Below are 71,300 nucleotides of genomic sequence, written 5' to 3' on the forward strand. Positions count from 1 at the left end.
GGTGAGCCCTGCCTCTGAAGAAGGGGACACACATCAGGGCCAGGGTGACAGGGAGAGCCTGGGGTTCAGCCAGGCTCAGGTTCTGATGTGCAGACAGGACCTCTGCTCTATGCAACCTGACCCCCCCCCTCCACCTTGCAGGGCAATGGAGATTCTCTGAGGTCCAGAAGGAGGGCAGGGACAGCTGCATCCCAGGAAGGAAGACTTGCTGGAGGAGATGGGCTGCACGATGGCTCCCGGCCAGGGATGCCCCGCATGAGCGCTGAGAGCCCGGGTCCTGGCTCCTGGCTGCTTCCCCCAAGCCCTTCTAGCCTGTTGGATTATGTCCCTGAGCTGCAGAGAAGGCAGGAGAGCCTGGGGACTCTGTGTGATGGTGGAACAGATCATGGCCCTGCTGTTTGGTAGGCTCTTCTGTCCTTCCTCCTCCTTCTCCATCTCTCCTGTCCCTGCCTCCCGTCCTGGGTCTCTCCAGATTTGCTCAACAGGACCTAGAAAGTTCTGTTGTGTGTCTCTCACCACTAGGCACCCAGGCAGAAGAGAGGATGGTGTCTTCTCCTCTGGGGCGTGTCCCTCTCCACCTGGGTCTGCCGGCCTGGCTCAGAGCAGCATGGGAACCCCCGTCCTTCTCACTGTCTCCGTCTCTGATCCCCACCCGGCTCTTTTTCAGCAAGTCCCGTTCATCTCAGGGCCCCTCGAGATCTTTCCTTCTGGCTCTGCCGCCTGGGCTCAAAGTGGGCTCTGGCCCCCACAAAACTTCCTCGCATGGAGGAAGGGGCTGAAGGTAGCAAGGAGGCTCCTGCAAACCCCCAACCAGTTCTCCCCCACCACGCTCCCCGCCACCCCCAGCTCTCCTCCCCAGTTCTCCCCACCCCCATCTCTCTTGTCCACAGCATATCCGGCCCCCGCATAGGCCACAGGGCAAGAGTGGCCAGTCTCACAGTTGGAACAGTCATCCTCAGCTCCCCACCCCCGTCCCTTGTCCCTCCCTCTCCTGGGGAGTCGCCTCCAAAAACCACCCCTCTTCACTTGCCCACCTTTTCCAGAGCATCCAAACCCCGCACCTGAGGCACAAGAAAGACCACTTTCCTCCAGTAAGGAGCAAAGGACAGCAACCTGGGGACCTCAGGACCCCCCACAGAAGCCAGTGCCAGGCCCTTGACTCCCCCAGCACCCCCCGGGTCCCCAAGCACTGCTTTCTCCCAGGGCCCAGGGCCCCCGCCCCTCCCCCGGCCAAGCCACCAGCACCCAACCCGCCCCACTCTGTTCACACAATCGCTTCAGGCCTTATCTGGGCCCCTGACGGGACTGTGTTGTGATAAGCAAATGGACTCTGGTGTCAGAGACAGGAAATTCAAATCTGTATCCCTCAGCCTGGAGACCGAGGCCATAAGACAGCAGCTAGGGACCTGGGAGCTGGCCCTGACCTCACGTGGGGCCTGGGCAGACAGAGTCAGAGGGCACCGGCGGGGGGCAGTGGGGGGCCCTTCCTTCCCCCAGCCCCGCCTGGTGCTGGACTAACAGGAGGGAAAGGATGGCCTCCCCATGGGGCCTGTGAAGAGACCTAAAGCCCTTTCCAGTGGGATCAGATGTCCCAGTGCTAGGCCCTCAGGGCGCTGCTGCCTGGCCGGCAGGTAGGAGGGACTGGAGCCACTGGGGGGAAGGGGGGCAGCATCCATTCCGGCCCATTGGACCCCATTGTCTGTAGAACAGAGGCCCCGTTACATAAGCGCCAGCTGACTTGGTAGAAGCTATGACTAAGAAAACTTTCCAAAGACAGTTGGTGGCCCTCCACCCCCTCCAAGGGGTGAGAACTCCCCCCACAGAGAGGGGGCAGAGATTAGGGCTCCTCACTAGCTCCCTGGCCCTGACTCATCACACACACAAACACTCCCCAACACTCTTTCCCAAAACGGTTCCCACCCACCCGTCCACCCTCCCACCGGGGCTGGTGACAAAACGAACGCCCCAGAGATCTTGCCAAGTTCTGGGCCAGGCTGAGCCCAGGGAACACGAAATTCCCCATGAAGTAGGAGGCCAGATGCCCACGGAAGCCAACAACGTCCATTCAAGGGACGGCCACCTCCGGACCCCGCCAAGATGGCTGTGTGGTTTCTCAAGTAGCCAGGGCAACTCTCCCTCCAAGAAGTTCATACTAGCTTGTAAAGGGGTCTTCAAGACAACCCTTCCCCTTCCCTGCCCTCCTCGTTTACAGAGAATTACCCATCCATACTGCAGCCCATGGGGTCACAGAAGAGCCGGACACGACTTAGCGACTAAGCAACAACAACCACCCATCCCCACCCGGATCCATCTGTTCCATCACCAGTCGTTACCAGGCTCCTGGCATGTGCCATGAACAGTCCGGGCAACGGTGACCTGAAGACCAGTCTTTGCTCAAGGAGCTCATCACCACATCGGCGAGACAGGCCAGGAGGCAGCTGCAGCCAAACACTAAGTAAGGTTGTGGCGGGGAGAGGGCAGGTTCCAGAAGCAACAGGCGTGGGGTGGGACGGGTGGTGGGTTCACGGAAACTTACTGGGAGAAATGACATCTAAGCTGGCATACGAACAAGAGGGACATCCCACTTCATTCACTAAGGGTCTGCCCAGCACATAGTGTGGCCAGAGCAGGGCCAGGCAGGCCTCATGAAGACGAGTCAAGATCATGCCCACTACTGGAGCTGCTTACCTCGCAGGGGACTTAAGATGAAAGGAAGCGTGTGTGAGGCATCACCCAAGAGAAAGGTCAGTGAGGCCCAGGGCAGGTCCAGGAGAGGAAGAAGGGAGGGATACGCAGGTGGGAAGACCAGGAATAGCTTAAGGGAAGGAGTGGAATTTGGGTTCACCGTGGGGGTGGGTGGCATTTAGAGGTACAGACAATGAGGGGGGAGCATTGCAAGCAAACATAATGACACGAGCAAAGTTTAAGAGCCAGTGGTGTCTGGGGGACAAGAATAGACCTGTGTGACTGGTAACACAAAAGACGACCTGATGGTGGTGGGTGTGGCTTGAACACAAATAGAGGGGGGCTTTGTAACAGGTGGTTCAGAAATTTAAGGCGAGGCCCAGAGGGGCTAAGGAATTCTCTCGGTGTCACTGAATTAGTAGAAAAGCAATCTGAGTTCAACATCAGCACTCCTTCTGTAGCCCTAGGCTGGGAGGTGCCCCTTCCCAGGCTTTGAGCCCCTCCCCAGGGCCCACTCCCCTCTCCCCTGCCAGAGGCGGGCTCCCCCCTCCTGGCTGGTAGACCCCAGGCTGTCAATGCAGGCTGCCCTGCTCTTAGTCCTGCATTTTTAGATGGGTATGGAAATGCCTAAGAGGGGACAAAAGTCATGTCAAGGCCTGGGTGAAGGACCAGCCCAGCGCAGTCCAGCCTAAAATACCTGGAATTCTCCCAGCTGGCCCAGAACCTCTTCCTCACCCCATCCAGATGGCGGACCCATGAGTTTCAGGGTTAACCTTGTCTGGTTCTGTGCTGTGTGCACGTGGGTCCCCAGAACTCCCTCTGAACAGTGGGCACAGAATAAACGCCTGGGTTGGAAGCCCCCAACCAGCACAACCAGCACCAGCACCCAACCAGGAGGACCAACCAGCACTCTGGCGTTAGGGCTGTGATGGTGAGAGCGGCCACGAGGTGGCGCCATGAGCCTGGCGCCCGGCTGGCCCGCTAGTGGCCGACACCTGCTGTCCGGGCGGCCGCGGGGCAGCTGTCCCGAGGCCGCCACGGCGGGCGGGTTGGCCGGGGAGAACCAGACCAGGGCAGGGCTCAGCCCCCTCCTCTCCTTTGTCATCCATCTAGGAACACTCGACTGGATCTTGCTCAGTGGGAGAAGAGTGTGTGTGTGGGGGAGGGGGGTGAGGTGTGCTGCAGGAGGGATGTGTGTGTGACCTTGGAGTTTGAGAGTGGGGGTGGGGCAAGGTCAAAGATGCCTTTTTTCTGAGCCTGATAAGCTTCTTGGAAACAAACGCCAAACCCTGGATGTCTGCTGCTGCCGCAGAATCGGACATTTGAATGGGCTATCCCGTGAGGGTTTGGATGCATCTAATAAGCTTCCTCTCTTGTTTTTCATCCAGAACCCGGCCCTTCCAAAGTCCACGCTTCGCCCACCTCAGTTTGTTTCTGTGGTTAAATATGCATTTCTCCAAATGTCATTTTCCAGACCCCCTCTCAACAGCTTTCTGCAAAACACAGCTCAGACACACATCTGTGCACACAGGTCTGTCCTCTTGCCAGCACCGAGTCCCCCCCCACACACACATCACCGCCCCACACTTCTCACACGGGGCTTCTCACAGAGTTCGTGCGCATTATCTCACGAACATCACTCTTCGTGGGAAGGTAGATGCGTGCCAGTGTGTGTGCATGAACACCCACGTGGACACGTGCACTCACACACGCACACACCCTGAAACAGCCGACCCGGGGTGATGCTGACCCCCGCCCAAGGTGAGCTGCACACCCTTCGACATTGGGTGGGAGATTTGCTTCCATTTCACACAGGCTGGCTCGGAGCTCCGCACAGAGGAACTGGACCTGGGCGTGGAGCAGAAACAGGACAGCCCGTCCTCAGCTCTGAGGAGAGGGAGTCAGAGTTTGGAATCTTCTGTGAGGTCAGGGATGAGGGAGACGCACCTGTGCCCACAGGAGCCAGGAACGGTTGCCTTTGAACTTTGCCTTCGCAGGTCAGCCAACGGTCAGGGAGTTTGTTGATGCAAGAACAAAAGTTACACTAACTAGCGTGGAGCTTGAGCTGTGGGTGTTCAAAAAAGGGGAGGACCCGCGGGAGAGGAGGGGAGGACTAAACCACAGAGGTGGGAGCAGCGGCTGGGGACAAGGAGCCCAGCGGAGAACTTGGGAACAAAGACCATGTTGAAATCTCAGATGAGGAGGGAGGGGATGGAAGCTGAGAGGGGCTGAGGAGGACCAACCCAGGGCAGGGCGGGGAGGTGGAGGGGGGGAGGCGGTGAGAATGTGGGGGCGGGGAGCCTGAGCGCCTTGATGGCTGGCGGCTCAGCTGTTACTTACAAGCACAAGCTCTTCTCAATCCTGATTAACAGGAATTAAGTGGCATATGGCTAATCCTCCCGCTTGCTATTAGTGCTCCCAGCCCTGCAGAGGGACTGGCGGCCCTCCTCAGCCAGGCCCCGGCATTCACACATCAGGGCTTCCAGCCAAGGGGAGGAGGAGGCTGGAAAACTTTCTCTACCTCCCTGCACAGAACACCCATCCTCTGTACATGTTCCCTTTGCCTTTCCTTCTTCCAAAATTCATTCCTGTCTGTTGTTTTATATAGATCATCACAGAACACCACTGAGAGACAGAAGGCCAAGTGATTCTCATGAAAGAACTAGGAAAACAAAACGCAGAGAACTGAGAGGATTTAACCTAGGACTGACGGCTCGGTAGAAGACTCTGGGGTCTTTGCAACCAGCCCAGTCCAGCCCAGACCAGCCCTGGAAGATGGTGACTCATCTGCTCCTAGAGGAAGGAAAAGAGGAGGGGGATGGGAAGGAGGAGGGTGGGGAGGGGACAAAAGAAAAGAGCTGAAAAGATTTGAACTTCTGACCTTGGCTAGAGCAGAGTTAGGATAACTGAGGACCCCAGCCTCGTGGCTGGGGCAGAGTTAGGATAACTGAGGACCCCAGCCTCGTCCCAGGTGAGTAGGAATCAGGCCCTGGGGTGATGAGGATTCGTGTGGAGGAGTGTGCTCCTCGGGATAGTCAGAGGCTGGTGAGCAGTCAGGGAAGGGAGGGAAAGTGTGCCTTTTAGGCAAAGCCCCACCCCCAGCCTTAGCGGACCCTGGAGCGAAAGCCAGGAAGCCAGGAAGGGCAGGCTTCATCCTCCTGCAACAGAAGCCCCTCCCCACCAGGGACGGGCTGACTCCCAGGCACTGGGTTCCCTGAGCAGGTGGAGAGTAGCCTGGGGGGTCCAGGCAGCCATCACCAGAGGGAGGAACCGAAGCTGGGGAGGACAGAGCCGGCACCCCCTACTACTCACAGAAAGCTCCCGGTGTCAGACTGAAATGTTTCTTCCCCTTTGGTGTTCAGAGAAGACAACTGCATACCATTCACACCTATGTAAATAATGATAAGCTATGATAGACACTATTTAGAGCTTCCCGATGGCTCAGTGGGTAAAGAAGCTGCCTGCAATGTAAGAGACACAGAAGACTCAGTTTCGATCCCTGGGTCAGAGAGATTCCCTAGAGGAGGAAATGGCAACTCACTCCAGTATTCTTGCCTAGAGAATCCCCTGCACAGAGATACCGCCAAGATGCTTTGGAATACAGGAGTAAGTGGTTAATTCTGCCCAGGGTGGGTGGGGAGGGTAAAGTAGGACTTGCTCCCCTGTTAGAAAGCCTTCCTAAACTCATCTCCTTCCAGATGCATTAGGAAGCTCTGCCTGGCACCCAGGTTCTTTGCAGGGACCCCTTCACCTGCTCAATTGATCTGGAAGCCATGCACTTCTTTTAAGGAGCATGTTCCTGAATGTTCCAACTCCACGCTCTTAATTCCAAAAGTCTAACTTTAAGTTAAACATTTGCTGTCCTCCCTATGCTCTAAGTTTCTTCTAACCATAGATTTTAATGTTACTAGTGTCTAGTATTTTAGGTTTATTTTTCAAAACTGACATGCTAGGTTATTATTATTATCATCTGCTTTTAGAGCCAGTGCTTGCCTGCAGATTACCCACCTGCTCAGCAAGGTTTTTGCTCCTCTTTGCTTCTTTCACCCATAGCTTCCTTTTGGATCATTTTCTCCTTTTCTTTTAGATCATCCTCAAGTATTTCTTTCAACACATACACAGCCGATCAGCTGTCACCTGTTTTTACCCTTACTCCTGAGCCCTTGTTTAGCGGGAGATGGAATCCTGGACTGTTCTCTCATTTTCTCAGCTCTTTGGAGCAGTTCTTTCCTTTTGTTCCAGCCTCTCTGACTGCTGTTGTTCCCTTGTAGATGTCCTGTCTTTTCAGTGTACCTAACTGTGGGATGTTTCTTCTAGTCTTGGGTTCTGATACTTCACCATGTTATGTCTAGAGTTGGCCTGTCAGGCTGGGCGACTAAACGAAAGGAGACATTTCTCTTTCCTGGGCACTCACACAGGATGCCTCCTCAAACTAAGGATCTGTACCTTTCATCCGTTCTGGGGCTTTCTGAGTCATTGTCTCCTCACTTACTGCTTTTTCCTTGTTCTTATTTTATTCCTCTACAGTTCTTATCCTCTCTTACAAGTCTTAACATCTTTTTCAAATTTTCATGTCTTTACCTCTCTGTGTCTGAACCTGCATAATTTCCTAAGATCTCTCACTTCATTAGTTTTCTTTCAGTCAATTTTTTAAAATTATATTTTATTTAATATATATAATTGGCTGCCCTGGGTCTTCAGTTCAGCATGTGGGATATTTAGCTGTGGCGTGTGAACTCTCAGCTGTGGCAAATGGGATCTAGTTCCCAGATCAAGGATGGAACCCAGGCCTCTTGCACTGGGAGTGCAGAGTCTTAGCCACTGGATCACCAGGGAAGTCCCCAGTCAACTCCATGGAGTTCTTTTTTTTTTCCCTCCTAAAGGTTTTATTCCTACTAACTCTGCAAGTGCATGCATGCTAAGTCACTTCAGTGGTGTCTGACTCTTTGCAACCCCATGGACAGTAGCCCCAGGCTCCTCTGTCCAGGTAAGACTACTGGAGTGGGTAGCAATTCCCTCCTCCAGGGGATCTTCCCAACCCAGGGATCGAATCCAGGTTTCTTAAGTCTCCTGCATTGCAGGTGGGGTCTTTACCACTGAGCCACCATGGAAGCCCCTACTAACTCCCTGTGTAGCTCTTTCTTGTCTGCCTCATCTTTCCAGTGCCCTTGTGTTCCTCCGTGTTTTCTAGCCCTCTTATCTCTGTGCACTTTGTAAGGCAACTTATTTTATTGTCCCTTTTAGATGATTTCATTATCTCAGGGTTCAAGGCTGATTCCCCTGCTGGTCACATGCTGCTTCTGTGTGAGGCAGGCCGTCTCCTCCCAGGACTTGTAAATTATGATTTGCATCTTTGTGCGGTTGTTCCCTTCATGGGGGCCTTTGTGCTCTCAGGACACACCAGGAGCAGTTGTGGGTTTGCTTCAGCTGATTGCCCACAGGTTTCCCCAGTGTGAGAACAATTTTTACATTAATTTGGGGCCTTGGGGATTCCCACACCCTGAGAGAGAGTGTAAGTTCACACCCTACACCTGGAAATTTGAGTTTTTCATGGGAAACTTTTTTTTTTTCCTTCTCCAGAGCCTATGGCAGAAAATGACGGATGGAGATTTTTCCTAGCCATCCTCCCACTGCTAGAGCCAGAATTTCAGGTCCAGAGTCCTGCTTCAGATGGGCCCTAGGCCTGTCCCCATCCTCGTGGGTCATGAGCTACTCCCCAGGCTTTGCATACCCTCCTCCTGTTCACTGTGCATTAGCTCCAGTTTGCAGACTTATTATTTTGGCTTTAAATTCCTTCCTTTTTCTGTCACTTGAGGATTTCTTTATTTCAAACACAATATACATGTTAATTTTCATGTTATATTTTATTCAGAATCTCCCTGTGTGATGCAGCGGAGCAGTGGAGATCCACACTGGCTCATTCTGTGAGTTGCTAGACGCCTAAGGCACAATTATTTTTCCTTCTGTCTCTCCTACGGGACTACAGGCTCCTGGAAGAAGGAAACTGTGCCTGAATTATCTCCAGTTCTTCGCTCAGTTCCAGGGACAAACACAGTACGAGAGTGACGTTTGCTGGACGGATAGTTAAATGATGGAAGGTGATCATCAAAGGTTATGCAGGTCTTCTCACATCTCCAGGAAGAGTTCCTCAATTATTCCAAACACACAGGTATTATTTTATTCTGAAAAATCTTTACGGGTGATTCTGTAGCATATGTTATGATTGTGACATCGATGTGCCTCAACACTCTTAATATGGCCATCACGCAAGCAGAATGCCTGAGGCCCTCAGGAGATGTGACATAAGGCCAGCTCTGACCTGTGGCCTTCCAGCTAGAGGCCGTGACGTGGAGGTGGTTTGCCATGATTTCATTCACAGAAAGCACTGTGTGTTTGGTAGAGAACGTTCACCAGGCCTCCCTGGGAGAGCAGCTCGGGCTACAGGGACTTGAGGGGAAGAGGCTGCTGAGGCCTGAGGCCAGCAAGGGCAACCTTGTTCTCCTGGTGAAGCCTGAAGCGGTGGGGCGGGGAGAAGTGGAGGCCGAGGAGGGTGGAAGCCACATGTTTGCTCCACGCTGTCCACCGGGATGGCACGACGCTCCCAAACCCGGGAGCTCGTAGAAAATACAGAAACAAAATGATGATAAATCCATAATCACGGCCTGATATTTAACCAAACTTTCCCAGATATTAATAGCTAAATTAAAAAAAAAAGCCAAACAGAAAGTAAAGATATTGATATTGTAAGTGGCACAAAAAATAAATTTAACTGTGTGAATATTCAAAACCTTAAAAGGGATTCCCAGGTGGCTCAGTGGTAAAAAACCCACCTGCAGTGCAGGAGACACAGGTTCGATCCCTGGGCATGGAAGATTCCCTGGAGGAGGAAATAGCAACCCACTCCAGTATTCTTGCCTGGAGAATCCCATGGACAGAGGAGCGTGATGGGCTACAGTCCATGGGGCTGCTGAGTGAGACACCACAAAGGAACTAAACAACAATCCACAACCTTGCACCCAACTGAGGCAGGAGACAGATGGGCCCCTGGAATCTGTCACCTGTGGACAGCTGCTGATGCTGCTAAGTTGCTTCAGTCGTTCCAACTCTGTGCGACCCTACGGACAGCAGCCCACCAGGCTCTACTGTCCATAGGATTCTCTAGGCAAGAATACTGGAGTGGGTTGCCATTTCCTTCTCCCACCTGTGGACAAAGACTCCCAACATAAAGAGAATGACAGGGCAGGGGGAGCTGAGTCCCCTTTCCCAAACCCCTGAGTAGGTAGGAGTGTGCCCGGGAGGGAGTACGAGGCACACAGGTGCCCGGCAGCAGTGGCGAGGCCCTGGTCTCTCTCCGGTGCCTCCAGGAAGTAGACACTGGGAATACAACTCGAGTGAGGAGAAAACTAGCTCTCATTCGGAGGGTTGGGATAAAAATACCTCCAGTGTGTAAACACAGCAGCAGGACGGGTGTCTGGGAGGGAGCGTCCAGGCTGCAGGTCCCGTCTGCCCTGGGTCTTCTCACCCTGGTGTGGCTCTAACTCAGATCACACATGTCTCCAGTCTCGAAACATAGATTAGGAAAAGTGTCTTGCTTTCCCCAGAACAGTGGAAATATTCTTGAGGCCAAGGGGAGAGAAAGAAAGAGCTGGTCTGTAATATTTCTCAGCAGGTATCCTTCTGGGAGGCCATGGGGAGTGTTGTTTATCAGCCCCCCGCCCCCCGCCCCCCATCCCTCTTGGCGCCCAAGCCCTGCTTCTCCACTTACTCAGAGAAGGCGCTGTGGCTGACACCCTGAGCCCTGACCGGGAGCTGGCATCCATCATCCTTAAGGCCCTCATCCTGGGAGAAGCCAATCCTATGCCAGGCTTTCATGTGGGCATGTCAGTTTGTCCTTGGTGGTGGTGGTGTCATGGTTCCCTGTGTGCCAGTGAGCAAAGAGGCCCTGGGTGATGCTGACCCCAGGCAGGGGGGAGAGGCTTCCTCTCTCACCCGCGGCACATGTGATTCCTTTGCTTAAATACACACCCCACGCTGACACACTCTGGCTTGTGACGCTCAGCCTCCTTTGGGTGAAATGTGAAAGGCCTGCTAAATAGCTTCTTACAAAGTTTCTCTCTAGGAAGCCACTTTAAGCCCAAACTTGGACATTCATATGACCTTTTTCAAGTGAACCACTGCAATGGAGAGGAATGCGCAAATAAATCAAGGTGCACAACTTTGCTACTTAATCCAACACAAACAGTATGTCTGATTGTTAGCCCCCAAAACTGTGTTTGCCTCTAGGTGGGTGTGGAACCAAAAGATACAACCAAGCCAGAGAGTGGGCGGCGGGGGGGGGGGGGGGGGGGGGGGGGGGGGGGGGGGGGGGGGGAGGATGTATTAATTTCAGGAAGTGAGGAGAACATGGGGGAGGGGGGGGTCTTTCCCTAAGCAGTTCCTCCCAGAAGAGCAAAATTGGGGAACTTTTACGCTGAAGGTTACATGCATCTTCATGAAGGGGCTTGAGCAGAGGTGAATGCAGCATAGAATCGGGGCAAAGGTCAGCAGAGTCCAAGCCTGAGTTGATGGCAGCCACGAGAGTCCGCATCATCAATCGTTCTCCTGGGTGGGCGCCTGAGTTCCTACAGAACTCAGAGGCTGTGTGAGATGGTTATGTATTTCCCTTGAAGAGGGATTGGGACTCTGTTTTATCACTAAACTGTTGAGTTTTTGTTTTTTTGCTTTTTGTAGATTTGTTTTAAAGATTTTTTTAAATTTTGGACCATTTTTAAAGTTTTTATTGAATTTGTTACAATATTGTTTATATTTTATGTTTTGGTGTTTGGTTGCGAGGCATGTGGGATCTAGCTGTCTGACCAGGGATCCAACCCCGTCCTCGTGTATTGGAGGGTGAAGTTTTAACCACTGGACCGCTGGGCAAGTCCCCTGCACTGTTGTTTCTTGGCTGCTTCGCCTTTGTTTCTGCATTCCGTCTCTTCCCTTAAAAGCATTGATTACTGAGACCTGTTCAAGGGCAGGCACTGTGGCCAAGATTAGATCACAGAAAGGCTCAAGCCAAACACGGCTTCTTTTATGTCTAGAGGAGAAGGGGGAGAGAGAGGATGAGATGGCCGGATGGCATCACCGTCTCAATGAACATGAGTTTGAACAAACTCTGGAAGATAGTGAAGGACGGGGGAGCCAGGCATGCTGCCGTTCATGGAGTCGCAGAGTTGGGACACGACTGAGTGACTGAACGATAACAATAACAATGCCTGGATTTCTTTCTCCAGGGACCACCTACCCTATCTGTTTACATTGTTAGAGGAAATGTCTGCTACTTGCTGACAAAAAAAATGTTGCCTGTCATTTGAGTAAATGAGAACATTGCCCACCAGCAAGTCATCAGCCAGTGAAGCCCACTGGCAGTGAGCCTGAGAGGAGAGAGGAAACCAGTTCTCAGGCCCTAGATATATAAGGTACATGTCAAAGAAGTGATTCTGATGAGTGCATTCTTGCATCATCCCACATATAGAAAAGCACCAAAGTCATTAATTTGAGATGTCTGGTTTGTGTGTATGTATGTGTGTGATTAGCACTCATCTCTTGACATTTGACTACATGTGATTTTTTTCAGTAAAAACTTCTATACATCCTGACTCCCCTTGGCTCTCTGGAGCAATCCCTCAGACTATGAGAGGCTGTTTCCCTGGTTGTATCCTCAGTAAATCCCACCCCACTGCAAAAAAACAAAACAAAACAAAACACCACAGTTTGCAACTTTTAAGTTGTATGCTTTTTTTTTTTTTTTTCAGTCTACATACTGTTTCCTGAGATTATGGGGAGGTGTCCTCCTACTCAAAGAAAACTAAGGAAAGACATTGAAGAGAAAGAGAAGATGATAGTTAAGATAAAATGTGAGAAAACAGAGTTGGAAATATTGCAAGAGGGTAGGGCTTGAAGAGAGGGGGCCTGGAGCCAGTTACTGTTATTTTTTCAGAATTCAGTCACACTGAAGCCGAGCTGGACCCTGTGGGGCCCTGGGGCACAAAAGCCTTTCTGTGTCCTCCCTTCTCTTGTTTGTAGAAAATAGCTTCAATCAGCTTTCAGGAACCTTCCCTCATTTCTAATGGGCAGGTTCAAACAGTTGCTAATAGAGAAGGGAAGAGATGCAGAGAGGAGCGAGAAGTCAAGGAACAATAGTGCAGTCTTAGGTCAGGTCCTATTTCCTTCTCAAGGGGAAGCTGTTTTACGGGTACTGGAACCCCAGCCAGGTGGGAGAAGTTAACTGTATGCTGCCCACACGCACTCAGATCCCTGACAGGTTGGATCTAGGTGGATGATGTTGACACCTGATTCAGTTCAGTTCAGTTACTCCGTCGTGTCCGACTCTGCAACCCCACAGACTGTAGCATGTCAGGTTTCCCTGTCCATCACCAACTCCTGGAGTTTGCTCAAACTCATGTCCATCAAGTTGGTGATGCCATCCAACCATCTCATCCTCTGTCATCCCCTTCTCCTCCTGCCTTCAATCTTTCCAGGCTTCACGGTCTTTTCTAATGAGATATGAGTCATTTCTTTGCATCAGGTGGTCAAAGAACTGGAGCTTCAGCATCAGTCCTTCCAATGAATATTCAGGGTTGATTTTCTTTAGGATTGACTGGTTTGATTTCCCTGAAGTCCAAGGGATTCTCAAGAGTCTTCTCCAGCACCACAATTCAAAAGCATCAATTCTTTGGTGCTCAGCCTTCTTTATGGTCCAACTCTCTTATCTGTCTATACAAGAGCACCTAGTATGCTCAAAATCTTTTCTCACATGATCTCCAAAGTGACCATTTGAGGTGGATATTGTTATCCCTATTTTATAGACAAGGAATCCATGGCTTACAGAAGCAACTTTCCCAAGTTTACAAAATCCAAGGTTTTTTTTTTTTTTTTTCCCAAGGTTTTGAATCATTGTCCATCAGATGCTAGAGCCCATGTTCCTCCCTTGGACATGCTGCTTCCAGCATCTCTCCAGTCTGTTTGAAGGTGAATCTGTTTTTTAACATAAGTTCACGTGCTTGACTCACAGTGAGACCAAATCAACTGAAACATTGAAGTTTGGAACAGAGAAAGGTTTATTGCAGGGACACACAAGGAGACAGGGCATTCATGCTCTAAAAAATCCTATGCTCCCTGATCATTTTGCAGGAAGAGTTTTTAAAGGCAAAGTTCGGGGTGAGCGCTGCAGTGTGTGTGACTTCCTTCTATTTGGTTGGTGGGAAGATAACAGGGACCTTGTGCTCAGCCTGAAATTACCATCCTCTACCTGGGCAGGGGCCCTGGTTCTTGCTGAAGGACTCAAAGGTATGTTGTGCACTACCCGTTAGGAGGAACCAGGACCCTGTTTTATTGAGGTATTATTGTTTCTTGACTCCTCTTCCTCTGTTTCTGCATCCTCTCTCTTCCCTAGTTAGGAACTGTTTGAACCTGCCCTTTGGAATTCAGGGAAGGTCTAGAAGGCTGAAGCCTTTTTCCTGCTTTGGATGAAGAATTTCCCTGCCATATCAGTAAACAAAGGATGTTTCAGCCATCAAGCTTTTGACCCATGCAGGCTCCCCCACTCTGAGGAGATTCAGGAAGGAGAAAAACAGGATACTGGCCCTAGATAGTTAAGAGACATATCAAAGGAATGATTTCAGTAAGTCAGGACTCTTCCCATATATAGAAAAGCCCAAAATTCATTAACTTGAGGTATTTGGCTTTTCTTTAATTAACAGTAATCTCCTGATGTTCTGACTATCTGGTCTTTGTTGCAGAAATGGCCTGCCAGAAATATCTGCCCTGGCTCCTCCCTGCCCTCTTTGGAAAGGTCCCTCAGAGCCATCAGAGGCTGCCTCCCAGGCTTAAGTCCAGAGCAAGTCCACCAAATGAAACCTAACTCTGAACTTTAAGGTTGTGCTTTTTTTTTTTTTTTTCCCAGTCAACACTACTGACAAGAAACGGGGGATATGGAAAGGCTTTTGTACCTGAGGAAACCCCATAGCATCCTGCTTGATTTCAAGTCTTGAAGGAAAATTTGATTCCCCATTTACTACTTGATTTGCACTTTGTGTTGGTTTGAAAAATATTGCAAAGGCTGTTGTTCAAATTTAGCACAAATATATTTCATTCCCTGAGCTCTTTTTAAAAAAAATATTTATTTGTTTTTATTTTTGGCTGCATTAGGCCTTTGTTTGGAGAAGGAAATGGCAACCCACTCTAGTATTCTTGCCTGGAGAATCCCAGGGACAGAGGAGCCTGGTGAGCCGCCATCTATGGGGTCGCATAGAGTCGGACACAACTGAAGAGACTTAGCAGCAGCAGCAGGCCTTTGCTGCTATAAGAAGGCTTTCTCTAGTTTCATTGCACAGGCTTCTCATTGCAGTGACTTCTCATTGCAGAGCACAGGCTCTAGGGTGCACAGATTCAGTAGTTGTGGTGCATGGGTCTAGTTGTCTCGTGGCATGTGGGATCTTCCTGGACCAGTGAATAAACCTGTGTCCAGGTAGATAGTCAGGTAGATTCTTAACCACTGGACCACCAGAGAAGCCCCTCCCTGAGCTCTTTTAAGACCTGTGTCTCTCCTTAGTAAGCCACCATTAGAAAGAAGCATAGTCAGTTGGATAATATGGTGATAGAAGCATAGACTTCACAGCCCTGTTCACTAAATGCTTCCAGAGCTCTGACACCCTTCTGCACAGGGTCAGAACTCTCCCAAGAACAGTGAAATCATCGGAGGAGATCATTTGACAGCCAAGTGCATCCTACCATGTCACTAGTTAGTCTCCATTTCGGGATTCTGTCTTAGCCACTGGTCCCAACATGCAGACACCATCTGTAGAGGAAAATCAATGTTTTACAATGAGGACCTGCATTCACTCTCATAGGAATCTCTGCTCCATGTAGAATATTCATTGAGCCTTTCTCTGTGATCTTGTTCTGAGTTTCAAAAGATTCCCTAAGACTGTTTAACAGACAGAACAATTTCACAGTGCAAACACAGGAAATTCAGCAGTAGAGAAGAGGCATTGATTCTGAAAACTGTTGTTTTCACAATCAGATACTTTGTCATAGTTCCTAGGTCACCAAAATGGCAAATATGCTTGAGTGTATAATTAAGACTAAAGGGAATGGCAGAACAGAGAGAGAGCAGAAGGAAAAAAAGTCAGTGGGCCTAAGTAGAATTTTACTCTTTTAAATTTCTCTGTTGAGTTTATTTATGGGACAGAGGCTGCCACTATAAAATAGTTTTTACATATTTTTACTTGTGATTTTAGAACATGGTGATCTGGAGCAGAAAAGATTTAGGAAAGGAAAGACAATAGAATCATAACAGGTGATTGAGTTATTTTTAAATTTTTATTCTGTCTTTATGGGATTTGAAGGAATATAATTAATTCACACTTAACAAAAGTGTGAACAAAGACTTATAAAGAAAATCGCCTAGTGATGGCAGTTGAAGAATATCCTTGACAACAACTTCAATCTATTTCATGTTTCTTGACATCCATAATTTAGTATATATGTAAATTACATATGTATATGCATACTTATAGACACATTGTTCTACTTTGTAAAAACTAAAATACTAAAATATTAATACTTTAAAAATTAGGATGACTGTGTGAAAAGTGACATTCCTAAGTTAAACATTAAAAAAATATTAGTTGTTGGAAACTGCATTATTTTGCTAATAACCATACTAAGAATTTTGTTTTGAGTTTGTTGTTTCCTGGAGCATTAGAGATATACTATGTTGGATGTAAAATAAGTTATTACAATCATTTCCCACAGTATTTAATGACACTCAACATCTTCTGCATCCTTGGGTCCAATTTCCAGTACATGTAATCCTTCTGTTCATCTTGTGTGCTTGTCCTTATAAAATTCTTCTCTCTTTTTTCCTCCCTAACCTTACCATTTCTCAATATTCAGAAATAAGAGCAAAGAATTATCTTGCTTTTCTGTGCTATAAACTGTCATGATTATTGAACTAACATATCAATAAATATACTACCATGCTTTTGATCTAACAAACTTTTATTTTAGAAATATATCACTTTTATGTACTATATAATGCATGTATTCCTTCTGTTTTATATAGATTTCAGCACTTTCCCCTCTCATCACATTTAGAATCAGGCCCCAAGGGACTCAGATGGCAAAGAATCTGCTTGCATGAAGGAGACCTGGCTTCGATCCCTGTATCAGGAAGATCCCCTGGAGAGGGGAATGGCCACTCACTCCAGCATTTTTGCCTGGAGAAGTCCGTGGACAGAGGAGGAAAGGTCACAAAGAGTGGACACGACTGAGCAATTAATGCTTTAACTTTTCTTTCCAAAAAAGGCACAGGCAAAAATGCTTCCAGGACAACTGGGCTCCAATCTTATTTGTGAAATAAGAACTTCATTTCTCAAATTTTAACGGAGCATTCCTTTCCGGAACTGTAGTGACGGATTCATTTTGTAAATGTGGGAATTAACCCGCCCATTCTTGAACGCGCTCTTTCACCTCCTCGCACCAAATTCTTTGAAAGAGACCCCAGGGGCCAGGTCCAGAGCATCCCTACCTCCATAGCAACCAGACTCGGGCTTCCCATGCACCATGGCGACGGCTCGCCGCCGTGGTCGCTATGGTGACAGGGGCGGGCGCAGGACCGCGGGCAGGGCGCGTGCGCGGCGAGCGGGCCCGCGGCCCCTCAGCTGCGCTCGACATGGCGCTGAGGCGAAGGCCCTCGTTGGTCCTGCTGCTGCTGGTCGTGCGGGGTGAGTCCGCAGGCCTCCGCCAGACGCGGCCCGAGGGAACCAGGCGCGGGGAGCGGGTCTGGTGGCGCGGGGGCCCGGAGCTCAGGGCTGCGGGGGACGTCCGGGAGGAGTCTCGGGGGTGAGGGGGTCCGGCTCAGGTCCGGGGTCAGGGATGCGGGGGTCCCGGCGTTCGGGCTGAGCGGGGAGCGGTCCTGGAGGTGCGGGGTCCCAGGGGTGCGGGTCGCGGGTCTGGGGTCGGGGTAGGCGCTGCGGGTCGGGGAAGAGGTCGGGAGGTGTGGAGGTCGGGAGTATGGGGGAGTCCCGGGGGCCGGGGGCCCCGGAGTTGGGAGTCCAGGGGATCTGACCTGGGGGTTTGGGTGCAGGGCGTCCCGGGGTGCGGGGTCAGGCCCGGGTCCTGTGGACCCGCGCTCGGTCCCTCTGCGAACAAAGCCGACTGTCCCCGGCCCCTTTTGTCCCGCCGGCCCCGAGCCCTGCAGCCCGCCCAGGAGTGGCGCGGGGGCCGCCGGGGCCGGGCGTTGGTCTGTCCGCCGACCCGCGCCCCGGCGGGAGGCCCTGGGCAACGGAACGGCCGGACCACACGCTGGGGGCCGTGGGCGTGCGCTGGGCGCTGGAGAACGCGGTCCCACGTAGTCCTCAACGCTGTGTCCAGAAAGCACTCTGAGGAGCAGGGGACGCTCAGACCCGGTCCCCGGCGCCGCGCCGGCTCGCCTGGGGCATCCGCAGGACTTCCCAGTTCTCCGGGTCACTTTGTCGTCTGCTTCCTTGCCATCGTCATCCCATGGTGTTTTCAGAGTGTACACAGCGAGGCCCCAAGAGACTGTTCGGGGGTGGGGTGGGCGCACTAGGAAAACAAAGGCTTCTGTGTTGAAGGTTCAGTGAGGGGAGTGGTCCTCAGGGGTGGCGAGAACAGTGAGGGTCCCCGCAGAAGCCGGAGAGCAGGACTCGGTGGTAAGGGCTAAGTTCAGGGAATACGTGTCCCTATACCGCGCCTGAAAGTGGTTTCCATAAACGTGTGTTTGGGAGAGATGAATGATCAAAGACTAGCCAGGGGACAAGGGTGTCAGGAATGTCCCCTCCCAGCTTTGTTGGTCACACGGACACTGTCCTATTCACAGACTGGAACAACTCCCCATTGTTGAAAGGATCTGTTCACGCGAAAGTTTGCAGTTTTTACCGCAGAAACATTTGGCAGTTTCGTTCAGGAATGAGTTTCAAGTCGGTGGTTTGTTAGTAAAACTAATGGATGATAAGGCCTTCACATCAGCTTCGTTTTTTCTTTTAATTTTAGTTAAACAAAAAAAGTTTTTTTTCTGGCCGAGCCATGCCTCATGGGGGAATCTTAGTCCCCATACCAGGGATGGAAACTGTACCCTCTGCATTGGGAGTGAGGACTCTTAACCACTGGACTACCAGGGAAATCCCAGTAAACTTATTTTTACTAACTACTTATTTTGGTTTCCTGGAAACACTACTTCTGTGATTTCCTTGATGTTAAAGATTGGAATTTACCTGTGGAGCATAGGAGGACTAATCAGATTTTGCATAGTAGGATTAATGACAAAGAGTAAAGGTGGTAGGGTGTATTAATAGGCTCTGAAGGGATGTAGCTCTTTTCTATTATTTTGTTTATGCTGTGAATATACAGTAATACCTTGAAAACTATTCATTCACAGGGCATCACAGCTGCATCTCTTTTATTTTTATGATTACGCTTCTTAATTGCTATTATTTTTGAGTGCTCTCATTAAAAAAAAATCTGGTTCCTGATATAATACATTCTTTATTAGTTACTCTTTGCCAGGCTCTGTTATAAAAATTTAATATGTATTCATTTAACATTGATAACAACTCTAAGAGGTTGTTAGTATCATTTTGAGTTACAGAGAGATTTAGTAACTTGCTCAGGGTGACATCCCTCGCCTGCCAGTTTGGAAATTGTCAACCATTTGTGTTAATCCTTTTTTTGTTGTTGTTACTTAAATTGTTCCATTTGACAGTGAAGTTCTTGCTTTGGATCATTTTAACCAAATTATTAAATGTTCAATGCTGTGTGGTTTGTAGATAAAGTATTCTTTTGTTGAATTGGTGACAGGTGCAATTCCTCTTTGCAAATATTATGCCACACGTCTTTGTTGAATGATTATGTGGTAATTGCCATTGGGTTTCCAAATCTTCAGATGTCCTAGAGAGATGCTTCATTAGAGATAAGAGAGTTACAGTTTGTATTCCTGGGGTAAGACAATTTGTTAAAGTTTAGCAAAATCTGAAAATCATAATTTCAGGAAATTTTTGAAAAAAGTTCTAAATTTTCCATTTGCGTTTGGACTTCTGAAACATTTTAAAATGACGTCTTCTTTCATGTTGTTTTCAGTCTCTTGAATTAATTATATCTGGTATGATTGTTATCAGACATGTGTGTGCATGTGTATGTTCAGAAAAACAACGACCACCTGCCCTGAAGCATGCACTGCTTCAGACCAGCTGTTCATTCCCAGAGGGCCTGTTGAAGGCATTTGTTCTGAGTGCTTCAGTCTGGGGAAACTGAGTGGGAAGCTATTAGAGATACTTAATCATAAGTAATTGCAGTGTTATATCTAGACAGAGAGATCACACATGCCACCCCAACTCTGGGAAACTTTCTCTTAAGCAGCCTCACAGGGTAGGCTTAAATCATTTCTTTTGAAAGAAACCTGATGTGTCTTAACACCCACTTTTTGAGATGGCCATATAATATGACTGTAGAGGCTGTGGATTTAGTACAATCCAGCCAGCAGCTGTTAGAGATGTAATATTAGCAAATTCCTTCCCCACAAATTCTTTGCATTTTTTCACAAGCACAAGTGTGGTAAAACAAAGAGAAGTTTGTGTGTGGATGACGTCAGGAGGTATGGAGTCTGCTTGATACCCTCGTCGTGAAGTTGGACACTTCTCAAGATGTGTTTGTGATCAGTTGGTGAATGTGATGCTGTGAGGGCCAAGCGCAGATTTCACATCTCATGTATCTACTTTCTGGATGCCCACAGTATATACAAATAGCTTCAGTGGATTCTAAAGCATTCCTGAAAGAAAGTTTTGGTAAGCACATTCTTTTACACCCAGTTTAGCAAGGACAGTATCCACTGTGGTTCTCTATATGGAGTTCTAAAGCCTTAATTTACTGCATCTTTCCAACATATTCTGACACACAGAAAGCCTTCTGAGAATTAACCTTTGTTTCTGATGTCTAGGAATACTGTCGAACTTTGTGTTGGTGTGTTTGTCTTTAAGGAGTATCTACTATGTGTTGTAGGGCTTCCCTGGTGGCTCGGGGGTAAAGAATCCCTGAGTCTGGAAGATCCCCTGGAGAAGGAAATGACAACCCACTCCAGTATTCTTGCCTTGGAAATCCCATAGACAGAGGACTCCAGCGGGCTACAATCCACAGGGTTGCAAAAGGGTTGGACACAATTTAGGAACAAAACAACAACTATGTGTTATGTATTATATTCCTATGAGTAGCTAATATGTACAGCTGAGGTTTCAAAGCTCGTTATGTAGAAACATCAAACTTGTTAATAGATTGGTAGTGGTTTAGTTGCTAAGTCACATCCAACTCTTGTGACCTCATGGACTGTAGCCTGCCAGGCTCCACTGTCCATGGGATTCTCCAGGCAAGAATACTGAAGTGGATTGCCATTTCCTTCTTTAGGGGATCTTCCCAACCCAGGAATTGAACCTGGGTCTCCTGCATTGCAGGCAGATTCTTTACTGACTGAGCTACGAGGAAGTCCTTTTTTCTTTTTTCTTATACCATCTTTCATTTTCAGAGTATCCCAAGGCTTCTGTGGGTCAGCTTGCTTTCTGCAGAATATTGCCCACATCAAGTTCTGCCATGTGCATGTTGTCTGCTTTGCCCAGCTTCACTCAGCTCACAGTGATCCTTCCTATTTCTAAACAGCATAGCTTGTAGTCTGTACTAGTACAACAGACATTGACTTTGTATCTGTAATACGTCCTTTGTGCTAGGGGTGCAGACAGGAATAAGGCTCCTCAAGCCAGGATGACTGCCCACTGAATTACGTTGCACTTTTGTTATTGGGTGTAAATGCGTTTTATCTTCTCAATGTTATTAAAAATTCATTGGGAGCAGAGGCTGAATTGAACTTCTTTTGTATCTTTCCAGGGGTGGCTATAGTAAGTATTGTCTTTGTCACTTGAAAGTCAGTTAACATTTCTTAAACACTTCCAATGCATCCAAGCATTTTTTCATGTATCTTATCTCCAATGACCCCAGAAACTTTTGGAGATTCTTTGTTTTTACTACAGTAGTTTTTGTGGAAGAATGAGGATGGTAAGTATTTCTCAACTTGGTTTACTTTAAACATCTTCTCTCACCCACTCTATGCGGTTATATGAAGTTAAGAAGGAAAACATGGGGAAATGCTTTTGAAGTCATTTAAGCGACACAGTCATATACCTTATGGTTCCAACAACACAAAACATCTCGGGGGGGGATGTTTAGAGGAACTGAAAAGATAATCAAAACTGAAAGATAATCAAAATGTTGATGGGGGTGCTGCTTTTCAGTGGCAGGTCTTATGGCTGTTTGTTTTCTACTTTTCCCTTATTTACCTGGCTGATTATTTTATAAGGATTTATATATATATATATATATATAATGGAAAAAATTTCATTTGGGGGTCCTCCAATAACATAGTGGACTTTTAAGTTTGACACTTGTTAAGGATTTTCTTTTAAAATGGGAAACCAGTTTAATGTGTTAGTCTGTGATTGTGGCTCCTTCTGGCTCCGGAGTTAATGCCAGCTGCAGAGCGAGGAGGAGGGGCAGCCTTGGAGCTCGGTTTGATCAGGCATCCTTTGTGACTCATCTGAGAGACTTGCTGTCACCGCTTCTGGGTTGGGGCGCCAGCTGTGGTGTCCTCAGCAAGTGCTTGGTGGGAAGACAGAGCTGATGAGAATACCTGCCTCTCCCTGTTTTTGAACACACAAGTGAAATCATCCAAGCAGCCACTTTGGTCTGCCTGTTCGGCGCAAGCCCGTGTTTAGAGGATCCCCTCCTCTGTGCCAGCCGGGCAGCTCCTGGGGGGCCTGTTTTCTTTGTCTTGGGTGATAGGAATACCAGGTCAAGTTGACTTCCTTGGGAAACTGACTCTGAAAGATGTTTCCTGAAGTCAGCTGAGAGCTGAAGGTCCCTTACCACGTCTTCCTGCCTGCCACGACTTCCTCCTTGGATGTCTTTCTCTAAGGGAAACTTGACGTCTTTTAGAATGAAGTGCAGCTGTCTGGAGGGTTATAAATAATGCCGCACAATCTAAGACAACTGCCTTTTCTTTTTTTTTTTTAAATTCGATCCCTTGATCCTCCTGTAGAGCATCTCTACCAGGGTGCTGGAGCTTAATCAGCCGATCCATAATTATTTCACAATCTGGCATTTTCACATCAGCAAAACAGAGACATCTAACATAAGCGCTTCCCCAGACCAGAAGCGGTACACAGTTTAGGTGGTTAACAAACAGAGCAGCCCTTCGAGTAAGTGTTTTACATGTACAGAAGTGAGAGCTCTTAACTCGGGCTGACCTGGTAGAGGGACATTTTAAGAAGCAGCACCAGGTATGGGCTTCCCTGGTGGCTCAGAGGGTAAAGCATCTGCCTGTGATGCAGGAGACCCAGGTTCAATCCCTGGGTGGGGAAGCTCCCCTGGAGAAGGAAATGGCAACCCACTCCAGTATTCTTGCCTGGAGAATCCCATGGACAGAGGAGCCTGGTGGGCTACAGTCCACAGGGTCGCAAAGAGTCGGACACGACTGAGCGACTATGCACTTACTTAAATACTTACACCTTTTGGGGTAATTTGGTTGACTTAGTGCGGATTTGGGGGAGTAGAGGTGTTAGGGTTCAGGAAAGGGGAGGAAATGCCACAAGCAGAGGCGTTGGGAATGCGTGTGTTGTATTCTGGGACCAGTGAGTTATAATGATAACTAAGGACAGCTGCCAGTTATTGGAAGGCTGTGCCAGGCACTGCTGACCGCACCACCTCATGGGAGTCTTAGTCCATCTCAGCAGGCAGTCCTTATAGGCCTCACTTTGCAGGTGCTCAACCTGACACTTTGGCAGTTTGGTCACCTGGCCCCGGTCACAGCTGGTAAATCAAGGAACCAGATCGCCAATGGAAGAGAATGTCGCAGAGTAACTCGACAGAGACTGAAAAATGCTTTCAGTGCCGGGCTGAAAAATGTGGACCTTGTCATGTATGTTCTAGAAATTCATGTGGCAGTTTGGAGCAGGAAGTGATCTGATCGAATGTTTTTAGGTGTGTTGGCCTGATACTACATTCAAGAAGGCTGGAGAGGGAGAGTCAGTTAGAAAACTTCCAGAGTAGTTCATGCCCATTCCCCTTAGGGGAAGTCTCTTGAATTCAGTTTTGTTCATATCTGAAAAATATATTTTTACCTTTGTTCTTGAGATGTAGATCTATTGGGTGCATAAATTTAGGTTGACAGTTGTTTTGATTCGAAGCCTGGGCTCCATGATATGATGCTGTCTGGTTTCCTTTGCTCCTGTTGTGAAACTGCTATCAGGCCATCAGCCTGCCTTTCTCCACCTGCTTCAGAGATCTCATCTTTTATTTGGCATGCTGCAATGTTACTACATGTGTCTGGGAGGCATTTCTTTTTAATTATTCTCCTTGTTAATTTGTTATAAGTTGTGTATCTGTGAGTTTACATCTTTCTAGAGAATTCTCAGGGAGGGTCAGTTCAAACACTACCTAGCTTCTATTTTCTTAATTCTTTCCTTTTAGAACTCTGATTAGATATATTCAGTCTTTCATCTTCCAAGACTGTTAACCTTTCTGTCATAATTTCATGTTCTTTCTTTTTGCTGTTCTGGGTTATTTATTAAGTTTTGTTTTACAACTGTGTCTCTTGCCAACCATGTCTATAATCTGTTTAACCAGTGTATGAATTTTTTTTTAACCCATTATTTCATTTCAAAAACTTCACCTGGTTCTTCCTATAATCTAGTTTATTTTGCTTGCTCATTTTTCATTTCTTTTTTATTTTTAAACATTTCACACAAAGCTGTTTTATGTTCTACATGTGAGACTTCAAATATCTGAAGTTCTCTGGAGTCTAAACCTGATGCTTATTGTTTCTCTTTACCGTTACTCGTAGTGGCTTCTCTTTCCTTGTAAACAGAAACTGATGTCTGGTTGATTGCAATCTATACAGTTCTGGGATGCGTTTTATGAGAGAATGTTCTGGTGCTGGGCGGCGGTCATCTGGGATGGCTTTCAGGGTCCCTGGCATTGTTTGGAAACTTCAGATTCAGCTCTGCCTTCCCGTTAGCCCAGCTGTGCAGTCTCTGTGATGACCTTCAGGGTCACGGCCCACCCATCCTATTACTTGCTGGGTTCAGCCTACAGCTATTTTACTTGTTTCCCATGAGCCCAGAGGTACAGTAAAAACTACAGTTTGTCTGCATGAGGTCTCACTGGAGTGTAGTTAAACCACTGCTGTAAACAGGAACCCTGGCCTCCTCCTGAAAAACTTAAGTCATGCACCATCCTCAAACTTCTATATTATGAAGGTAATGCTTCTGTTTTCATTTTTCAAGTATAAGATGAAGTTAAAATACTGGCTCTTTTTTTTGGGTGGGGGGGAGCACATATGCCCCCACAGAGGTTCTGATAGGTTTAGGGGGAGGGGTTGAAGGAGCCTTGCTGAGCATCAGTGCTGCCAGGATGAGGCTGTAATGTCCTGTAGACACACACACCCCCTACTACACAACTGTCATCCCTGTCCGCAGGTGGGTTTATCTGAAGAGCAGTGAGCATCAATGATTCGAGACCCAGCAACTTGAAATTTGGAGAATTACTGCTGTTCCATACTGGACAAGTGTTTGGTGGAGGAGCTCTCCCCTCTCCACAGGGAAGGAGCTTCCCAGATTTTCAGATTCTTGCTGGATGAGGCGAGTGGGCTAGCCCACCCCAGGCTATGCTGTGTACTGCCTCCCAGATCCTTTTCTGGGTGGAGGAGGGAGCCTGTGTGGGTGTCAGGCATTCTGGACCCGCTTCCCAGCTTTGCATGTGATTCATTTGGGGACCTTGGGGAAATATTAATTATATTGGTTTTAATCCAAGTCAGTTGAAAGTAATTTAAGCAGCATTCCTCTCCCCCTCCCACCAACACATTCACATTTCTGTTCACGGATTCGTTGAATTAGTTTGTTAATTACAAGTGTAAGTGAAAGTTTTGAAAGCCTAGTTCATAGAATTGTCTTCCTCTTCTGAAAGTTTAGAAGCTTTTAGAGCCAGGAAAGCAGTGCAGGATTCAAAAGACACCAGTTTGATCCCTGGGTCGGGAAGGTTCCCTGGAGGAAGGCACAGCAACCCACTCCTGTATTCTTACCTGAAGAATCCCATGGACAAAGGAGTCTGGCAGGCTACAGTCATGGGGTTGCGAAGAGTCGACATGACTGAAGTGACTTGGTGCACACACACAACCTTGGTTTTAAGTCCTCTTCTACTCCAAGAGATTAGGACAGTTTGTCTTTCAGAACCTCAGGTTTTTGGGGGTTTTTTGTTTTTTATTTTGCCGTGGCCTTACTTACTAGATCTAGTGTTTTGAGAGTTCCTATGTTTGTTTACCAGGAAGAAAACAGTGGACCACTGTTTGGTTAGGCTGGTGATTACCGTTTGATATCGTGCAACAGATTATGGAGTTTTCGCTCTGACCACATTCGGTCTCCCTTTCAAGTCCACTGCTGGTGGAGCCCCTTCGCCATGAATCTCTGAAGCAGCAGTTCAGTAAGAACAAGTGTTCGTGTCTTTAATTTACTGGGTGCTGTTTTAGAGTCGTTTATGTTGCAGAGTCGTGAACACTGTAGGAGGTGATGGAACTCATGGCCCTTCCCTCCACATGGTACTTTCATGTACATATATGGACATTTTATATGCTGTCTTGGGGGGGGGGGTGGTTTACAACCCCCAGAAGGTCACTTCAGGTGGAACGGCCTGCTCAAGGGCACAGGGCATGTGTTCTGAGTTGATGCCGACTCTATGCAGGGTTTGGGACCAGCATACATCCAGGAGGGTTATCTTATTATTCTGCTGTTTCTTCTTCCCCTTAACTCTGTTCCAGCCCAAATTTTCTGTTAGGCTGTGTTACAGATGGTGACTGTTGGTGTGAAACATCTGGTCATAATCTCTGTACGTTGAGAGTTTACCTCACTCTGTGGTTAGGTCAGAGGGAAGACTTGATTTAGATGGCTGTAGGGATGGTTTCTGCAGTGCTTCATCATGTTAGCAGAGCTCCAGGAGGTGTGCAGGATGAGGCCATAGGAAAAACAGTCCTCGCTGGACCCGCCCTTCCATTTCCCTCAGTTTCCTTGTCTGTCTGTCTCTACCGTAGGCAGTGGGGATGAGGGAAGAGGCCTAAAGGACATCTCATGACATCAGATGAGGGACCTGGCCTTCACAGAAGCCAGAACAAACACCTTCCTGGTGGCCATATGGTTAACTCCCTACCCCCAGTCCCCACAGCATCCTCAGGCTGGTAGCTTTCCCCAGGAGAACTGTGTGTGTATGTGTGTTGTTTTCCCTTCAGCTCACAGATTTTGCTTTCTGTGCTGTTCTCATCAGGTACGCTTTCTCCGTGCGGAGTAACGCAGAGTAAATAAAACCTGTTAGGATTTGGTGCTTCTGTCCTCATGAGCGGCTCAGTTTTGACACTGCTTCTCATGAACCCTTGAGGAAGATGCTTTAACCGGCACTTGGAGGCTTCGACTTGGGGCGACCCGTCCTGGTCCTCCTGCCTGCCCCACCTCTGTGGGGGCTGGGCTCTGTAGCCCTGGGCTCCAGTGGGGAGCACCGCCTTTGTGGGGACTCACGGGGTTTGGGTTTGGGGTGATGAAGACGAGGCATGTGGGTGTCCACACCCGCCCTCTCCGTAGAGGAGTTAGAGTCTAGAGAAGCGTAGCATTTTCCTTTTCTAAGATTACAGTTATGTCATAAAGAGAAAAATTGATCCTTACAGTGTATATACTTAATTCAGTTTTATCAGGGAATCACACAATTTGGAACATGGTCTTGGGCTCTATAAGGCATTTCATCACCGGCTTCTGAGTCACCTTATGTGCCGTGTTTCTGCTTTATCATCACAGCCCATCCACCCCAAGGCAGGTCACCCTCTTCCTGTTCAGTCCTGCTGATTCCCTAGTATCCAGCTCAGCGTACTTCTCCATAGAGCCTTTCTTAGCTCTCTAGCCTGGAGCGATCTCTTCCTTTCTGAATTCACATTCAGCAGGAAGAACATAAGCTAGAATGAAGTTTGAATCTCAGCTCCACTGTACGCCTGTCCAAGTCAACATCCTTATCCATAAAAGAGTAGAAAAACATATAACTTTGTAAGACTGTTTTGCAGCCCAGTGACTATGTATAGTGCTCCTATCAAAGTGTCTGCATGAGTGGTAACAAAAATTACACCAATTAATATGGTAAAATTACAATTACTAGTGTAAATTGCATATGTGCTTAGCAGAGGTCAGGCATAATGATAAGCTCTCAGCATTTGGTTGTAGAGATTTACTGTCAGTGCTAACTGTTGCTGCTAATACTATTACTATGTTGTTGTTTAGTTGCTAAGTCCTGTCCTACTCTTTGTGACTCCTTGGACTGTAGCCCGCCAAGTTCCTCTGTCCATGGAATTTCCCAGGCAAGAATACCGGAGGGGGTAGCCATTCCCTTCTCCAGGGGATCTTCCCAACCGAGGGATCGAACCCCCATCTTCTGCATTGGCAGACAGGTTCTTTAACACTGAGCCACCAGGGAAGCCCATAACTATGTTACTGCAGTGTGTCTGATCCTCAGTTATTCAGAGGCAAATTGAAAGTGAACCTCATCAGGCCCCTTTCAAAGCCCCGACTTTCATCCTACCAGTATCCTCAGATTTGCAGAGCATAGCCGCCTTAGCAACAATCAGGTAAGAGTGTCCTCTTCCGCTCTGCTGTCCTCCTTACATTGGCTGGCCCTGCACTGGCCCAGCACAGGGAGATGAGTGTCTGTCCTTAGTTTTTGTTTGGGAAAGAGGCAGGGGCTTCACTGGCCATTTTAGATAGGGGATGACAGATATTTCTGTTCGAACATATAAGAGCCCAGACAGATGAGAAACCATGGCCTCCTTCGTGTATTCCTTTCCTTCCTTTTTAATATTATTTATTTATATAGCTGTGCTGGGTCTTCATTCTGGCTTGGAGGATCTTTGTTACGGCATCTTTTAGTTGTGGCCTGCGAGCTCTCAGTTGTAGCATGTGGGATCTAGTTCCCTGATCAGGGATGGAACCTGGAACCCCCACATTGGGAGCGTGGAGTCCTAGCCACTGGACCACCAGGGAAATCCTTGTATGTTTCTTAACTGTTATTTTAAAATAATTTCGAGTCAGGAGACCTGGTTTCCACTTTGGTCTCTGATATGTTCAAGTTTTGAAGCTATACCTGTCTGCTAGTATATCTTAGTGACTGAACAACAACAGCAATGTATATGAGCCTTCTATCTGTGGAGAGGAGATAACATCCGGTTTTCAGGGTTTTTCCAGAGGTCAGCCGAGACTGTGTGCAAGTGGTCTGTACATTTTAAAGTCTGTGCAGATGTAAACATTACCGTTCTCCTTTGTTTCCTGTGAGTCCTTGGGTTTCATTAGTCTTCTGGTTCTTTAGGCTACAATCCTAATTTAGAGGAACTTTCTCATATTGAAAGCTTCCTTGATGGCTTATTTTGATGAGACAGCAAGTTTTTACATTTTTCTATATAGGAGAGACATTTCATCTAAAGTACAGATTGGTGTCCTGATTTTTTTCTTAAAAAAACCCCAAAAGTCTAGTTTTAAGTTTCAAGAGTAAAGAAGAAATTATCTGACTTTCTTTTATTTAAAAAGCTGTTCCACAATGTTTGTAGAGAAGATTAGACCTCTTTTGCCTGGGGAAATTTTTATGCCTGCGCTAGCAAACTTTGAATAATAAAAAGTTTCAGTGGAAATTCCAGCATATCTTTAAGTGAAGAAGCTGCCAATATAAATCTGTGTGTTTACATTAAAAATAAGCATCTTTTTAGATGAATAAGTATGAAGAATGGATGAGTTCAGGAGAATGTCATGTGAGTAAACAGGCCTTTGTGTCCACAGGAATCCCACATCCCGAGACGGGGAGCTGGGGTGACCGTGGGAGCCCTAGCTACGGGCAGGTCCCGGGAAAGGAGGGAGAAAATGAAGACTAGCCCTTGGGGACTCAGCAAGTCACAAGCCTGGGCGAGAGCACAAATCTGGGGCCATGGCTGACCCTCTCCCCCAGTGGCCTCTCTGTCGGGGGAGGGAGAGTCAGCACAGTTCTGCCTCCCAGGGCGCCCAGCACTTGGCACATAGGAATGCTCCTGGGGACGTCAGCATGCATGTGTGTGAGATGGTGTACAGCCCATGTATCTCTGTGAACAAGTGTACTCATGTCATGTATACACACCGCATTCTTGTTTAGATGGTGGTTGTAGTTTGACTTGGAACCTGCACATCATTTCTAATCCAGAGTGTACAGCTCATTTTAAATTGTTCTCCCGTGTTAAATTTTGCCATATGAGATGGGTCCTGTCATGTACAAGCTATTTTTCTGTTTCTAGAGACCTATTGTCTTCTTGGGTTCCGAAATCACAGCCGTGTGATAAAAGGAGGTTTGGGGGAGGAGAGGCTGGGTCCCCGTCGCTCTGTGGCTTGGCTCATGGAGCACAGTGGACCTGCGTTACAAGAGAGGGAAATCGGGTGTGTGGGTGTCCTGGTAATTTGTGGGTCTGCTGCTGCTGCTAAGTCGCTTCAGTCATGCCTGACTTTGTGCGACCCCGCAGACGGCAGCCCACCAGGCTCTTCTGTCCATGGGATTCTCCAGGCAAGAATACTAGAGTGGGTTGCCATTTCCTTCTCCAATGTATGCATGCGTGCTAAGTCGATTCAGTCGTGTCTGACTCTGTGCGACCCCATGGACAGCAGCCCACCAGGCCCCTCCATCCACAGGATTCTCCAGGCAAGAAGACTGGAGAGGGTTGCCATTTCCTTCTCTGAATTTGTGGGTCTACAGAAGCAAAAAATGACATCCTTCTCTATTGAGATGAATTATCTCAAAAGAACACAGAGATTCCTGCTTTATTGTTTATCTGGACTGAGAACAACACTTTTTTCCCAGGCTCAACTTTGCTTTACTTTTTCATTTTACAAATTATTTATTTTTGACAAAAATAAAAAAGAGTGCATATATATGCCATGTAACTTATTTTTAAAAAATTAATTGGTTTATAATGTGTTAGTTTCACATGTACAGCACAGTGATTCAGTTATACATATATGTCTATTCTTTTTAAGATTCTTTTCCCTTGTAGCTTATTATAAAATATTGAATATAATTCCATGTGCTATACAGTAGGACATCGTTTATTTTATATACAGTTTGCTTTTAATTTGTGATTTTTTTTTAAAAAAATATGTATGTTTTATTGAAGTATGGTTGACTTACAGTGTTTCAGATGCACAGCAGGGTGATTCAGTTGTACAAATACACATATATTATTTTTGAAATTATTTTCCATCATAGGTTATTACAAGATATTGACTATAGTTCCCTATGCTATACAGTAAACCTTTGTTGCTTATTGAATATATATTTTTTAATTAAAAATCTAGCGTTCTAGTCATACTAAGTCAAACAAGTAGAATCAAAATATAATTTTTTTAGTTAGGCAAAAATTCTTAAGTTTTCTAAAACATGTATATGTATTTACATATATATATACATACACAAAAGCTTTTATACTACACCTGATAAAAATTGAGAAGAAACATCAAAAAAAATGAAGAGATTGATAAATTGGAGAACATAAACTAAATGAAATAGGAGCACTGAATATGAAATAGAAAAAGTGAAACAAACTAGATAAAAGTAAAAGATCATCATATAGTCTAGTTGTTTTAAACATGACTGCTCATTAGAAATCTGGAGCTCTGGAGAAAAAAAACAATACCTGAGCATTTGTATTTTTCAAAAAATTTCAAGATAATTCTGATATGCATCTGGGTTTTAAGAAGTGATCATAGACCCCAGAGCTGGGTCGCCTCAGGCCAAACAACTGCAAGGGATGGAGTGCAAACCCACACATCAGCAGATAATTGGATTAAAGCTTTACTCAGCAAGGCCCTGCCCACCAGAGCAAGACCCAGTTTTTCCCATGCCAGTCCCTTCCATCAAGAAGCTTACACAAGCCTTACTTACCCTCATCCATCAGAGGGCAGACAGAAGAAGCACAGTCTCACAGCAGCTAAAACAACAACCATATTACAGAAAGTTAATCACAATGAAAAAGCAGAAAGTTATGTCCCAGATGAAGGGACAAGATACAGCTCCAGAAAAACAACTGAATTAAGTGGAGATAGGCAACCTTCCAGAAAAATAATTCAGAATAATGACAGTGAAGATGATCCAGAATCTCAGGAAAAGAATGGAGGCAAAGATTGAGAAGATGCAAGAAATGTTTACCGAAGACGTAGAAGAACTAAAGAACAAACTGAGATGAATAATACACTAGAAGGAATCAATAGCAGAATAACTGAGGCAGAACAGATAAATGACCTGGGGGACAGAATGGTGTAAATCGCTGCCACAGAACAGAAGGTATAAAAAAGAATGAAAAGAAATAAAGAAAGCCTAAGAGACCTCTGGGACAACATTAAACATACCAACATTCACATTATAAGGGTCCCAGAAGGAGAAGAGAGAATGGACCTGAGAAAATATTTGAAGAGACAATCACTGAAAACTTCTAAAACATGGGAAAGGAAGTAGTCAACTAAGTCCAGGAAGCACCGAGGAGTCCCAAGAAGGATAAACCCAAGAAGAAACACACTGAAACACATGGTAATCAGACTGACAAAAATTAAAAACAGATAAAATATTAAAAAAGCAACAGGGGAAAAATGACAAATAACATACAAGGGAACTCCTATCAGGCTATTAGCTGATTTCTCAACAAAAACTCTACAAGCCAGAAGGGAATGGCAAGATGTATTTAAAGTGATGAAAGGGAAGAATCTAAAACCAAGAATACTCTACCCAGCGAGACTCTCCTTCAGATTTGATGGAGCAATCAAAAGCTTTCCAGACAAGCAAAAGTTAAGAGAATCCAGCACCACCAAACTAACTACAACAAGTGCTAAAGGAACTTCTCTAAGCAGGAAACACAAGAGAAGGAAAAGACCTACAGAAAATAAACCCCAAACAAATAAGAAAACGGTAATGGGATCATACATATCGATTATTACCTTAAATGTAAATGGATTAAATGCACCAACCAAAAGACATAGACTGGCTGGGTAGATGAAAACGTGCATTTATACACTTCCACTTACCACATCACTCTGCTTGACACCCCCCCCCAAGTTGTATGTAATTATTTTATATTGTTAATTATATTCCCATTATGGCTTGCAGTTGTAAGTATCTTTTATTGTTTGGCTATTGATTGTGAAAACTGATAAACATCTTTTAGTTATTGTGATTATATAAGTATTACTCACTTAATACCATTGTATCGTGATTGGTCAACAGAAAAATAGAAGTCTATATCAACAAAAGTGAAAGTCTCTCAGTTGTGTCCAACTCTTTGCACCCCGTGAATTATACAGTCCATGGAATTCTCCAGGCCAGGATACTGGAGTGAGTAGCCTTTCCCTTCTCCAGGGGATCATCCCAACCCAAGGATCAAACCCAGGTCTCCCACATTGCAAGCGGATCTTTACCAGCTGAGCCACAAGGGAAGCCCAAGAATACTGGAGTGGGTAGCCTATTCCTTCTCCAGAGTATCTTTCTGACCCAGGAATCAAACTGGAGTCTCCTGCATTGCTGGCAGATTCTTTACCAGCTGAGCTATCAGGGAAGACCTAAACTAGGATCTAATAGAAAAACCTGTAATCACTTTTTAAAATTAAGAGGGAAAGAGTAGCAGTTGGATATTTTATAGAATGTCCCTCAGAGATTTTCTGATGTCTTCTAATGATTAGACTTGTGTCATAGATTTTAAGGGGGTGGCTGGGTGAATACCACAGAGGTATAGCACCTTTCTTATATCACCATGACACGTCACTGATAATGCTGCCTGAGTCTCTGGGTTTAGGTGATGGCTTCTGGGTTTCTACCCTGTGAAGTTACTATTTCTTCTTAACACTGCTCGAGGTTCAGCCAGCCTGCCTCAAGGAGAGGGGTGTTAGACTTCACCTCCTGCGGGGCAGAATATCAAATAATCTGTGTTCATATGTAAAACCACCACAATAGCTATTAAATGTTTGGGGGATCAGATATTCTGAAACTGTCCAAATGTTCTGTTTCTCCTTAAAGTTTTCCCACTAATTTTGGCAACCATCAATGGATCTTGCCTGAAGCAACTATTACTCTGTTATTCTAAAGATGGTTTTCTGTTTCCCTCATTCATTCTACATTATTAGTTGGGATTCTTCCATAAAGAAAGTTCTCTCTGTCCCATCCATTTGCATATTCATTAGCATATGCATATCATATGGACTTGTGGATATTTATTTTATTCTTTGTGTTGTAATACCGTCTGTCATTTATTTTTTGTGCTCAGATCTTCCAGCTTTAGTCTTTGGAAGCTCTTTTAGTTTGGCTTCTGGTCCTTTGATATTTTTGTTTGTTTGTTTTAACACTTCCTCACTTTCTGGCACTACAAGATGTTCCAGGCTTATCTTGTAATATTTTCCCCACCCCAGCCTTAGAATTAGCCATTTCTCCAAGGAATTCTAGCTCCCTTCACCAGGGAATGGTATTTAGAAATCAGGATCTGAGTACTGAGTGTGCTGTTTGTTATGGAGGTGTCAGGACTCTAGGCTCTTGGTAAATGGGGCTAGGAAGTGTGTGTGTTTATAGGGACCCATGTATGCACACATGTTTGTATTTATTTCTGTACTTGTGTATATGAAATAAACATTAGTTTGTGTTAGTGCCTCTCTGACTGATCCAGCGCTACAGGGCTATTTCTGGCTTCCCCTTGCATATTCATAACTTCTTTATTTTCTGACAGTGAGGAATTTGGCTTTCATTATTGATGGTGCCTTTATCGTGTTTATTTGTTCAACCCAGTTATATGTGTAAAGTATTTTCAGAGTTGCTCACCTATACTGCTGTGAGGCGTAACTTTATCAACTAGAGTGCAGTGTTTGTGCAACGTTCTTCTCTTGGTAGCCTTGTTGTATCCAGTCAGAACATATTTTCCAAAGTTATTTTTGTCAATCCCTTTCTTCCCCTCCCCCTTAAGTGAGGTTGTTTTACTTGTAATACAGTTAGTTTCATTTGTCAGAGCCTGCATTCCATCCTGGTTCCCAGGACATCTTGTATGATATATATGTACACATATATATGTGTACCTGTATTTTTGTCTACATCGGGTCTGAGTCGCAGCACGCTGGGTCTTCAGTGTGTCACGCAGCTTTCATTGCAGTGCATGGACTCTCCATTCGCAGTGCACGGGCCTAGTTGTTCTAGTTGTTCTAGTTGGCACGTGAGATCTCAGTGGGCTGACCACTGACCAAGCCCGTGCCCCCTGCATTGCAAGATGGGTTCTTAACCACTGGAGCCCCAGGGAAGTCCCCGTACTTTTCAGTGTTCATGAAATATAAAGTTGACTCTTTGTGGCATACAGTTCTGAAGGGTTTGGTGAACACTTGGCCATGGATGCACCATCACAGCACCACACCCTGTTCCATCTGTCAGGCAACCCCTTACCTCTTTTTAAAAGTGAAGTTATTTATTAGAATAAATGATTTCATGGGTCCTTGTAGTGGTTTGTTTTTTTTTTTTACTAAAATAAAACATGTAATGCTAAAGTCGTTTCTTCAGAGCAGCTTTTGACATGAAATACCGTGCAGGTCATCCAGAGCTGGAGTCCTTGTTTTGTTAGGTTGAAATTGTTAGCAAAACAAGTGAAGACGACCATGGCTTTACTCAATTTTTGTCCCGGAATGATAGTGTCTTTGATGTGGCTTCCCAGGGAAGAATTTCCTCTCCAGACAGGCATGTCTGATTTTCCTGTCCCTAGTGGAGCAGGTGAAGACCAGTTTAAAAAAGTCAGACCGAGGCCACCCCTGCAGATGTTTCAGCAATCTCTCATGCCGACTATTGGTCTGTATTCCATTTCCTCTTCTATCTACTACTTTTTTTTTTTTTTAACAGTTTTGTACTTTCTCCTTTTTTCTATGTTTATTTTTATGTGTATTTATATAGTAAGCTTTATGTATTTTGTCCTGGCTGTGCCTCTGTCTGTAAACTCTTGATTTTTCTCTCATACTGCCCTGTTTCTGTCTCCTTACAACTAGCTTTAATGTAAAATTAAAAATATTTATTTTTTTGCATTGGCTGTATTTATTGAATGTATAATCTGGTCTGAACTTCAAATATAAGTAGATTGAATGTTTCACTCTTTGTTAAGATAAGAAAAAGCAAATTAAATTGCTTCATAATAATTTGTTTATTATGTGTATGACTCAGTCGCCATCAGTAGGAAAAGGTTTTCATACACTGGTGTTAGAGAAGAAATAGAATGTGTTCTTCCACCTCAGGTCCAGCAGCATTAAAACCAGTGTGGACAGACCCCTCCACCTCCCCACCCCAGCATCTCCACCCCCACCCTGGCTGTGCCCCCCATTCCTCTGCCCTTTGAGGCCGACCCCCCAGGCTCTGGTTTACTGGGTGGTTTGATGCTGAGGGACATATAGGACCCAGCCATTCCTCCTCACACTCACCAGGTTGTCCCCCCCAGCTTCCTTTAGTGATGGGACTTCTCCCACTGTGACCCTAGAAGGGCTCCCTGGACTGTGTGAACCCCTCTGCCTGAGAAGGGAGGGTGAGGGGAGGGCTCCCTCCAGGGCATTAGCTCTTCAGACACTCTCCAGGTTACCGCTTGATGGACTTTCATCTGCTCTGACTTGGCCTGGTTAGTGGGACCTGTGGTCAGGAATCTTCCATGGCTTTGGCCTGGAGATGAGTTAAAGGAAACAGCAATCTGAATTGGCGTCAGCAGCTACTCGCTGACGTCTTGCTGCTTAGCAGAGCCTTGGAGCCGGATGTGATGGTGCTGAGACTCTGTCTAGACTCACGGGGTACACGTGCCATTCCCGATAAACCTGGGATTCAAGACAAGATGCTCCGTGGCCAGGGTGTGAGTCAGGGCCCCCCGGAGAATTGCAGCAAACAGTGGGTGGGTGGGTGGGTGGGTGGGGGGGTGTGTGTGTGTGTGTGACTACAACAGAATGCATTTCCTTTACCTATGTATGTTCTATACACATACAGAGATTTACTGTTAAGAACTGGCTCATGTGATTATGGAGGCTAGTGAGTTGAAACTCTGCAGGGAAGGCCTGCAAGCCGGAGACCAGGAGGGCTAGTGAGTTGAAACTCTGCAGGGAAGGCCTGCAAGCTGGAGACCAGGAGGGCTCCTGCCTGAGTGACTGGCATTTTTGATCATGCCTCTTGACTGATTGGATGGGCGCTGCCCCCCCTTCCCCACCATTACAGAGGACAGTGCACTAAAAGTCCACAATTTAATGTTAATCACAGGTGGCACTACTGGTAAAGAACCGGCCTCCCAATCCAGGAGACATAAGGAATACAGGTTGTATCCCTGGGTCAGGAGGATCCCCTGGCGAAGGGAACGGCAACCCACTCCATGGAGTAGAGAATCCTGGAGAATGCTTGGAGAATCCCATGGACAGAGGAACCTGGGGGGCTACAGTTCATAGGGTCGCAAAGAGTCAGACACAACTGAAGCAACTTAGCATGTGCGCACACATATACACACACACAGACACACACACAAACAAAAACACTCTCAAGCTGAAAGTTGGACCATCACAGTCAGATTTATTTGGAACTCCATGATGCTTGGTTGGGTCTCTTCCTACTTGATTTTTAAGGGTCTCTTTGGATCACCATTTAGTTGAGCCAGAGTAACAACAGGCCAGCTTTAACCAGAGCTTCAGCTGCCTATGTTCTCATCAGAGCCCGGGTCTGATGGTTTTACTCTGGATTCTCTGCTGTGTGTCTGGAAAATATCACTGACGTGGACCTTCTCACCCTGCTCTTAGATTCCTGTAAAACTTGCTTAAGGAACCAAAGCAATGTTGAAAACGTGCTGTGATGGGAGGCCTTCTTCCTTGGACAGGCCCTGCTCAGCAGGCACACAGGCGTGGTCTTAAAGGGCGGATGTGCAGCCTTCTCACTGGAGGGCCCGCACTGCTGTTTATATTTAGCCCGGAGTCCTGGGACCTGCGAGGAGGCTCACAGTGGAGCTGCTGTGCGCCCGCGCGGCCCCAGGCCCGCTCGCTGGACTGGACAGAATGTCAGCAGCTAAATATAACTCTTTACAGACACACGCAGGCAGGCGAGTCCCGAATGAGCCAAGCATCCGGCTTTAGTGGAAACATTTTCTAACAGAGTCTCTTTCCCCTGTTTGGTTTACAGTAATGAATGTAAACTCAGATCAGTGTGATTTTTCATTGAGCGCTGTCTCTGCAGTTTAGATGGTTGCAGGCACTCAGAAGGCAAAAAGAAGGCCCCCGCCTGGCCCGGCTCAGGAGCCAGCAGGCCTGTCTTGCTGTTCAGATTGGTTTTGTTTCCATAGGAGGAGAAGACGGGCAGTTTGCACTTCGCCACCTGATGTGTATGAATGTGGGTTGGGTGGTGCCTTTGGGGTTACATTTTCTCTCTGTCTTAGACTGCTTCAGGACACAGGCACCGGTGTGGGTTCTTGGGCAAATGACCAGAGCAGGGCACCCTCTGCGGAGTTGGCTGCCTGCGGCCGAGATGGCCTTACCTCAGCAGCTGTTCCAGCTCACAGTCTGCTTTTCCATGACTGTTTTTTATTGTTATCAGTTCCTTCGGCCTGAGGATCCAGAAGCACTTCATAGCCAGTGATTCTTGAGAAAGCAAAAGGGGAGCAAGCCGAGTCCTCACACCCAGCAACAGGCCTGTGCTTCTGGGGACCAGGCTCTGCACTTGGGTTGGCCCTGACTTGACATGAGGGGCTTGGAGAGACGCAGACCCGGGCCCTTCCCAGCCTGTTGAGTTAGAATTTGGGGTATGTGCTCTCGGGCCAAGGAGGTAGAGCGGGAAGTGGGCTTTTAAATGGGGCCCTGAAGTAATCCCCGCCTGCCTGGCGTCAGACCCCCAAGCCTGGGGGTCTTGTGAAACAAAGTAGAAATATGTACTTGCTGCTCAGAGTTGTGGCATTGTTCCAGACGAGGAGAGCGATGCAGGCGTCCGGGTGGTGGGGCACGGGGACAGGAGGCTGCAGGACCCAGCGAGGCCTCCTCCCCGCCTGCCCACTCCTCTGCTCCCCAGATTCAGTGTCCCGGCTTCCCGGAAGGAAGAGGGAGCTGCTGGAGATGAGACACCGATGCCATGCCTTCCAGAGGCTTCCTGGAGGCTGTTTCCCTCGCCTCTTGGCTAAGGAAGGTCCTGCAGAATGGAGGAATGTGAGCGGGGCTTCAGGGTCTGATTCAGGCTTCCTTCAGTCCCAGATCCTCTTCTCACCTGCTGTTGCTCTCTCTATAAATAAGGGACTGTTTGAGCAGTGAAGTAGGGACTGGGCGTTGGAACTCCTGGCTTCTGGTTTTGGTTCTGTGCTCATAGATGTGAACCAGCTGGGCGCATGGTAACCCGGCCCCCAACCGGACCTGGGAGGGGGCAGTGCATTCAGAAGATGCTGGAGCCAACCCACAGGGTGAAACCCCGGCAGCACCCAGGCCTTCCCACCCCTCCTGCTTGGCTCTTTCCTCGGCAGGCTGGGCGTCAGTCCTGTTCTGAGAAAAACCCCAGCGGTTCAGTTCTCCTTCTCAGCAAGTGATGGTCGAGCCGCAAGCAGCCCTGACCCCACACTTGCTGCTGGTGCGTGTCCAGGCCTCGCTCCTCCCCATGCTGACCCTGACAAGCATTCTCCATCTGGCAGCCTCGTCCCCGCCCACCCCGGTCTCTCAGGAAGAGCACCCATTTCCCTTGCAGACCACTGTCTAGAGGGGTGGGGTCCTTGTCCTTCCGGAGCTCAGTCTCCTAACCAGATGACACTGGGACTTAGACACTGACCTGGCCCTCTGGCCCCTACTCTGCATCTGCTGAGCTGGCGCCCCAGCCAAGGGGCAAAGACTGGTGTCCAGGTGGTGACTTGTGCAGTGAAACACCTCTGTGCCCGCCCCACCGTCTCTCTGAATTGTTGAATGGATGGTTGTGACCTGGAGCTTAGAGTACAGGTCTCCACGTGTTCTTACCTGTGTTGTCAGCTGAGGCCCAGGGTTAACAGGAAGGCCTTCTCTGGGGATGGCAGATTTTCCTAGAGGCCAAGTAGCTGAAGGACTCTTCATAGGTGGTCAGTGTACCTACTTTATCTTTTCACCCAAGAAAATCAGCTAAAACATTTTGAAACCATGATAACCGATTACAGCATTGTTTAAACTCATGGAGAGTCAGGAGCTAATTTTGAAAGAGATCACCATGCAAATAGCATGTTTTGATTTCTTCCATTAGCTTCACTCAGCTAAACTTGATCACCATGTTGTTATTTTTCTTATTTTACTCAAGACTGGAGAAAGCCTTTAATGTTGGGAACCACAGGTTAAATAAACAGCAAATCCAGTGAAGTGAAGCCTTGCCTGGCTGGTAACTGTACCCAGAATGTCCATGCCATCCTACTGGGAAGGTGCCAGGCCAGAGGGAGGAATGACAAGAAGGCCCGTGTGGATCTGGGAGATGATAAAAAGATTAACAGTGACTCTAAGCAAGATAAAATTCTTTAAAAAAATTTTTTATTGCAGTAACATTGATTTATAACATTATATAAGCTTCACGTGTACATTATACTTCTGTTTCCACTACAGCTGCTCACCACCAAAAGTTTAGTTTCCACCTGTCACTGTACTGCTCACCCCTACACCTGTCCCCATCCACTCTGTAACCATTATTCTGTCTTCTTGATCTATCTATTATCCTTTGGTTTGTTCATTTATTTTCTCATTTCCTTTGCTTGCTTTTCCTATTTCACCAGTGACTGAAATCACACAGTACTTGTCTTTCTCCATCTGACGTTTCACTTGGAATAACAACTCAAGTTTCACCCGTGTTGTTGCAGATGGCTAGATTTCATCCTTTGTATGGCTGTGTAATATTCCATCCCACTCACATTTATACATACACATACCCGCCGCCACACACATCTTTTATCTGTTTTTCCATTTTTCCACTGATGGCCACTTAGTTTGTTTCCATATCTTGACTACTGTAAATAATGCTGCAGTGAATATTGGTGTGCATATATCTTTTATAGTTAATGTTTTGTTTTCTTCTGATAAATATCCAGGAGTGGAGGAATTGCTCAGTCATATCTAATATTGAGTAGAACCATTTTTGTATCCCTGGATAATCCCACTTGTTTGTGATGTGTGATCTCTTCAGTGTATTGTTATGTTCAGTTTGCTAATATTTTACTGAGGTTTTTTGCATCTATGTTCCTCAGAGATATTGGCCTGTAATATTCTTTTTGTGCGTTACCTTTGTGTGGTTTTGGTATCGGGGTGATATTGACCTTGAAAAATCAGTTAGGAAGTCTTCCCTCCTCTTCAATTTTGTGGGTAATTTAAGAAGCACAGGTATCAAATCATTTACTGTTTGTTAGGATTTACCAGAGAAACTGTCTGGTCCTGGACTTGTGTGTTAGGGGAGGTTTTGGTTACCATTTCGATCTCCTTACAAGTGATTGGTCTATTTAGATTTTCTTTCTTCATGATTCAGTCTTAGAAAGTTGTACGAATTTAAGAATTTGTCCATTTCCTCTAGGCTGTCCAGTTTGTCGGTGTGTAGCTCTTCCTAATAGTCTCTTACAGTCCCTCACAAATACATACTTCGAGGGAAAGTCCGAAAGCTCTAGTGTCTTTGTTCTGGGGCTAAGAAAGAGAGTGCACTCTGGAAATTCTTCTCTTTTCTCTGGATTCCTTCTGAGGAAGGTCAGACAGAGAAAGCCGTCACCCTGCCGTATCCTAAGAGACTTGGTTTTGGAATAGGATGTCTTCCGTCCCCTGTGGCTAGTGACTGCGGCCTCCATGAAGGAAAATCTGGCCTCAGGTGCGGGCTCTCTGCTGTTTCAGAGCCCCATCGTCTCTGACTTGACTTTTCTTTCTCCTCTCAGGCTGCTTAATCAGGGCCGTGAATCTCAAATCCAGCAACCGGAGCCCAGTGGTTCAGGAATTTGAAAGTAAGTACGAGGGAGGCTTGAGGCAAAGGGGTATCACTCGGTGGTCTGGCGGCTGATGCAAGACAGGCACACGGGCACGCGTGCCCGAGAGGCCCATCGGCAGCCCCCAGTGTGCGCTCATGTCAGCGCGGCTCGGCTTCGGCGGCTTTCGGCAACTCAGCGGGCTCCCTGCTGGCCACCACCTGGTCCCTGGAGCGTCTGCATTTACGTGGCCAAGAGCATTCTGACGTAGAAGCACAGGATGAGGGGGACATGCACTCTCTTTGCTAATCATCTTCATTGTTTTTCTGGCTAAAATTAAATTCTCTTGGAGTCTGGTGCTAACTGGATCTTTAATCTACACGACAGACCTAAATAGACATAGCTCGTAGGGTCTGGGTATACAGGTGAATCTGAAATTGTTCCACGTTCACAGAGAGTTTTTTTTTTTTAACCCCTTTCTCATTAGGTGTGGAACTATCTTGTATCATTACGGATTCACAGACAAATGACCCCAGGATTGAATGGAAGAAGATCCAAGATGAACAAACCACCTATGTGTTTTTCGACAACAAGATTCAGGGTATGATCCTGTGGTCCTCTCCTTTGTACAGAAGGCCCAGGCGTGCACTTGCAGCCAAGACTTGGCTCTGCATGGACCTACATCTGTAGCCGGGATTGGTTTTCTGTCTGTTTTCCTGTGGGGAATTCAAGCATACAGAAGTGGTGAGGATAGGGGTGGAGCCTCCCTGTAGCTGCCTCTCTGCTTCAGTAAATATCACCTCCTCAGGAGGACTTTAGTTCCCACGCAGCCATCTCTTTGAGGTGTCTAGTGAACGTTCCCCGAGGCCACTTCTCTATCGTGAGCCATAACTTCAGTGACTTCAGCAGCAGGGGGACAGCAGTGACCACTGCACACACCTGGATGCTGATCACACCTCACAGGAGAGCAGGGTGGGGGTGTAGAGTTGTGTCCAGCTCTTTACGGGGGTGCTGGCGGGGCACAAAGACATGGAAGCATAGGGAGCTTCATGACGTGTTCTGCATATAAGTTAAATAAGCAGGGTGACAATATACAGCCTTGACATACTCCTTCCCAATTTGGAACAATATAACTGTGTGTGGTGGGGGGGGTTGTGGGGAGCTTGTGCTTTTGGCGTCATATCTGAGAGATCACTGTCTAGTCCAAGGTCACGTCATTCACATTTCTTTCCTCCTGAGGGTTGGAGTTGCAGCTCGTGCAGTGAGGTGTGTGTTGTGTATGGTGTGGGCTGCAAGGTCGAGGTCCAGGTCGATGTTGCACGGGGGTACCCTGTGATCGCAGCACTGTCTGTGGAATGCTCCTTGTCTTTTAGTGCCGGGCGACTAGTTTTCTCCTTTAACGGGGAAGCCTTGTGGGGAGCCAGGCATCTGTAGGGAGTCCCTCAGTGCCTCTCCTCTCCACAGGAGACCTCACCGACCGTGCAGAGCTGCTGGGGAAGACGTCTCTGAAGATCTGGAACGTGACCAGGACAGACTCGGCCCTTTACCGCTGCGAGGTGGTTGCTCGGAATGACCGCAAGGAGATCGATGAGATCGTCATCGAGTTGACTGTGCAAGGTGGGGGTGCACGCAGGGCGGAGGCCCCTTGCCCTCGGCTCCGCGTCTGCTGGTGGAAATGACCAACTTCCTTTTTTTTCAGAGCAACGTCCCTGTGGGTGTGGCAGGACCCACAGGGGCTGGGCAGGGAGGGCTTTCAAGAGCTATAGGCCGGGGGCAGGGAGGGAAGTGGAGCTTCTGCCTCACCCCTCACAAGCTAGAGGCACTGTAAAGGCTGGGGTCCCCGCGGGGGCTGGGTTTCCTGCTGTGGAGCAGCATTCTGGGTGGGCTCGGGTAAAAGCAGGCCTTGCTGCTGGTTCTCACCCCCACCCATGCTCCTCCCGCAGTGAAGCCGGTGGCCCCCGTGTGCAGAGTGCCACGGGCTGTGCCCGTGGGCAAGGCGGCCACCCTGTCCTGCCAGGAGGGCGAGGGCTTCCCACGGCCGCACTACAGCTGGTACCGCAACGACGTGCCGCTGCCCACAGACTCCAGGGCCAACCCCCGCTTCCGAAACTCCTCTTTCGTCTTAAACCCTGAGACGGGCACTCTGGTAAGAGCTCTGGGAAGAGGCACGGTGTGGGCGTCTGTGCTGTGGGCAGAGCACCTGTGAGCAGACAGGAGACCAGAGCTGCAGACCCTCACGTCAGGGACCACCACCGCCCCACCCCCCGCCCTTTATAGACAGGAACGCCTGTAAGTGGGTGCAAGAGGGCGGGCAGAGCTGCGGGGACAGTGGCCGAGGGGGTTGCAGGGCGCCCTGCCTGGTGCCGTCTGGAGCAGAGTCGGGAGGCAGTGGGCCTTGCTCGCTGGCCACATGGTCACATTGCGACATCGCTGGTGTGTTTGGGCTGCTCGCAGTGTCGTGGACAAGACTGAACCACACTGTCGTGTTTGGGGCCAGCCCCTGGTGGGGAGGTGGGACGGCGCAAGAGCCCTGTCACCGGATCTCCCTTCACTCCCGACCCCCGGCAGGTGTTCAGTGCCGTCCACAAGGAGGACTCGGGCCAGTACTACTGCATCGCATCCAACGACGCGGGCTCGGCCCGCTGCGAGGAGCAGGACATGGAAGTGTGTGAGTGTCTGCTGAGCCTTGACCTGGGGGCTGGCGGGACGGTCATGCTTGCTGGTGCCCTCATCTCAGCGCCCTTTGTGCTGGCCACTCTCTGTGGGGTGCACGGGCTCCCCGGAGTCTGCTGGGAGGACCCTCTGAAGGGCTGACCCACAGGTTCTCTCCTCAACCCACAGCTTTCACTGAGGTATCCTGAACTCCATTTCTTTGGTAACTGATAGAATCATGGAAACGTAAGGTTGTGTAGGGTCTCCAGGGATTTACCCAGTCTGACCTTTTTGCAGTAAGCAGAAACTAGGGCTCACCCCAGTACTTTATGCTGTTGGGTGATTCTTCCTCTGGGCTGTCAGGGCTCAGTGGAGCGGGGCGAGGTCCAGGGCCCACCCCACCTGTGGAGCCGGTCCCCAGGGGACTCCCCAGCTGCTGCCAGATTTGGGGAGCTGCTCTTGGGCAGGAGGAAGATTTCTGGGTTGTGCCCCAGGGTTCCTGACCCGAGAGACAGAGCTTGGAAACTGACGTTATGAAATCAGAATTCAAATGCATCTTTAAGTAACTGCATGCTCACGATCAAGAACCCTGTACCAGACAAGGGAGAACTGCAGCAGCTCCCAGCCTGGACAGCGTTGGTTGATACACCCCTGCATGGTTTCCACTGTGCTTTTATCTGCACAAAGGGTGCAGCCCCAGGCCCCACACTGAAGCACAAGAGTGCAGCTGAGGATCTCCTTGAGGGACAACTAGTGGCTGCAAGGCCACGTTTTTACCTCCTATTTGCCCTTTTAATGAACCCTTGAAGCTAAATAAGCTGCAGCAAAGAGAAGCCCTAGAAATTTAGGGGTTTTTCTTCCTTAGGACTCTGGTTCCTAGTTCTGTCTCTCTAGGGGAACCGTTTCTCAGTAAGAAAGCTCTAGGATTTGCCCCAGAGGCTTGTTACTCCCCATAGCGCAGGCCATGCTCCGTGGTTGCAGCGGCTATGGGGCAGCAGGAGGGTGTCACAGCCTGTGGGCAGAGCTGCTCCAGGCCGGGGGAGGGGTGGAGGGGGGAGAGCATCTTCTCACCCCTCCCCTTCTCCAGATGACCTCAACATCGGCGGCATCATCGGGGGGGTCCTAGTCGTCCTGACCGTCCTGGCCCTCATCACAGGGGGCATCTGCTGTGCCTATAGACGTGGCTACTTCATCAGCCACAACCGCAACGGGGAAAGGTGAGCCTATGCTGCGTGAACAGCGTGCCCTGAGCATTGCTGTGGCCGGTCAGGCATCACCCAGCTCCTATGCTCTGTTTCAGCTACAAGAACCCAGGGAAGCCAGATGGAGTTAACTATATCAGGACAGATGAGGAGGTAAGGAAGCCTGGAGACAGTGTCTGCAGCAGGGAAGATGACATCCCCCCAAAAACCGAGCGGGTCCCTAGGAGAGAAAGTTGAGTTATGTCCAGCACACGAGCCCCTCAGCATGCCCCCTGGCAGTGTGCTCGTGGGGCATTCGGTCCACAGGCCTTGCGGGCATTCCCATCCAGGAGCACATCGAGGGAAGTGGTGTCGGGCTCCTTTTCCACCTGCTGACCACCCTCTAACCTTCTACTTTGGCCTTTCAGGGCGACTTCAGACACAAGTCCTCATTCGTGATCTAGATGGTGGCGCGGCTGTGTGCACACGCAGACACCTCCACGGGGGACCCTGCCAGGAGCAGCCCCTCAAGGGGCGCCGGATGGGGCTAGACACGCGCACAAAAGCTTTTGTTTTGGCCAAAGTTGACCGCTACTCCTTTCTTACTTTTTAACAAGCTACACGAATAAAAGAGTTTTCCTGGAGATGGGCAAGTCACCACAAGGCGAGGAAGTGGCTGGGTTCGCCAAGCCAACCCCGTGGGGTCTGCCGGCCTCAAGGTGGGCAGCCCGGGCTCGGGAGGCACGGTGACCTGTCCTGTGGTGGGGCCACACTGGCATGAGCGTCCAGGGCTGGCAGCCAGGGTCATGGCCTGAGTCTTGGCTGCAGTGATGGGGCTCCACATTGGCCCTGGGGTCACTTCATCCCCAGGCTTTGCCAAGATAGTCCTGGTGTCCATCTGGGGGATTCTTTTTGGGTCAGCATTTTATAACAGCAGCCCAGATCAGGACAGTAAACAGCTTGTTAGAAGGAGGGATCTTCTTAGCTGTGGGAACCCTGCTCATCCACAGAGGGTCCCAGCATTGGAGAGCCTTCATCTTGTGCTGAATCTGAAATGGTACTGACATGATGTTCTGCTTTTCTATGGGTGTTTATTTTATAAAATTTTACAGTCTAAATTTTTGCTAGAGATGTATTTTGATTATTGAAAATTTCTATTTAAATTGTAAATAAGTTGTTGTACGCCGTTAAATACTGTATCTTTTTTTTTTTAAAGTTCAACTTAAGGTAGGAGCCCAAACTGCTCCTGTTCAATTGGAAACACCACTGGTGGCTTAGGAAACCTTTAAGAAAACTCCAGCTGAGCAACCTCACGGTCTATTTGTGTCTGTGCAGAAGAGACACAGGGCTCCTGGGTGACCTTCCAGCTGCGTCTTCCCTGGGCCTACCCTCACCCCTACCCCAGGCCCTGAGACACAGGTGTACAGGCCACACGTGTGTTCGGAGCGGCGTTGGCTTCTGAGTCTCTAGGCCAGCCCTCCCTTCCTCGTCCACCTGATGCCCCAACACGGGCCGTGGGCAGAACAGCTCTGACGGTGCCGTTCACCTGCCATGTGGGTCCACCCGGGATAGTTCCAAGGGGGCTGGAAGGGCCCCTGTGTAGCCCCCCAGCCTGGCTTCCCTGGGCCCAAGCTCTCTGGCTACGCGTGGCTCAGAAAACACAGCAGCCCTGCTGTCAGGCCTTTAAATTCCTTCTACTTACTCGGGCTTCCCTTGTGCCTCAGCTGGTAAAGAATCTGCCTACAGTGTGGGAGACCTGGGTTCAATCCCTGTGTTGGGAAGATGCCCTGGAGAAGGGAAAGTCTACCCACTCCAGTATTCTGGCCTGGAGAATTCCCTGGACTGTATAGTCCATGGGGTCGCAAAAAGTTGGACACAGCTGAGTGACTTACACACACATACACTACTTACTCATGCAGTTCATGAGACTGCCCAGGGCCAAAGGCAGTTTTGAAATCAAACCTGTCAACCACATTTACATTTGTTTCAAGACAGCGACCTCCTCTGTCCCTCTGCCTTGAAGACAGCGCAGATTCCGTCTCACCTCCCAGGAGGCTGTTGTACGGGGTCGTGAGGCCAGCCTCTGATGATAGCAGGAAGGGTGGCCAGGCGACGGCCCGACTGATGGTGGGCAAAGCATGAGCCTGGGTCCAAGACAGTTTCCTGATTGTAATGAAGTCTTTGTCTACCCAACCTGCTGCCTGCTTCGAGGGGCATCAGGAACACCATCCAGAGGCCTTTGTTCCTTGCGAGCAGGCATTCCCAGCCTCAGACACGCCGCTGCGTTAACTCCCGATGTGAAGCCGTTTGGAGCAGGAGCTTCGCAGAAGGATGCCCCTGCTCCTCTGTGTCACCAGACGGTTTTCACGTAGAAGAACATAGTCATCATGAGGTTAAACATTCAGTGTTGTAATTTTTTATACTTTGGGTTTTTTTAATTGAACACTAAGACTGTGTTGACATTTCTTTCCTAAATGGTGTGGACACTCTGCCACGAGAACTGCAGCAGCGGAGGCAGCCCCTCATCTTGCTGGGGTAGCGTCTTCTTTGAGTTTGTGACCTGAAGGCGCAGACCTGAGAGGACCCTTCCTTCTCAGCTCCTCTCGGTGGAGAGGGAGGCGCCCTCTGTCCTGGGGGCAGCTCCGGTGACGGGGTAACCTTCTTGGACCCTAAAACCTCCACCCCACTGCCCTGTGCCCTGGCCGTGACAGAGGAGAGGGGAGTGAGTGTGGGTCAGGGAGGTTGCTGCCCGTCACTGCAGACATGCAGACAGAAAAGGAGCCTCGGGAGATTTTATGATGTAAACGTGGCAGGAGCCTGGAGGCCACACCTGCCGCTGTGGCCTCGGTATGGCTGCAGCTGTGCCCAGTGCCACAGACTTGTGCTACTAACACACCTGTACATTGGTGTTTGTTAAACCTCATTTATAAAAGCTTCTAAAAAAAAAGCAGCTCGGCCTCTTCATTTCCCTCCTTCCTGCGTCGTGTCAGGCTCGCCCTGGGTTCGGAGTGCTGGACGGAGGTGAGGGCGTTGCCCCAGGGGCCGCCCTCTGACTCCACTGTGCACACATGCAGAGTGTGCTGTGCAGATGTGCACGCATGTCCACTCACACGTGGGAAGCCAGGGGTCAGGACAGCGTCCATTCTCTCATCCTGCCACCACTCCACGTGCCCCACACACAAATAGAAACGCTGTGCTTTCGCTCCTGCAGAACTGGGATGAAACCTGAGCCATCCGAGTTTCTTTCCTCTCATTCTCGGACAGAGCACACACCCACCAGTGTTTTAAGGAGGCTGGCGGTGCAGAGGAGCCTAAGGCCCCCTCCACTGCAGAGACAGCCCTCTGGACTAGACGTAAAGCAGTGCTCCTGTTGCTCTGGTGAAAAACAGGTTTTCTCTAAGCAGGGACTGCAGTCTATGCTAAGACATCTGCTGTGGGGGAGGTAGAAGACCTGAAACAAAGCAAGCTTGGGTCCCTTTTCCTTAAGGGGAAAGATTTGTTTATATGCTTCTCAGACATTCTGTCTGTTAAATGACTACTGATAAAAGCCCTGTGCTAAAAGTACTAGGCGGCTGTACCCATGCTTAACCTTTATGCATTTGAAGAATCCTTAAAAAGTGAAATTTACAAATAATAGAAAATATTACAGTCAAGATTTTGACATCAGACATGGGAAGCTATGTACTGACTATAAGGAACTGCCTACAGTGACAGCTTCCGGGGAGAGGCAGGCAGTTGGGCTTCTAGCAGGCCTGGTGGCATGATCTCTGGACTGGATGAGAAGGGACTGGCCTGTGAGGGGAAGTATTGGCCCAGGTGAGACCAGGTACCTGATTTCTGGGCTGAATGTGATGGTCCCTGGTGAGGGGAATGGTGAGCAGAAGGTTGGCAGAGGCCTTCAGGGAGAGAAGCTGGGGCGGGTGGAGCATGAGTGGGTGTGTGTCCAGCTGCGCATCCCACAGCAGTGCGTCCCTGCGTCCCTCCTCCGGCTCCCCTGCAAGACTGGGCGGCTGCCCTGACCACCTTCTGAGCACGAGTGCTCACAGCCTCATCAACTTTTTACGTAGTACTGACATATTAGGCATTATAAGTAACCTAGAGATGATTTAAAGTACTTGAGAGGTGGTGTTGGTTATATGCAAACACTAGGCCACTTTATATGAGGGACTTAAGCACCCATGGATTTTGCTCTTGAGAGGTGTCCTGGAACCAATGCCCTGGTTCACCAAGGCATTGGTTCATCACCAAGGGATGATTGTACATGTTCAGTGGAATAAATATCCTTCAACCTTAAAAGTAGAATGATGCTTCTTGTTACATGGATGTACCTTGGAAACCACACCACCCACCCCCCCACCCCGGCAAGAAATAATTCAGACATAGAAGAAAGAATATTGTAGGGTCCCACTTAGTGAGGTCCCTCAAGTAGTCAAATCCAGAGACAGTGGCCTGGAGGTTGCCTGGGGCCGGGTTCTGGAGAAGTAGGAGCTGCTGTTTGCTGGGGACAAAGTGGGACGATGAACAAGTTGTGGACACGGATGGTGGTGTTGACTGTACACGTAAATGTATTGCCACGGAGTTATACATGTAAAGGTGGTTAAAATGGTAAATTTTATGTTGTGTGTGTTGTATCAGGATAAGCAATATTTTTAAATAGTGATAATGGTGAAGATGTGGGAAAATGAAAAACAGTGGGAATACAAAGGCAGAGCCCTCATGTCACATTCAGTTGTAGGAATCTCCCGAGATAAAAATGCTACATTTGATAAAGGAGAAATCTTGACGTCACCCTGACTGACTTTCTGTCTTCACTAACCTTCAGTTGGGTAGCAGAGCAGACTCCCTCATGGTTCAAGAGTCCAAAAGCCAGACCTCAGACAGGACTGCTGAGTGACACGCACTGCAGATTGTCCGTGACCACACAAGCATCCCCTTCATACCCTGTGGTCACGAGTACAGTTACACCAGTTGATGTTTTACCTCACATATTCATTGAAAGAATTCAGGAGGCCTTAAGTAAAAGTCGTTAAGTAAGTTTAGTTATTAGGTATATGCTTTCTGGTGTATGGGCTTCCATGGTGGCTCAAACGGTAAAGAATCTGTCTGAATATCAACACTTTTAAAACTGTTACATCACTTTTCTTGCATACTCAGTAGATTCCAAATGCCATACTGATTTGAGGATCATCACTTTAGAAATAAGAGACATGTTATCCAATTTATTGTTGGAATAATGATAAGATTCACAGGAAGTTGCAAAGTTAATACAGAGTGGCCCACGGTACCCCCCACTAAGTTTAAAAACAAAACTTTAGAAAGAAAACTTTCCTACAATGAATTTTTGGTCCAGCACAACTCTGGAAAACAGCTAGTTTCTCCCCATGCCACAACACACAACAAGATTTTGTACTCTTGGCCATTTGTCCCAGATCAAAGGAAACATGTTCATACAAAAGTCTGCACACAAATGGACACAACAGTTTTATTCATCATAGCCCCTGCCATGGGTGAGCATTTAAAGTGTGGGCGGGTGGCCACGCGCACTCTGAGAACTTAACAGTCTCAGTTTGGTTTTCTTTTCCAGCTCTGGGGGCTGAACATCCCAGGGGCCCTGTTGCGCTTGCCTCTTGTGGGAGATGTTGCATTCCCTTGCAGGGACATACCTGTGTGGGTTTGAAAGCCTCTGAGGGCCTGGGTATATCGGAAATGGGACCTGGTGGGCCTGGTGGACCAGCAGCTGGATGTGCACCCACCGTTGCTCAGCTTCTCTACTTGAAGGCCTTTGCTAACCTTCTGCAAACCATTCTCCTGACCAGGGACCAGCAGTAAAATATCTGGAGAGGAGAGGAAGTCAGAAACCAGTCCCTCCAGACCAGGACCAGGACGCGAGCCCCAGGGAAGCTGGACGGCATCGAAAGCCCCAGATCAGGGGGACAAAGTAGTCCCTGGGGAGAATGGTTTGCCAGAGCCTGGCCTCCCTCCTCAAGCTCCCCTGCAGGACCCGACAGACTGACTTCCAAGCACCAGCGCTCACAGCCTCAGCTCCTCCCCAGCCACCTGTTGTGCCCAAGGGCCCTACCCGCAGCTCAGAGCCCCCGAATCCCACCCTCTCTCTGCCGTTTCTCCCCGTCCCCCGAAGATGCTACCCTGCCCGCTGCCCCCTCCGTTCACTGCCACTCACCCTCCCACCGTGGTCTGACTTGGACTTTTCATCCCAGCAGCTGTGTAAGCCACTCTGAGAAACTTTGTCTCTGGGAGGGAGACAGGCACCTCCCTCAGGGGAGCTGCAGGGTTTAAATGAGATCATTCGGGTTACGTCCTCACTGGGTGCTCGGTCAGCAGAAGGTGAGTGCTGAGGACACAGAGCCATGACTGCCATGTGCTGGTGGGGCTCCCGCATCACCAAAGGCATCTGTGTCCAAATCCACTTGTGCTCAGAGGGGTCGCCCCTCCACCTGGGCTCCACCTGAGAGCAGATGCCAGTGCCCCAGGATGCCCCCACCTCGTCCCCACTACCTCTGTCACCATGCCCGCCAGACGGCCAGGCTCCATGTGCCCCCTGCACTGTGACCAATGGGGTCTAGGGAGAAAACCAAGTATCGTCTGCTTAGAAACCAACACAACAGTCACAGCACTGAGCTCGCCAGTGAAGGGGGAGCAGTTAGTGTTTATTTAGCGGTTAGTGTAACAGCAAGACCCTACAGGGCCTTCCCAGAACGCACCCCTGCCCCATACCCTCCGCCTGCCTTTCGTCTGTAGAAAACTAGTCAAAGGATAAATGTAATGAGGTGAGAAAATGCAGAAAGTCAAAACAAAATCACAGTTTAGCCATTAAACAAAGTCAAGGACTTTAGCTCCTCCTCAGGTGCTACAAATAATATTCTGAGCCATGTCCTTTGAGCTGTTTTGCAGAGACCGAAACCCCCACCAGGTGGAAAAAGTTAACTGTATACTGCTTACAAGCACCTGCATAGGTTGGAACCAGGTTGAGGATATTGGTTCCTGATTACTTCACCAGTCAGAAGAAGGTCTACAACCTGGTTCCACACATCTCTCGACTCCCTTCCATCACCTGGTCTTTAAAATGTTCCCTGAAAGCCTTTGGGGAATATTTGGTGGAAAGCAGTGAAAAAAGTGGAAAAGTTGACTTATAACTCAACATTCAGAAAACTAAAGATCATGGCATCCGGTCCCATCACTTCATGGCAAATAGATAGGGAAACAATGGAAACTGACAGACTTTATTTTGGGGGGCTCCAAAATCACTGCAGATGGTGACTACAGCCATGAAATTAAAAGACATTTGCTCCTTGATAGAAAAGCTATGACCAACCTAGACAGCATATTAAAAAGCAGAGACATTACTTTGCCAACACAGGCCCGTCTAGTCAAAGCTATGGCTTTTCCAGTAGTCATGTATGAATGTAAGAGTTGGACTGTAAGAAAGCTGAGTGCCAAAGAATTGATGCTTTTGAACTGTGGTGTTGGAGAAGACTTGAGAGTACCTTGGACTGCAAGGAGATCCAACCAGTCCATCCTAAAGGAAATCAGTCCGGAATATTCATTGGAAGGACTGATGCTATAACTGAAACTCCAATACTTTGGCCACCTGATGTGAAGAACTGACTCATTTGAAAAGACCCTGATGCTGGGAAAGATTTGAGGGCAGGAGGAAAAGGGGAAGACAGAGGATGAGAAGGTTGGATGGCATCACTGACTCAATGAACATCAGTTTGAGTAAGCTCCATGAGTTGGCGATGGATGCACCCTGGTGATGGCCAGGGAAGCCTGGCGTGCTGCAGTCCATGGGGTCTCAAAGAGTCAGACATGACTGAGCGACTGAACTGAACTAAAAGCCTTTGGGAAATATTTGGTGGAAAACAACTAAATTCTGTAAAGCAATTTCCTTCAATTAAAAAAAATAAAATCAGAAGGAAAAAAAAAAAGCCTTTGGGGCGTCTGAGTCCTTTAAGCACAAGCTGCCTGGACTCCTGGCCAGGTCCTACAATAAATGCTGAACTTTTCTTTCCAACACCCTGGCATCAATAGGTTGGCTTTTTTTTTTTTTTAATTGGAGAATAGTTGCTTTACAGTGTTGTATTGGGTTTCTGCAATACAGCAACATAAATCAACCACAAGTATACCTTTGTCCCACCCCTCTAGGTTGTCACAGAGTACCGAGTTGAGCTCCCAGTGTGGCTTTATTGATTCCCCCGCCCCCACCCCAGCAGACTCAAGTTTCGTTTGGTAACAGCTGGTGCAGGTACAAATCTTCACAAATGCCAGGGAAGGAGCGTTTAGAACCCCCATTTGACCTAAGCAACCGAGGCTTTACAAGGTTAACCAACTGGCCCACGATACTCAGACGCTCAGTGGTGGACTGAGACTCTGGTCCCACGTGTGACTGCAGAGCTCAACTTTGGGAAAAGACCACCCCAAGGACAGGTAAGCTCTTCGGAAGCCGAGGGGAACCACTGAAGGTTCAAAGACCTGGTGGGTTGCCGACCTTGTCAGAGTGGTCCTAGAAGAGGCGTGCGGCCGAAAGGACCAGCACCAGAAGGGGCAGGAGGCACCCCCAGTGCCGAGGCCGGCCCCAGAGAGGACGCGGGAGAGCGGTCACCAGCAGCTGCAGGGACTGGGGGTGCCCACTGCTCTTCATTGACAATGCGCACCCAGGGAGAGGGGGGATTATAAAAAATGTAGGTCCCCATGTCCTTCTCTGAGCAGTTTCATGTCAGATTGTGCCGGGGGTAAGTCCCGTGTGCCTCCAGATGCTGGAGCAGGAGACTTGAGCCTTGGGAAGAAGCAGAGGAGGCCAAGGGTTGCTGAAGACCTCCACCTCCTACACCTGCCCTGAGGCCACGTGGCCACGGTGGTGGGGGGGAGGTGCGGGGAGGCGGGAACTGGAGGGCCTGAGCTTAGTGGGGGCTGCGTAGATGAGGGAGGGAGGCCAGGGAGCAGACCGTGCGGCAGAGGACGGAGCCCTGAGTCTCCAGGAAGGCCTACCATCCAGCTTAGCGAGAGGCTGCATTGACTTATGTCAAGGGGCCTGTGGGGTGCCGGGGAGGCCTCACCGCAGGGCTGGCCAGCGGTCAGGTGAGGCTCATCACCCTTCAGGGCTGTGTCTCTGCCTCTTTCTCATGCATCCCAGGCCCCTAGGCTCAGCCAGTCACCATCTTGGTTCAGACTGGGGCTTCTCCTTCCTTGGTTGCTTTACTTTTGATGCCGGCTCTTCCTTATGGGCCCTCTGCCTGCAGCACTGGGTTGCCACCTCTGGTTGAGCACTCTGCATGTGTTCTAGTTTTCTGTTGATTTGCCATCTCCCTGGGGGTTGGCGGGGTGGGGGTGAAGGGCTCTGCATCCCCTGAGACTCCATCTCTTTGTCCTAGATATCTTGAGTCCTGAAATGTGCTAAATCCACTTAAACATCCTGTGAGGTCTAAGTCAGTAAAACTGCCTTTAAGGTATTTGTTTTGGATTCCAGGTACAGCTGTTTCCTTCTACTGATGAGATTAACCTCAGAATGCTCTGAGTCCTGTGTGGGGAGTGATGCTGGTTCAGGTGTGGGCATCGGGATTTGCCCTGTGGGGGCAGCCTGGCGGGGACTTGGGCCTGCGTGGCCCCGACTCCCCTTGCCCAAAGGCCCCCATGTGGGTGGCACCCTCTCCCGGAACCAGGAGGCCTATCAAGTCCAGGGGCCGTACCTCTTGGACATAAACACAGACGTAGATGTGAACCAGTTGGGTGCGTGGTCACCCCGCCCCCGATGGGACCTGGGAGGGGGCAGTGTGTTCAGAAGGTGCTGGAGCCAACCCACAGGGTGAAACCCCGGCAGCACTGGGGCCTTCCCGCCCCTCCTGCTTGGCTCTTTCCTCAGCAGGCTGGGCGTCAGTCCTGTTCTGAGAAAAACCCCAGCAGTTCAGTTCTCCTTCTCAGCAGGTGATGGTCAAGCCACAAGCAGCCCCGACCCCACGCTTGCTGCTGGTGCGTGTCCAGGCCTCGCTCCTCCCCCTGCTGACCCTGACATGCATTCTCCATCTGGCTCCCTCATCTGCACCCACCCCAGTCTCTTAGGAAGAGCACCCGTTTCCCTTGCAGACCACCATCCAGAGGGGTGTGGTCCTTGTCCTTCCGGAGTTCAGTCTCCTAACCAGATGACACTGGGACTTAGACACTGACCTGGCCCTCTGGCCCCTACTCTGCATCTGCTGAGCTGGCGCCCCAGCCAAGGGGCAAAGGAGGGTGTCCAAGCAGTGACTCGTGCAGTGAAACGCCCGCCCCACTACCATCTCTCTGTTGGCTTCTGGCTAAGGCTGGGCTCTCGGGCCCCACAGGCCCCTATGTGTAGGATTCTGTCATCTGTGTCTGAGTGCAGACCTCCTGGCTGGAGGCCTGTCTGAATTCTCCGGGTGGGATCCCAAGCTGGCCCCGTCCCTCACAGTAGCACCTTGACCCGCTGACTCAGCACCCAGATTTGGCAAGGGCACTGCCCCGTGGTCTGAGACATGCAGTGGAGATGGCTCAGTGACCAGTTAGGACCACAGCCAGCCTTGGTCAGGTCTCCCTACGGGAAGACCTGTACCAGACGCTGCTGCTTATGGCCGGGCATGTCCATGTGTCACCTGTCTGAGTCTTGGCTCTGTCGCTTCCTCCCCAAGTCCTGCTGCTTATACGGTGTCAGCCTTACAGAGAGGGGGTGGGTGTCCGTGGCACTCTAGTAACGTGCTGTGGTTGGCACCATGGAGCCTGGCCCTGACACGTCATGGAATAGCCTTGCCTTTAGGGGACCATTTTAGTGTCCTTTAGCATCAGGGAAATAAGTGGTTAGATTGTAAAGGAAGAATTCTGAGACTTTTCCATCATCGGCCACATTTCCTGTCACACGTGCACCACATATAAAACCAGCCACGTTTTAAGAATTCTTTGATGACGTCGTGGGGACAAGAAGGAACTGTAGAAATACAGTAAAGTGGAAAGAGTGTTGGACTCGGAGACTCAGGACAAGCTTCATCCTCTGCGAAGGCCAGTCCCTCACCACTGCTCCGTAGCCTGGGGATACCACTCACCATCACCATCTTTAAGGGTGAACTGAGGAAGGGGTCAGAGTCATCGCCACCTCTGATGGACTTGGTTTCAAGAATAAGAATGCCATTGTAATAAGCCACTTCAAAGCATGATGCCTCTGGAGATATGAATTAAATGTTTTTCGAGCAATTAGGCCCCATGGAGAATGGAATGACCACTGCTGCTCCTAGAATAATATGAAGAAGGTCGCAGAGGACAGGAACAGGAAGACAGGCCCGTGATGCTGGCCTGTGTCCTCAGCTCCTAACCTGGCCCTCTTGCCTTGGTGTGTGGGCGGCGTGGCTGGTAGGTTAGTATGAGCTACCTCTGGGAAGAAAGCACATACTCTCACAGTGAGCCAAGTGGTGGTGGTTTTTGCTTGTAAAAATAAAATCAGAGCCTTTTGGGTGTTATTTACAGGAAAAGAAAAAAGAAAAGATTTCCCTCCTGGGTTTTAGCCTTGGCTCAGCACTAAGCTAATACATTTTTGTGATTATTATCAGCTGGAGAACAGACCACTTTGAGGTCAGGTTTTCTCCTTAATGTAGTTGGAAATGCCATTCTGTAGGGTTTCATAAATCCTTTGTCATCTCTGCTCACTTTCAGAGACAGGCCACCCAGGAGTGGACTCCGTGTGTGCATCTTCAGAACTGATCTGACCCCCAGCTGGGTTTAAACACCACTGAGCCAGAAGACCAACAGCCTTTGCCAGCTGAGTGCGAGTACATGTTGATGCTCAAAAGTTTAGAATTTCTGCATTTGGTGTAAAGTCAGGAATCATCATTTTGATGTTTTCTTTTCTTTTTTTTTTTTTTGCTGCCTCTCAGGCCTCTCCTTTTCAGTTCCTCTGGTTCCCCCTTTTCCCTTCCCTTTTCTTTTTTTAGCCTGCCTCAAAATCCTCCTTTCTCAGACATTGAATTTTCTTGGGATTCTCATTCGTACTATTCCATTCATGGTATCCAGGGTTAATATAATTTCTGATCTCAGGGTTAGAGCCATTAAATTGGAAACTTAATGTTCTTGGGCCACTAGAAGGATGTTGGTCCCTATAAAGAAAATATAATGATAACAATGATAGTAAATGACTCCTCTTCTAAGTGTTTATCATCAATTATTGGTGAAATGGACTTTCCAGGTGGCTCAGAAGTAAAAATCTGCTTGTCAGCAGGAGACTCAAATTCAATCCCTGGGTCGAGAAGATCCATTGGAGAAGGAAATGGCACCCCACTCCAGTATTCTTGTCTGGGAAATCCCATGGACGGAGGAACCTGGTGGGCACAGTTCTCGGGGTTGCAAAAGAGTCAGACATGATTTAGTGACTAAACAGTAATAACAATTGGTGAGATATTCTGATAATATTTTACAGTTGGAAAAAGGGCTACAAAATCACACTGAGACTCAGTAGGAATATTAAAAATAGTGTCCAGATTTCTTGTTAGCTCATAGCTTTAGCATATGGAAGAGCTTTGAAAATGAAACTTTTAAGCCCAAGACTGATCAGTCCTCTGTCCTAGACAGATCACATAGTTCTTCCGGATTAAAAACACATTAGTCAGTCCCACTTAAAGTAATGAAACCTGGGAAATCATGGAACCCAAACCTGCCAGTTTCCCAATATACATTTCCCAGAAATGACACCAAAAGAGCAAAGACGGTTAGTGGGACAGTTCTCAGCTTGGATGCTGGTGCCCTGGCCAGCTTTGTCATGCTCTGCAGGCTTCTTTCATGATATTTATCACATTGTGTTGAAATCGTGTCTCCTCTTCACTGGCAGTCAATAACATTTCCAAAAACCCTTGCATCTCAGGTATGATGGTACGGAATTGGAAGTGCAAAGATACATAAGAATGGATGAAGTGAAAAATAAGAAGAGCAGCAGTGCTCATCTGGAATAACATCAGGAAGAGGTAGAATGGGAAACTCCAGGCCCTTGTTCCCCAACAGAAACATTGGAGAAGCAAACTGGAGCTGAACCAACTTTGTAGTCCTGGAAGTAGTCAAAGGTTCATAGTAATCAAGTAAAGGCCCGATCAAGAACAAAGATCTTCAAAATGGTAGGAAAGCTTCATAACACGTGTACTCACCCTTAATGCCTCGCCCCCTTCTGCTCTCACCAAAGTAGAGGGAGCAGAGCAAATCCTGTTTGTAGACTATCATGTCCATCGTTCTTAGCTGCTTGGGGATAGTGGAGGATGGACATCAGTCTTAGTCTCCACGACTTAGGATGTGGGTAGGAAAGGCAGCAGGCACTGCTTGTGAGTGCTACAGGGGGATGACAACACCTCAGTTGCCTGAAAAAGATACTGGTGGAGGTCTATCTACAATAGACCACCTGAGGCTGAGGAGAGAAGCTGTGGTAAGACAGGGATACTAGGGTGAAAGCAACCACGTTGGATCTCATGGTGAAGCCTGCACTCAGAGCAAGCCTAGCTGAAGCAGGAAGGAGGGGAAACGTCCTCCATCTTTGCAGAGCCAGTTTGCAAAGACTTGAGAGGGGGGATCCTCCCTCTCTTCCTCTCCCCTCATTTTTATCTCAGCTCTTGGCAGTCAAGGGAATCTTAATTTGAAGATGAGGTAAAGAAACCTCAGTGATCATGCTCAAAAGGAAATAATGTTTGAGAAAAATGTTTGGAACTCAAGACAAATGGACTCCTCCAGCCCTCAACAATAATTTTGAATACACACAGCAAACCCTGGGTAGGGAGAATTTTATTTCCATAGGAACTGTTTCATAATAGATGTTTAGTTTTCAACAAAAAAGTCACAGCATATAAATAAACTGGATAATATGGCTCATTCAATGGAGCAAAATGAGTGAATAGAAACTATCCCAGAGAAGGCCCAGATATTGGACTTACTAGACAAAGACTAATATCATTTGTCTTACATATGCTCAGAGCTAAGGGAAGACATGGAAAGGAAATCAGAACGTTGTATGAGCAACAAAGTATAAACAAAGAGAAATTTAAAAAATCAGAAATTCTGGACCTGAAAAGTGTAGTAACTGAAATGAAAAATTCACTGCACTAGATAAACAGCTTGTTTGAGCAGGCAAAAGAGAGTCAGTGAACTAGAAGATAGAAAACTTGACATTATCCAGTCTAGGACCAGAAAGGAAAAAACGGGAAAGTGTAAACAGAACCCGTGTCAGTTTGCTAGGATGCCATAACAGTATCAGGCCAAGTGGCTTAAACAACAGAAATATTTTTTTCTCAGTTCTGGAGGGTAGCTGTTCAAGACCAAGATATTGGCAGAGTTGATTTCTTCTGGGCTTCTCCTTGGCTTGCATTTGACCACCTTCTTACTGTGTCTTTGCATAATATTTCCTCTGCACACACATCATCCCTTGTTCTAACCTCCTGTTTTCTTAAGAACACTAGTCAAATTGAATTAGGGTCCCTAAGAGCCTCATTTTAACTTACCTCTTTACAGACCCTATCTCCACATATTGTCACATTTTGAAGTGCTGAGGGTAAGGGCTTCAAGATAAGAATTTGGGTAGCAGGGGGACATAGTTCAGCTCATAACAGATCCTGAGGGAATCACGGTGCACCCAAAAGCTTTATTTTAAGTGTTATTTTTAGGATTTGGCTTGCCTACCAATAGCGTAGGAGTAGACCCTTTTTTCCAGGCCCTGTCACCCTGGTATGACATCTCAAACCTCAGAAACTCTTACCTGTTGATATGACTATCAGTTTCATTTTAGCTCAGTTTGAATAGAGAAGCAAAAAATCAGGGGGCCTATTTTTTCAGGTTTCTTCAGGGAGAAAAATGAGACTGTTAGAAGATGAAGTATATGCAGCTTATGGGCTCTTTGAATCACTAATTGTTTGCAGGAATTTTCTTATTTTTTTTCAAATGTGACTTTTCATTGATAAGAAATAACATAAATAGAAGAAACTAATTTGAAATGATGACTTGCTTCTACCTAGAAAATCTGAATACCAAGGAACCAATGGGAACCACAAAGATCAGGGTGGCAAGCTTTTAAGAATACTTTAGGTTTGCAAATAATAACTCTTATGCTTGTAATTTCAACAATATATTTTTATTCTGATAAAGAACATCCTTTCCCAGAAAGCTTCCAGTGTGGTTGCTTCCTGCTGGAAGCCTGGAATGCTGGATTCAGGCCACTTCCTGTCTTTACAGGACACTGGGCTGCACTCTAAGAAGTTCCTGGCTCTCCCCTGGATCCTGACCATCACGTGGTCAGAGAAATTGGTGACATTTTTCTTTTGCCTGTTGCAATGACACAGATTATTTCAGTTCCCTGGTGTAGGTGAAGTGTGAAGCCCAGTGACCATTTCTTCTTCAAGAAATGTACATCCTATTTCCCACATGCAGGTTAGCCCCCTCCAACAATGAGTGATTCTGCCTGTGTGTGACCTGTGCCTCCTGGGAGAGCAGCTTTAAGCTAGTTAAAACCTGACCAGGTTCAGTCTACATGGTGGACACCCCTAAGTCCTATATACACTGATGATGTATAGATGAGACCATGGGCTTTCTACAATGAGAACATTTACACCTGACCTTGTTCTCTGTGCACTGGGACATGGAGACCTGGGTAGAGACCTGGTCTGGCCTCTGTCCTGGAAAACTCCGCGCCTGCGTCTGAATGTCAGAGCTCAGATGCCTGGGCTCTGGAGCTGAGATGGGCTTCTCTGGGTAACGTGCTCTTCTCTGAGGGGGTTCCATGGCCCTCCCATGGGGCAGTGCTGCAGTAGGCTCTGAGTCTCTCCCCTGCCAGGTTCACCCTCCCTGGGGCTCCTGGAGATGCCTCAGGTGGGCTACCTGGTAACCATTCCAATTTTCCAGCACCTTCACACTGAGTAGGGCGGCAGGTTCACCTGCTGAATTGATTCCAGGGATCAGAGATCGGGCAAGAAGTCAACAGGCAGCAGGTGAGGTTGCCGCTGTGATTGACTCAATCATGATGTGAGTCAATCATCAGATTGACTGCTTCTACTCAACAGAAACCAGACCTGCCCCTCGTCTTCCTGCCTTGCATATGTTGTGTTTTCTCAGCATTTCAGTGGGACAAGAAAGGACCAAGCTTGCCAGAACTAAGTCGTGTGTTCAACATTATCATGACAGCTATAAAAACAGTTAATATCACATAGAACCAAAGGGAAAAGAGGAAGACTTCTCTGGAAAAGTGTGGGGAGAGGGGACCGACCCTGCACTTCTTTCTACCATCCCAGGAGGTTACCACAACCCACTCATTTCTACCTTAAGGACCCAACCAGCAGCAACTGGTGTCCTATCCGAGGGTCATGCCACCCCAGGGGCAGGGCCTGGGGAGGTGGTGTCACCTTGGAGACTGTGGACATGTGTCCCCAGGTGCCAGGTCTGGGGATCGTGTGGGTCTCATCCCAGCTGCATGGGTCTGGAACCTGTACCTGGAGACCCCTGTCTGCTCTTTACCTGCAGTGTGTCCTGTCCCCTCTGAGATTCCCAGCATCTGAATTGAGGATAGTGCCCTGATTAACCTGTGGTCCTTTTTCTTCTTGTCATCTTGTTGCATTCATTTGAGGCCAGGCACTTTGGAGTGAGTTGCTACTGTGTTCTGCTGAGTGAGAACCTCTGGTGGTGTGACAGTCATATCATAGCACACAGTGAAAGTCACTCAGTCGTGTCTGACTCTGTGACCCCATGGACTATACAGTCCATGTCTCCAGGCCAGAATGCTGGAGTGGGTAGCCTTTCCCTTCTCCAGGGGATCTTCCCAACCCAGGGACCGAACCCAGGTCTCCCACATTGCAGGTGGACTCTACCCGCTGAGCCACAAGGGAAGTCCGTCTCATAGCATATCACATATCTAATTCATAGGGCACCACAGTCTGCTTTCCTCTAGACTGAGTTCATGTAATTTAACTTGTAATTTATTGATATTTTATATTGGAATAGAGTTGATTTCCAATTCCAATGTTTTGTTTGTTTTAGGTGTACATGAATTTGATTCAGGTGTACATAGACATTTATCTATTCTTCTGTTTTTTCCTTATATAGGATACTGCAGGTTTTTTTCCCATGGAGTTCCCTGTTCTATTCAGTAGGTCCTTTTTCATTATCAATTTGACATCTATTAGTGTGCATATGTTCATCCCAAACTCTTAATTTAGCCCTCCCTTCTAACTTTCTTTTGATAATCATAATTTGGTTTTCTCAGGCTGTGAGTCTGTTTTTGTTTTGTAAATTAGGTCATTGGTATGAATTTATAGATTCCACCTGTATGTGATATCTTACGGTATTTGTCTTTTTCTCTCTGACTTACCTCACTTAGTATGAAAATGTCTCAGTCCATCAATGGTGCTGCCAGTATCCTTATTTCATTTTGTTTTATGGTTGAGTATTATTCCAGTGTGGGGCTTCCCTTGTGGCTTAGCAGTAAAGAATCCACCTGCAATGAAGGAGACGTGGGTTCAATCCCTGGGCCAGGAAGATCCCCTGGAGGAGGGCATGGCAACCCACTTCAGTATTGTTGCCTGGAGAATTCCATTGACAGAGGAGGCAGGGGGGCAGCAGTTCATAGGGCTGCAAAGAGTCGGACAAGACTGAAATCCCTGAGCACGCACACACAGTATTCCAGTGTATATGTGTACCACTTAGTCTTCATTTTTCTGTCAATGGACATTTTGGTGGATTCTATGTCTTGGCTATTGCAAATAGTGCTGCCCTAAAAATCGAGGTGCACGTGTCATCCTGAATGGCGATTTTCTCTGTATCTAAGCCCAGGAATGGGACTGCAGGACCATTTGCAATCTCTATGTTTAGTGTTTCAAGGAACCTCGGTGCTGTTTTCCATAGTGGCTTCATCATTTGCATTCCCACCAAGATTGTAGGAGGATACCTTTTTCTGTACATCCTCTGCAGTATTTATTCTTTGTAAATCTTTTTGATGATGGTCTTTGTGACCAGTGTGAGGTGATACCTTATTGTAGTTTTGATTGATGTTGATTTAATAATTATCGATGTGGAATATCTTCCAATGTTTCCATGTGCTTTTATTCTTTTTCACCTTGTGAGTGCAATTTACCTCTTGAAACTGGCTTCTTGAAACTTGGTCGTTTGGAATTCTTTGGCGACGATTTACTCAGGGTACTTTTCTTGAGGGCAGGTGTCATTTAAAGCCCTGTTGGACTAGTTTGACCATTAGGAGCCCTTCAGCATCTGTTTTGTGGCTTCCCTGCTGGCTCAGTGGTAAAGAAACTGCCTGCATTGCAGGAGACTTGCAGGAGACGTGGGTTTGATCCTTGGGTTGGGAAGATCACCCGGAGAAGGAAATAGCAACTCACTCCAGTATTCTTGCCTGGGAAATTCCATGGACAGAGGAGCCTGGTAGAGCCACAGTGCATGGATGGCAAAGAGTTGAACACAGCTGAGTGACTAAACAACAGCAGTACTTAAATAATACCCGTTTTAAGGTATATATGTTGATCAGAACCAGCTAATTACTCTCTGCCCTCTAGTATATTTCTTCCGGTAACCATAAGTTTCTTTCCTAAGTCTGTGAATCTGTTTCTCTTTATAATGAAGTTCATTCGTGTCCATTTTTAGATTCCACCAGAAGTGGTATCATATGACACTTGTCATTCCCCGTCTCACTTCACTTGATATGATCATCTCTAGTTTCCTCCCTGTAACTAGAAATGGCATTATTTCATCCTTCTTTAGGTCTGAGTAAATATTGCATTGTGTGCACGTAGCCCATCTTCTGTATCCATTCATCCATCTGTGAACACTTAAGTTGCTCCCGCATCTTGGCTATTGTACCCAGTGGTGCCATGATCTTTGGGTGCAGGTGTTGTTTATAAATTTTGGTTCTCTCTGGATCTACCCCAGGTATGAAATTACTGTGTCAGTTGGTACTTCTTTTTTTTTTTTTTGAGAACGTCCATAATATTCTCCCTAGTAGGTGTGCTGGTTCCCACCAACAGTGTAGGAGGGTTCACTTCTCTCCACACCCTCTTTAGAATTTATACTTGTAGATTTTTTGAGATGGTCATTCTGATTGATATGAGGTGATACCTCACTGGATATCTGATTTGCCTTTCTTTAAGAAGTAGTGATGCTGAGCATCTTTGCATGTGCTTTATGGCAATCTCTATGACTCTTTTCGGAAAATGTGCGTTTAGATATTTGGATGACTTTTTATTAGGTGATTTTTTTTGTTTGTTTGTTTGTTTTTGCTGTTGAGCTGTAGGAGTTGTTTGTATGTGTTAGAGATAAATTCCCTGTGAGTGTCTTTGGTTGCAAAAATATTTTCTCTTCTGAGGGTTGTCTTTTTCTTTCACTGATGGTCTCCTTTGCTGTGCAAATGCTTTTAATGTTTATTAGGTCCCATTTGTTTGCTTTTGTTTTACTTCTCATGAATCTAAGAGGTGGATCACAAATGCTGGATTTTATGTCAAAGCGTGTTCTGCTTTTTCCCTCAAGAATTTCACAGTAGCTGTCCTTTCATTTAGATCTTTAAACTATTTGGAGTTTCTTTTTGAGTATGGATTTAGGAAGTATTCTAATTCACTCATTTTCATTGCTAAGAAACCTGACCATGTCCTCCAAAGTGGCTGTTCTCAGTTCCCATTTATAGCATCAGTGTAGAAAGGTTCCTTTTCTCTACACCCTCTCTAGCATTTATTGTTTGTAGAGTTTTCTGCCTATGGCCATTCTGGCTCAAGTTTTGATTTGTGTTTCTCTCACATTTAGCAATGTTGATATCTTTACATGTGATTTTTTAAAAAGCAATGTGAGTTAACTTACTTATTCAAATTGGTGTTTTGAACACCTGCCCTGTTTTGAATATTTTTCTGATGACCCCCCCAGGACATTTCTTGAGGGCAGGTGTGTCTTACTTACAGCCCCACAGGCCCCGTGAATATTAAGTGCCCATCAGCAATAGTTTCAAAGTTGCTGTGGAAATGGCCACAGGGCAGCATGTCTTTATGCCCAACTCTGCTTACTGGGGGACCAGAGCCTTAGGGAAAGTCCTGTTCCTGGATTGTCAGAGTGGAAAGTGACAGGAGAAACACCCAAGGCTTGTGTCCCATTCCTTCTTCCTTCCCCCATCCCCTGGACAAATCTCAGTTCCTTTAACACCACTATGTAGAGGGTGCTTTCATCCATAGGTGGGGAAACCCCAAGGAAGGAGGCTGGAGGTGGGAACCCCAATACCAGGAGACATGGAGCCCACAGGGCTTTTCAAAGTTCTTTCAGCCCAGAGGCTCCCCATCCTTTGGGTGCAGTAGGCATAGTTTCACTGCAGGAGGACCCCGTGGATCTGGAGGTTGTGGGCCCATGCAGAGGGGAGCAGGCATGCCAGGTCCATGGGGCAGGGCTCACTGCCTTGTACATCCTCCCCAGCTCCATCATCCCCAAAACAGTCCATCCTTGGGAACCAAGCCTGCCCAGGCTTCAGGGATGTGCCAGCAGCCCAGGTCTCCAAGGCCTGAGGGAAATAGAATCAGCATTCTCTTTTTATAATTCGTATTTGTGTATAGGTGTCTTATAAGGTCATAGGGTGTGTTTTGTACAGCAACATGATTCCCTTTGCATAGATGTGGACGTGTCCTTTTTTGGGTTCCCTTCCCATAGAGTGTATTATGCAGTGTTGATTAGGGGTCCTTGTTGATCTTTTTATAAAGATCATTTCTCACTGCCCATCTCCTTTCCCTTTTGGTAACCATGAGGTTGCTTTGCTATGTTGTGAGGCTGTTTCTGTTTGGAAAGAAGTTCATGTGTGTCCATTTTTAGAATTCACCTCTAAGTCGTATCATATGATACTTGTCTTTCTTTGTCTCACTGCACTTATTATGATCCTCTCTACTTCCTTCCTTGTTGCTGGGCATGGCATGATGTCACCCTTTTAATGGCTAAGTGATGTGGCTCGGTGTGTGAGTACCCAGTCTTCTTTGCCCATTCATCTGTCCTTATCCACTTAGGTTGCTTCCATGCCTTGGCTATTGTTCATAGTGCTGCCATGAACGTTGGCATGCACCTGTCTTTTCAAACTGTGGTTTCCTCTGGATCGATGCCAAAAAATGGGATTGCTGGGTCCTGTGGTACTTCTCTATTTTGTTTTTAATGAACCTTTGCTCTGTTCTCCTTCGTGGATTTACTGACTTTTGTTCTCACCAACAGGGAGGAGGGTTGTTTTTTCTCCATACTCTCTCCAGCAGTTATTGTTATAGATTTTTTGAAGCTGATCATTCTGACCTGCATGAGTTGATCTCACATTGTACTTCTGATTCACAGTTCTCTAATACTTAAAGATGCTGGGCATCTTTTTATGTGTTTCATGGCCATCTCTATGTCTTCTTTGGATAAATGTCCATTTAAATCTTGTGGGTTGTTTCTTGATATTGAGGTGCATAAGCTATTTGTATGTCTTGAAGATAAATTCTTCGTTGATGTCTTTGTTTGCAAATATAGTTCCATTCTGAGGGTTGTCTTTTTGTTATGTTTATGGTTTCCTCTGCTGTGCCAGTGTTTTAAGGGGAATTAGTTCCCATTTATTTTTGTTTTGTTCTTCATGATTCCAAAAGGTGGGTCCAAAAAGAACTTGCTGCATTTTATGTCAAAGCATGTTATATACTCTTTTCCTCAAGAGTTTCATTGTATATATCCTTTTATTTAAATCTTTAATTTAATTGGAGTTCAATTTTGTGTATGCTGTCAGGGAGTATTCTAATTTAAATCCTATTATCATTTCTTAATTTCTAATTTCATTAGACATTATTTCATTCATTTCTAATTTCAGTCCTCTTATCATTTCAAAAACCTGCACACCATTCTCCATAGTGGCTGTTACTAATTTACCTTTTTCAGCAACTGTGTAGGAGCGTTCCCTTTTTTCCATACTCTCTCCAGCATTTATTGTTTGTACTGTTGGACAATGGTGATTGTGAACCATGTGAGGAAATACCTCATTGCAGTTTTGACTTGCATTTCTCTAATATTTAAAAAGTTGACATCTTTTCATGTGATTTTTTTAAATGGGTGTGAGTTAAACTTACCACCTGAAATTGGCCACTTGAACACCTTGCCTTGTTTTGAATTCTTTTTTGATGACAACCCCTAGGGCTTATCTCAAGGGCAGGTGTTTTTTACCTACAACACCACCTTAACCTGCCTCCTGAGAAATCTGTATGCAGGTCAAGAAGCAACAGTTAGAACTGGACATAGAACAACTGACTGGTTCCAAATCGGGAAAGGAGTACATCAAGGCTGTATATTGTCACCCTGCTTATTTAACTTGCATGCAGAGTACATCATGTGAAATGCCAGGCTGGATGAAGCACAAGCTGGAATCAAGATTGTTGGAAGAAATATCAATAACCTCAGATGCCGGGCCAGCCGGAAGATTTCAGCGAGCAACACTACGCGTTCCTTTAGGCTAAGAAATAAAGAGACAGAACAGATGGGGTCGAGAGGATCGCTGCAGTCAACGATGATTCTTTATTTCTCAGGGTTACATATATACTAAACCAAGAAGAGAGGCATCCCAAAGAAAATTCTTCCCCATGTACATCATCTTTAAGATAACAATCACCAGAGCTCTCTCCTGGCGCCAAAGGCATCCTACTTATCTTAAGGGCAGTCGTGCAAAGCCATCTATCTGCACCTTGTGTGCACTCAAGGCTCACTAATGGTCTGTTAGGAGTTAACTTGGATAGTAAATTTCAGAGGGGTGGCGGGACAGAGAGCTATGTCTGCGAACAGACCCTTGATAATCAATCAAGGCAGCTCCCAGAGTCAGCTTTTTCAAGCCGCTCCCCGCACTCAGATACGCAGATGACACCACCCTTATGGCAGAAAGGGAAGGAGAACTAAAGAACCTCTTGATGAAAGTGAAAGAGGAGAGTGAAAAAGTTGGCTTAAAACTCAGAAAACTAAGATCTTGGCATCTGGTCCCATCACCTCATGGGAAATAGATGGGGAGACAGTGGAAACAGTTTCAGACTTCATTTTTTGGGGCTCCAAAATCACTGCAGATGGTGACTGCAGCCATGAAATTAAAAGACGCTTACTCCTTGGAAGGAAAGTTATGACCAATCTAGAATATGAAAAAGCAGAGACATTACTTTGCCAACAAAGGTCCATCTGGTCAAGGCTATGGTTTTTCCAGTGGATGTGAGAGTTGGACTGTGAAGAAAGCTGAGCGCCAAAGAATTGATGCTGTTTGTATGTTTTGGAGATGAATCCCTTGTGGGTATCTTCCTTTGTAAATATTTCTTCCTATTCTGAGGATTGTCCTTGTCTTTCCTTAAGAATTTTCTTTTGGTATGAAAATGCTTTTAAGGTCAATTCTGTCCCATTTTCTGGTTTGTGATTTATTTTTCATTATTCTAGGAGGTTGAGAGAGTTAACTTCGGCAGGTTGATAAGGAGCCCAAGCCTAAGGCCCTTTTAAGGAGGAGGTAAACATTCTTTTTCACATTCTTTTGACTTAGACATGTAGGCCTTGTAGACAGTGGTATCTCTTGTTCAAGGACATGCTTTTTTTGAGCTCAGAATGTATGTTATGGGAGAAGGTCCAGGTAAAACTTCCACAGCCTTGAGCTCTGGGTTAACCCATTCCTTCTGAGTAATCTCATGCTGATGTCATCCCAGGATGTATGTTACAGGAAAGGGTGTGGGAAAAATTTTCACAGCCATGAGGTATTTTTTTTTCCTATTCTCAACAGCTAACAGAAAAGTATACAATGCCCTGCTTAAAACTGAAGTAATCTGCCCCTTCTGATGTCTATGTCAGAAGCTTTTTTCTGCCATTATCACTTTAATAAAAATTCTACTATACAAAGCTCTGCGTGACTGAGACTGTCTTTGGTCCCTGAGTTAAACCTTATCCTTTGGAGACCACCAATCTGGCGGAACACTGTAAGCTTTCATCCATCAAGGAGAATCCACAAAGAACTTGCTGCATTTATGTCAAATTGGGTCCCGTTTATATTTTTCTCAAGAAATTCACAGTAACCATCCTTACATTTAGATATTTAATCAATTTGGACTTTATTTTTGTGTATGGTGTTAAGGAGTTTTCTAATTTCATTCTCATGGTCAAAGGAATCTTCACAGTGTCCTCCACAGTGAATGCTACCAATTTACAACCCAAGCACCAGTAAAGGAGGGTTCCCTTGCCTCCAGCACTTATGGTTTGAATGTTTGACAATGGCCATTCTGACCAGTGTGAAGTGATACTTTGCTGTAGGTGAAGTGATACTTTGCTGTAGTTTAGCTTTGCGTTTCTCTAATATTTAGCAACATTATATTTTATTATATATATAAATAAATATATATTGAAAGGTTGGAGCATGCCCCGGGAAAGTGCTGCAAGGCAAATTCCGGAGGCTGGCTAAACTTCCAGGGGCTGGCCCCCTGCAGCCTGGCCCAATCAGACTCCCTTTGTCTCCTCACTCACCAGCCCCCGGGAGTTCTGCCCGAGAGCGATGCTTAATAAAAGGCCTTTACCACCGGTCCTTAGAGGCGGCTTTTTTCCTCCCGCGGCGTTTTTCCTAACATCTGGCGCCCAACGTGGGGCCCGAGGTGAGGGCCCCCGGCACTTGCCGTTGAGGCCCCCTCGAGCTCCACCGCCGCGGAAGCCTCGGACCCAGGCGGCTGACCAACCCCCCGGATGGCAGGATATGGAGTAAGTCCCTTCGGCTTTGGGGCCTGCATTCCCTGACGACCACCTCCTAGGGCCCCGTAACGAGTGCGCACTTACTGGGCCCTCCCGGTCACCAGCTGGTGGAGAGACGTCCCCAGCAGCTGAGTAGACCTCCGGCTTCGGCCTCCAGCTTCGGCCTTTCCGGTCACCAGCTGGTGGGGAGACGTCCCCAGCGGCTGAGTAGACCTCCGGCTTCGGCCTTTCCGGGTCCCTGCGGTCGTGAGGAAGACGTTCCCCGTGACTACACGGACCTCCGGCTCCCCTCGACTCGTCCGAAGACGTTAGGACAGCGGGGGCTGCCTCCACGCCCCATGGTCGCCATGGGATCGACAGCCTCCAAACCCGATCCCCAATACTCCACCCCCTTAGAGTGCCTGCTGGCTAACCTGCAGACTCTAGGGCTAAAGAGAGATATCCGCCCCAAGCGGCTCACTTTTCTGTGCTCACAGGCCTGGCCTCAGTATTCCCTAGATAATGGCTCACAATGGCCAGCCACAGGGACACTAGACTTTGACGTCCTCCGTGATTTGGATAATTACTGCTGGAGAACGGGAAAATGGTCTGAGGTCCCCTATGCTCAGGCCTTTTGGGCTTTGCGCTCTCGCCCCACCCTGTGCACTACGTGTGCTCCTAGCCAGATCCTACTCACCATGGCCCCCCGACTCCACCCTCCTGAGCTAAGCCAACCTCTCCCGCCTCTGAGTCCTCTGCTTTCTCTGTTCCCCCAGAAGATCTGGTGGCCCCCCCTCCCTACGCCTCTCCCACGGCCCCCACCCCTTCCTCTCCGGTTCCTACTCCCTCCCCTTCCACTCCGGTCCCTCCTAACCCCTCCCCCTCTAACCCTACTCTGGCCTCTTTTGCTCCTGTTCCCGCCCCTGAGGCTTCACCGCCGGCCCCAGATTCTCCGGCCCTTACCCCTATCTTGTATCCTCCCCTTCCCCCCATCACTCCCTTCTCGTCTCCGGTTAGCTCCCACACTCGCTCCCATAGCAACCCTC

General features: G+C 47.7%; 1 protein-coding gene and 1 non-coding gene across 2 annotated transcripts; both read left to right on the top strand.

The window, feature by feature from the left end:
• The first annotated feature begins 17,358 nt into the window (after window positions 1–17,358).
• Window positions 17,359–46,694, top strand: JAM3 (junctional adhesion molecule 3). Its single transcript, XM_061166672.1, has 9 exons — window positions 17,359–17,453; window positions 41,717–41,782; window positions 42,231–42,344; window positions 43,208–43,360; window positions 43,687–43,889; window positions 44,312–44,411; window positions 45,483–45,612; window positions 45,696–45,750; window positions 46,005–46,694. Exons 1-9 carry the CDS (start codon window positions 17,402–17,404, stop codon window positions 46,038–46,040), a joined length of 909 nt encoding a protein of 302 aa, XP_061022655.1. The 5' UTR covers window positions 17,359–17,401; the 3' UTR covers window positions 46,041–46,694.
• Window positions 23,073–23,144, top strand: TRNAH-GUG (transfer RNA histidin (anticodon GUG)). The gene has a single exon. It is a non-coding gene; the product is annotated as a tRNA-His (tRNA).
• Window positions 46,695–71,300: the final 24,606 nt, after the last annotated feature.

This window comes from Dama dama, chromosome 2 (assembly GCF_033118175.1).
Source record: "Dama dama isolate Ldn47 chromosome 2, ASM3311817v1, whole genome shotgun sequence".
Taxonomy (NCBI): Eukaryota; Metazoa; Chordata; class Mammalia; order Artiodactyla; family Cervidae; genus Dama; species Dama dama.

Coding starts and splice junctions, on each gene's coding strand:
- JAM3 (XM_061166672.1), top strand. CDS start 17,402: ATGGCGCTGAGGCGAAGGCCCTCGTTGGTCCTGCTGCTGCTGGTCGTG. Junction 43,361..43,686: donor CATCGAGTTGACTGTGCAAG/GTGGGGGTGCAC, acceptor CTCCTCCCGCAG/TGAAGCCGGTGGCCCCCGTG. Junction 45,613..45,695: donor CACAACCGCAACGGGGAAAG/GTGAGCCTATGC, acceptor GCTCTGTTTCAG/CTACAAGAACCCAGGGAAGC.